This window comes from Manihot esculenta, chromosome 15 (assembly GCF_001659605.2).
Source record: "Manihot esculenta cultivar AM560-2 chromosome 15, M.esculenta_v8, whole genome shotgun sequence".
Classification (NCBI taxonomy): domain Eukaryota; kingdom Viridiplantae; phylum Streptophyta; class Magnoliopsida; order Malpighiales; family Euphorbiaceae; genus Manihot; species Manihot esculenta.
In genome coordinates, this window is record NC_035175.2 from 16,420,289 (window position 1) to 16,482,806 (window position 62,518).

A 62,518-nucleotide genomic window follows, 5' to 3' on the forward strand; every position below is an offset into this window, starting at 1 on the left:
ACTTTCCTCTTCTACCGCCCTAAGGGGCTTTTATAGAGGGCTTGGTCAACCACGTTCGGCGGCCAAACATGCAAGCGAAACTATGCAACGTTCGGCGGCCAAACTTTTCTTTCGGAAGCCGAACCTCAAGCACTTTCGGCGGCCGAACATCACCTTCGGCGGCCGAAACTGCATTTTGTCTCCTTCGCCGTTTTCTCTTCAAAACTCAAAATCCTTTTTGCTAAACCTTTTGAAAACCTTTGCTTAAACCCTTACTGGCAACTCCAACATCCGAAATTCCACCGGACTACAGGAATTTTGATGCCTGAGTAAGCCGGGTATTACATTCTACCCCCCTAAAAAAAAACATTCGTCCTCGAATGTTAAAACAACATATAACATATAAGCAAAGAAACATGCAAGCATGCAAAACTGAAAACTCAGCCTTGCTTCCTACTTCCATAAGCTTCTGTACTGATCTAACTTCTACTCTAGCTTTTTACTACCTGAACCGGAATCCCTGGTCTATCCTGCTTTTCCCACACATCACTGGAACATTCCAGGGTGAGGTACTAGGTCAGATAAACCATCGTCTACTAGCTGCCTTACAGCACTACTCATCCACTTCTCTTATAACTCTTACCTCTCAAAAACTCTTAGAACTTATACCAACACATCAAAGTTCACAACATATTAGTGTATCCAAGAGTGAACATACCTAACCCCATTAGGTTTGATGTGTCAGTCTCCTGTTGAGTCCAGGTGAAGATCCGTATCGGAGCTGACGGATTCGCTCCAGGAAAACCTACCAAAGAAGAAGGTACGCCTCTCTCTCCACCTAGATTACTACCTTGATCCACAGCCGGAACTGCTGGCTGAGCTGCTTCTCCTGAAACTGTTTGCTGTGGCCGTGCCTTGTTACGCACAGTAGGACACTCACGTGCAAAGTGCCCTTCTTGTTTACACCGATAACAAGCAGTTGTCCGCGCTAGACACGTTCCTCCGTGCAATCTTCCACATCTCGTACATCTTATAGGGCCTGAACCAGAGGCATCCAGACTAGCCTTCAGCCTCTGCCAAAACTTACCCCTCTTCACCCTTCTCCGACCTCTGGTCTTCTTCTTTCCTCTTGTGGCTGCTGTGCTCAGAGTGGAGGGATCAACTTCTCCTGTGCTTGAGTTCTTGGACTCCTCGGTCCAAGCATCATCTTCTGACTTTTCCTTCCTTTCTTCATCTATACTTACTTGCAGACCTACTTCCCTCCTCTGTACCATTTCTTCCCTGTTAACCTCATAAGACCTTTCTAGGTCTCTTGCTATCTCCTCTCTACTTGCTCTTGCCTCTGGCAATTCTGGGGAAAAGGTATCCATACCGTCCCATTCAGATGGATCTGACTCCACCGATTGACCATCACCTTGCATCTCAGCTCTTTCTGAAACACGTAGGCACACATGCAATCAAACATAGCATCACGTAATCTCTTCTATCAACATATGTATTATGAATGCATCTGTCACCAATAATCCTCAACCTAGCATACATGCCATGACCAACTGTGCCAAAAGCCATTTCTGGTCTCTCAACTCATCTCATATCATAACATAGCATATTGAGGACTCAGGGATCAGTTAACATCCATACTACATCGAAAATGCACATGCATCAAACATGGCATTACACATCAACATGCAGGACAGGACTCCTTATCCTATCCTAGTGGACATGATCTTTCTCTTAATCTTTCTTATTGTGCTTGCCTTACTAAAACAACCTCTTTCCGATGTGAGAGACCTTGCTCAACACACCGTACTTATGAGGCCCTCTGCTCTGATACCAACTGTAACAGCCCGGAAACCGGTACCCTTCCGTAACGGTTCCAAACTGTTCGGCACTAGGATCCAGATCGGCTTAAGGCCGCCTAGACCCGTAGTAAGCCTGACATTCCTTCTATACATCTGGTCTAATCCTTTACATGATCACTCTTTTCATAAAACTTTATACCTTTAAATGCCCCAGGCTTACCCCGAGGGACTGTGATTAAAAACTCTTCTTTCATTTTTTTCCAAGCTCAACGTATGCATGCTCTTATTTATTAAGCTTGGCCATAAAATCCTCTGTAAGACATTTCATTCTTCCTTAAAAACATCTTTTCTCTTTAAACTTACTCGTTCTTGAAAACATTTCATACATCATGAAAACATATCCTTTCTTAAAACTCATTGATCATGTACCCCTTATAGGATTAGCCAACCATAGACAAAACATAACTCTATACATTAGGCATAGCACATCTCTAAACCATATTTCATATACTCTTCATAGCTTTACTTTATCTCTTTACATTCATACATCTCATGTCCATACATTCTCCTGTCCACAACTATACTATACATGCATACAAACATAACATATCCTCACTTACATTAACCTTACATAACCATCTATTCCATTACATCTCAAACATAACTCTTCATTACTTTAGTCTCTACCATCTTTAACTTCTCATAGCTCCTTCCTATCATCCATCACTATAACTGGCCCTGCAAAAATGGGAATAGGGGAGAGGGATGAGCTTCTAAAGCCCAATGAGCGGAAACCATGAAAACAGTTCATAAAAACATATGCTCTCATGCTATGCATCACATCACAACAATACACATCAAGGAAGAAGTTGTCACCTATAGCCCTCCACATATTTGACTCATGTATCACTTAACTTTTCTCCTGAAAACGTTTTGTCAGGGCGATTAGGCCTCCTGACTAATTCCTGAAAACATTTTGTCAGGGCGATTAGGCCTCCTGACTGATTCCTGAAAACATTTTGTCAGGGCGATTAGGCCTCCTGACTGGCTTCTAAAAACGTTTTGTCAGGGCGATTAGGCCTCCTGACTATACTGACTCAATAACAGGGGCGGTTAGGCCTCCCTGTTCATACTCATCATACTTGACTCTTTACTTCTTTTCATGTCATGTCATAACATACCATTTTGAGGGCTACAGGATCACTCAACATTCATCCACATACTCAACAAATTATGCAATGCAACACCTTCGTGAATTCTAATGCAAGCAACCTAGTATCTCATGGCATTCATGATGCGTGTCTCATGCTCATATCATTATAATCTTTAAACAACATTTTTAAAAAGATGCATAGTTAGTTCCACTCACCTGAAGCCTCTGCTCTACTACTTGGGCCAACTTTGTACTGTAGCTAAACACCTCTTCTCTGCTCAAATCCTACACACAAGGACTCTTATGAGGTGTTAAACATCTCTAGCATAACTCTAAACCACCTTCCCAAAACCCCTCTAAAGCCTCATAAACATGCATGAAAATTCATGCAAAGGAAGGCAAAACAGAGCACCTTCGGCGACACTTTCGGCGGCCGAAAGTCTCCTCCAGAGACGAAACTCACATACTTTCGGCGGCCGAACCTCTACTTTCGGCGGCCGAAAGTCCTATTACTATCCCTTCGGGTGCACCTTCGGCATCCAAAAGTCTCGTCCAGAGACGAAACTCAACCTTCGGCGGCACCTTCGGCGGCCGAATGTGCATGACAGATCCGAAAGTCCAACTTCCGGAAGCAGCCTTCGGCAGCCGAAGCCACCTCCACAAGGCATTCGGCGGCCGAAACTCACTTCGGCGGCCGAACCTGAGTTCTTCCAGAACCCAGTTCATGCACCAACACCTCTCCTCACCCTTCCTCACATACCCAACATGCATAAAACCTCCTCAAGACATGCATAGACCTCTAAACATACCCAAAGAGGCCTAAAACACTCTTAAACTCTAACAACAATAACATATAAACACATAGTGCACAAAGGGTCCCTAAAACCCTCCCATGCACACCCATGCTCATCTAACCCTTTCTTCCCATAAAACTCCTAAAACTATCCATAAAACATGCTTAAAACATCATAAAACGTAGAGATCAACCCTTACCTCTTGAGTTGGTGTGACCTCAACTTCAAAACGTGGAGCACCAAGCTTTGCAAGCTTCAACTCCAAAATTTGCTGAAAACCGTCAAAACCAAGTTAAAGCTTACTAAAACTTTGAAGAATCATGAAAAAACTAAGAAATCATGCCAAGGAGGACATAAGCTCACCTTGGATGGGAAGAGGGAGAAAACTTTCCTCTTCCACCGCCCTAAGGGGCTTTTATAGAGGGCTTGGTCAACCACGTTCGGCGGCCAAACATGCAAGCGAAACCATGCAACGTTCGGCGGCCAAACTTTTCTTTCGGAAGCCGAACCTCAAGCACTTTCGGCGGCCGAACATCACCTTCGGCGGCCGAAACTGCATTTTGTCTCTTTCGCCGTTTTCTCTTCAAAACTCAAAATCCTTTTTGCTAAACCTTTTGAAAACCTTTGCTTAAACCCTTACTGGCAACTCCAACATCCGAAATTCCACCGGACTACAGGAATTTCGATGCCTGAGTAAGCCGGGTATTACAGATGAATACAATGTTGAATGTCTACACTGATGCTGATTGGACTAGCAATCTTGATGATAGAAAGTCTACAACTAGCTTTGCTATTTTTATGGGTACAAATTTAATTTCATAGAATTCTAGAAAACAACAAACCGTAGCTAAGTCCTCAATAGAGGATGAATACAAAGCCATTTGCCTTGCTATTACTAAACTCACATGGATTCATTCTTTGTCACGTGATATTCTTTGTTATGTGATATTGGTTATGCCTCAACCCAAATTTCTAATCTGTAGTGTGATAATATTGGAGCAACTTATTTATATGCGAATCTGGTTTTCCATGTGCGTTCAAGAACATCTCGAAGTTGATTATCACTTTGTTCGTGATAAAGTATAAAAGAAAGAAGTGCAAGTTCAATTTATCAGCTCTAAAGATCAACTCGCAGATATTTTGACAAAATCGCTAGCCAAAACACCTCATCGAGCTTTAATGCATCAATTATCACCTCGTTCATGTCTAGAGTAGATCTAGAATGTTAGGGTTTATGTTAGTTTAATGATAAATGTGATGCTATGTTGATGTTTGTTGGAGTTTAGGCTAGTTTTATGCCCCTATATTGTTGAAAATGTGTTTATGCATGTTTTAGAATAGTTAGATGCATGTTGTGGGAGTTTTGGTGGCCTGAGGCATAATGGCAGAATTGGATTCTGCCACTCAGAAGGATCCAGGTTCGGCCTCCGAACCTGCCAAGGGAGGCAGTTTTGGCCGCCTAACCTCGCCCCCGAAAGTTGCACTTTCGGCTCTGGAGGGAAATTTCGGCCGCCGAACCTGCCCCTGAAGGTTAGTGACTTTCAGATCTGTGAAGGCTTTCGGCCGCCGAACCCTGCCCCCGAAAGTGCCTGACTTTCGGCTCTGTAGGGACCTTCGACCGCCGAACTTGCCGCCGAAAGTTCCCTGCCCAGCTTCCCTTTGCTTGTTTTGCATGCATATTTTATGATGATATAGGGGGTTTTTGGGGAGATGTTTAGAGTCTTTATAGAGTTTGTTTGGTCCCTCATTTGAGTCCACCTGTGTAGGATCGGACCTGAGGAACCGAGGTGATCAGCAGTGAGTTAGCTGTTCCAGAGTCAGCCAGAGGTGAGTAGAACTAAACTAATCTGTTATTTCAAGAAATTAAGTGTTTTAAGCATGTTCATGCATCATATATATGAAATAGGTTGGATGCATTAGATTTCACGAATATGCCGCATTGCATAATTGGTTGTTGATGTGGATGGACAACAGGACGACCCATTAGCCCTCTAGATATTATATTATGTAATGAAAGACCAGGGCTGCCATTCAACGCCCCTGGCACACAACTTATGTATGTAAAGAAGTCCTGAGGAGCTCCATCGAGGGCCGGGTATAGAGTAGAGGGATTTTTGGGTCAGTCCATTCTTGATGTGTATTGTCTGTGCTGTGATGCATTCCATACGAGCATATGATTATTAAATTATTTTATGTTCTGCTCACTGGGCTCTAGTGCGGGAAGTCGCCAAGGTTGATGGTATAGTCTTTGTAATAGATTAGTAGTGGACATGTAATGTATTGAGGATAGTATTATGCTTGGCCCTATTGATAGATTGTAATCCCTTTTGTACATGATCTTTATGTTAATGTTTTTAATGATATTATATGTTAAACCAAGCTTGATGTATGAAATGTTGACCCAACTAGAGCATTTGATGAGAGCTCTAGTATGGGGTTTTTATGTATCTAGTTTTGGTGCATGCACAGGTCAAGTTTGGTGTATGAAAAGTTTAAAGTTTTTACGAAAATGTTGATCATGTATGGGATTTTATCAGGTGTTCAGGATGCATAGTAGGGTTGTGTAATACCCGGCTAGACTCCGGTATCAGAATTCCTACCGTCCGGTGGAATCTCGGATGTCGGAGACCTCTAGAAGGGTAAAACTATGTTTTCATAAAATGTTTTAATGTGTTTTATGGTTTTAAGTAAAAAGGAAATGAGTTTTTGCATGAAAACAATCTTGGAGGAAAACCCAGGTTCGGTCGCCGAACCTCAAGTTCGGCCGCCGAACATGCATGCATTTCGAGTGTGCCTTAGGCCCCCGAAGGCATAAGTGAGGGAAGTCCAGGTTCGGCCGCCGAACATGGCATGCATGCGGAGGCACATTCGGCCCCCGAACGTGGCCTGGCCAGCCACTATAAAAGGGTCCCTTAGCCGAAAACGGGCGAGCTTTTCTCCCCAATGTCGGCCAAGGTGAGCTCTCCGCCGTCCCTCACCAATCTTTGAGTTTTTCCTTCAGATCTTTCAAGATTTACTTGAGTTTTTGCTTTGTTTTGAAGATTTTCAAGCTTTGAGCAAGTTTTGGAGCTTTGAGGTTCAAGGAAACTCAATCCCTCCCATCTTCGAGTTTAGGTCGTCTCTCTCTCGATCTCCACGAGGTAAGAGCCGATCTTAAGCTCATTGCATGTTTTAAGTAAGTTTTAAATAGATCTATGGGGTAGAATGCATGTTTAGCTCATGGTTAGGTTTATGGGTTTTAATATGTGTTTATGAACAATGTGGATGCTTGATGTATTGTAGATGGGGTTTAAGGTAGTTTGAAGCCCCTAGGAGCTTGTATGCTTGTGTATTTGTGTGGTAGAATAGGTTTGTACATGATTGGAAAGTTTTGGAGGCAAATGTGCATAGAAAAGCTGAGTTTCTGCCACTATGGGAGAAACCAGGTTCGGCAGCCGAAGGAACTTTCGGCCGCTGAACATGCTTGTGGAGGCAGCCTTCGGCTGTCGAAGCTTGCCTCCGAAAGGAGACTTTCGTCTCTGTCTGGGAGTTTCGGCCGCCGAAAGTGCCGCCGAACATGCATGAGTTTCGCCTCTGTCTGGGAGTTTCAGCCACCGAAGGTGCCGCTGAACCTGCCTGACTTTCGGCTCTGGAGGGACTTTCGGCCGCCGAACCTGCCGCCGAAAGTGCCCTGTCCAGCCCTCTCTTGCATGTTTTTCTATGATTGTTTCATGATGTTTTAGGGGGTTTTTGGGGAGTAGTTTAGAGTTATGTTCTAGTTGTTTGGTCCCTCATTTGAGTCCACCTGTGTAGGTTCGGACCCGAGGAACCGAGGACCCCAGCAGTGAGTCAGCTGCTCCAGTGTCTGGTCAGAGCTATCCAGAGGTGAGTAGAATAAACCTTTACGTTTTAAAGTAAATCAATTGTAAAGTTTTGAGCATGTCATGCATCATGAATGCCATGTGATGAATTAGGTTGTTTGCATTAGAATTCACGAATATGTTGCATTGCATATTTTAATGTTGATGTGGATGAATGTTGGATGATCCATAGCCCTCGATCTATGATGTGACGATGTGATATGTACGGTACGGAATGTAAGACCAGTGGGACCCATTCTACGTTCGCTGGCACTATGTAAGAGAAAGACTAGGACCCATTCTACGTTCTGGCACAGTTGGACTATTATGTTATGCTATGTAAGAGAAAGACCAGGACCCATTCTACGTTCTGGCACAGTTGGACTATGTAGAGGGCTATTGGTGACAAGTTCATCCTTGATGTGATATGATTGTGATGTGATGCATTCCATGTTATCATACGTTTTAAATATTTTATTATTCTGCTGACTGGGCTCTAGTAGCTCACCCCTCTCCCTAATCCCCCAGGTTTGCAGGTACAGGGTAGACCAGGAGGTCGGCAAGAGTCATGAAGTCATGTGTTTGTAATAAATAGTGTGGACATGATAAATGTATTTGATGTTATGTAAAAGTACAGTATAGACATGTAATGTAATGAGGCTTATGGATGATAGAGGTGTGCTTGACCATAGAATGTTGTTATCCCTTTAATACATGGTCTTAGATGTTTTATGATGTTTATGTAAACCAACTCAACATATGTTATATCGCCCATTGGGGCATTGATGAGATCCCACAGAGGGGTCATGGTTATGATGATGTTTATGTTTAGTGCATGCACAGGTTGAATTTGGTGTATGAATGAAAGGAAAAGTTTTAATTTTTTTATGTATGTTCTTGATCATGTATGAGATTAAGCAGGTTCACAGGATGTATGTTAGGCTTACTATGAGTCCCGGCGGCCTTAAGCCGACCTGGATCCTAGCGCCGGTAGCGGTCCGATTTTCGGGTCGTTACAGGTTGCTACGGGTTCCAGAGACCTTAAATCGATTTGAATCCTAACGCCGATAGCAGTCCGGATTTCGGGTCGTTACAATGATCGTCCTATATATGCACCTGTATGAATACACAAGAAAATATACAGAATTCATTATACCATGATCGTCTTTAATATAAATTCAAATTTTATTAAAATTTATGTAGAATAAATTAAAATATGTATAATAAACTAACAAATTTAAAATCTAAATATTTATTTAATAATTATAAGACAAATTTAGAATATATAATTCTCTATTTGGAATAAATAATTAACAATTTAAGAATTTAATTAAAATTTAAATAATTATATATACAATTATTAATTAAAATGAAAATTTAATTAAACTGAAAAGATTAAATCTTTTTACTCCAAATATGATAATTAATAAAAAGAATAATTGAATTAAATTTTTGCAAAGTTCCTGATATTTTTCATAAATTTATTTTTTTATAATTCAATATCTATAAAAAAAATATATAGACTAATTCTAAATGATGGTATCTACCAATTAAAACTTAAACGAATGCATTACATTTATTCCATACGGTACTAGAATACCCACTAAAAAAAGAATAAAGTGATTTGCTTTCAGAAAATGAAACGGTGTCGTTGAGATCACAGGCAGTGTGCAAGTAGTGGCGGCAAGAGACGGTTACAGAGCAGGCCCACCGAAGATTCCCCGCCACGCCAACAATAGTTACAAAAATCAATCAACACTCAACAGCGTCAAATCAGCTAAATCCACCCACCACCAACGGTCTCCACGCGCCTTTTCTTTGTTAGGATCAGCGAGTGCTCAATATTAAATTCTTGCCTTTTTAAAAAAATAAAATAAAATAAAAACTTCCTAATTAAAATAAACACAAGAAAAAATTATCAATTAAATCTTATCATTTTATAAATTTTTAAATTCTATCTGAATTTTAAAAATAACTAATTAAACTCTACATTTTAAATTTTTTAATAATTATATTCTATCATTTATTTAGATTATAAAAATAAGAAAGTTTTCTTGCTCAAGAAAACAGTAATTTTTATTGAAGAAAGTTTCTAAAATGCCCATTACATAATTTTATTTAATAATTAAAGAAATAATTAGAGAAAATAAGAAAGTTATTTTGCTCAAAACAGTAATTTTTATTGAAGAAGGTTTATTTTTTTTTCCTATATAATAATATATTTTAATAAATTAATTATTTTGTATGTAAGAATATTAGCTAATTTTATTTGCTGCGAAATATTATTGTAATATAGACAAATGTAATTATTCTCGAATGGATATCATTAATTTATAATTAGAGTTTATTAAATGTATATGATAATAATTTTCAGTTATTGCATTAAATTCACAAATTGATTGAGTTTGAATCTGAAGCCCAATGTCTTCCCAAATCAAGTCAAGTTAAAAAATCATATTTTCAGTTATTATTATTATTATTATTATTATTATTATTGAAAAAATAATGAAAAAATTATAAATATACTTTAAATTATAAAAATTAATTAATATACTGTATATAACTATATGCTCTAACATTAAATATGACAATTAAATCTAACTGAAAATATCACATTATAATTCTAATACCTAAATTAATATTTTGATATAACCCGAAAAAATAATTGTAAAAAATATTTAAACTATACTCAATTCAAGAATAATATTCTAAATTTTTTTTCTTAATATTAAATATACCCAAAATTAATTTTTCAAATTGGTTTGATTTTTAATTTTTATTTAATTTACTTATAATTTTAAATATGTAATTAAGATTCACGATTATCTCTACTTAAAAAATGAATTTTACATACTCTATTTACATTAACGGAGCTAAAAATAGTTAAATTAATAAAATTTGGAGTGTTTTATTTTTATAATTATTCTTTTCAGTTATGTTAAAATATTAATTTAAAAAGCTAATTAGAATGATGACAAAATATTACATTAAATTTAATAGCTCAACTTAACAGTGTTGTATAGATAAATTTAAGAAATAAATTTAATTAAAACTCTTATATTTTACCAACAAGTGTTACGATAAGTAATTTAATACCATTTTTTAAAGTGAAGTAGAAAGCTTAATTTTCATGATCAATGAAATAAATATTATTATAATTATTTTATTTTTAATGAATCGCATTCGATGCGAATGGGATAATATTAAATTTATTTTTGATAAATTTAAGTGATTTTAATATAAATACAATTACGGTCCGATTTCAATTTGGAATTAGAACGAGTCAAATTGAATATGGAACCATAATTATTTAATAGTGGTAGATTCAAACTAGACTAAAATCTAATTTAGGTTTGTCAAATTTGGTACTTTACAAGCTAATGATGGCCTTTTGGCTCTAATGTTTTTTTCTCCTGTACTTGTGTTTCTTGTGTATGCAAGTAAGGTGTTCACCGACGACTTTCATTTCTTCCACCTATTTGCATTTGGTTGGTCTAATGAATCTATTTAGATTACAAGGTCGAACAAGTAATGATGATAAACTCTTAAGGTCAAATAGAATCCATAAGTGCTATTTTCAATCCTTCTAGTTTTTTTTTTTTTTTTTTTTTTTTTTTTTCAATGGTGATTAGTATTAGCTCAGTATCAGTCTTTAGAATCTGCTTTTTTTTTTTCCGTAATCATAAATTTCTTTTAGAAAAGTCTTATCTTTTTTCTTTTTAGCCTGTATCACTTTCAGCTATTATCGTCCATGACAAACTGTTAAGAGTGATTATTTCTACTGTTAGGATTCCTTTATAGGCTTGGGCATGTGTTCAAATTGTTTTGTTGTAGATTGGAATATAAGGTCTTGCATTCTGTTAGTTGTATGGAGTGGAGTCCAACTGTCCAAGGCCCTTTTTCTTTAATTTTAGAAATATTACTATTTAATTTCTATGCTTATAGATTGATTTTAAAAAATATATTATAATATCTCTTAAATTTTTAAAAATTTATTAATTAATTCTTCATTAATTATAAGATAATGTTAAAATTTTTTTAAATTATTTGTATTTTAATAAATATATCTTAAATTATAAAATTAATTAATATACTTTATACTAACAATTTAAATTTATTTATAACCTATCATTAAATTTAATCTCACATCATTCTCTTAGTCAAAAATGGTATTCTTGATTTTTTAGAAATATTATTATCACAATATTTTTTAACCACATAAAAATTAAACTTTGTCGGCTTAAAAATATATTATTTAAAATTATAAGTAAATTCAATTTAAATTAAAAATTAATTAAAAAATTAATTTTACATATATTTATAAAAAATATTTAGAGTATAATTTATTTAAATCGATAAAGTTTGAGATTTTTTTACAATTATCTATTTTATTTATATTAAAATATTAATTTTTTTATACTAACTAGAAGGATAATGTAATATTTTCGTTAATGATAAACTTAATAGTATAGTATAAAAATATAAATAAATTTAACTTGTTAATAGAGTTGTGCACGATTTTTTAATTTTAAACCAAATTGATGAATCATACTGAATTATATCAAAACAGAAAAAAAAACAATATTGCAGGAATTAAACTTATTCAATTATTTAGTTTTAATTTTAATTTTTTATTAATAATCGTATTGAAATCAAATCGAAATTATACTGAAAAATTAATATTATTTATATATATATTTTTAAAGATATTATAATTATATTATATAAATTCAGTAATATATTTTATATTTTATATATCTTTAATATGATTTTATAATTTATATTATTAAAATTATAAGATTTTATTTAATAAATTTAAATTTAAATTTTATAAATTATTAAATAATATATAATAAAAAATTATATACACTTTTGATTATTTTTAATTATTTTTATAAATTAAATTATTTGTATAATTTAAATATCTTTCTTAACTATTAAATAATTACTAAAAATATTACAAAATAATCATATAATCGAATTAGTTATTAAAATTTTTTAATACTATAATTTAAGTAATTTAATTAGTTAATAATAATTTACTGTATCTAGATAAGTTATATATATATATTTATTTATTTATAATTTTAATTATAAATATATTAATCACTTTATAGTTTTTAATTATATTATGTGAGTAAATTACATATTAATAATATAATATATTTTTATATATTAATCATACATGTATTTTTACATTAAAAATATATTATTAATAATTATATATAAAACAATATAATAATTATATAGAATATATATTAATATTCATATTATTATTGTTTAAATATTAGTATTATTATTTTTATTATTATGTCAATATTAATTATTTATTATTTTAAATAAACATAATAATATTATAATTTTATTTATAAAAATCAAGATTTGAATTGAAATTAAAATTAAAATAAAAAATGAAACCGAATTCGAACCATACTAAAATTACTTAGAATTATATCGAAATCGTATTAGAACAGTAACAAAATTTAATTTGAAGTATGATTTCTAAAAATAAAAAAATTGAAGATTTAATTTTAATTCTAACTTTTTAGTAAAAATAGCATAGAAACTAAAATTGCAGAGCTCTAATTATTAATATAAAATATATTAATTAATTTTTACAATTTCAAATATATCTATTAAAATGCAAATAATTTGAGATTTTTTTAATTCATCATCCACTAATTTTTGTAAGGTAATCCAAATATGCTTTAAATAATGCTTTTGATCAGCCAATTCGCTGAAAAAATGCCTAAAATTGAGGCAATAGAGGATAAGCTTTTGGCTGCTTCCATACACTCTCTACTCTTCTAATTCAACAACTCAATTTTGGAGAGAATAAAAAATCCAAAATAGATAATGTAATTTCTTAAAAATATCAACAATTTTTATGAAACTTGCAAAATATTTAAAGACTCGAAAATAATAAATTTATCAATTCAACTTTAATCAAATGTAAAAATGAATATATTTTTTAAAACTACATTTATCTTTTTAAAATTATTTGCATAACGTCGACACCATTTAAAAGATAAAATATTTCAGATGAATATTTATTTTTATTTATAAAAATTATCTCAATAAATAAAATAAATATTTAATAAATTATTCATCATAATTAGCCTTGAAAAATATCAAATTATAAATTGAAATGAAATTCTATCAATTAAATCATTTTCATTTAGTTATATATCAATTCTATATATTTTTGTTAATTATTATTGTTTCAATTTGCTTTTTTTAAAAAAACATATTTAATTATAAATTTTATTAAAATATAATTGAAAACGTATTTAATTATACTTAAAATAATATTATTGGAAAATAGTATTTTTATTACTTATGATTCTTTCAACTAAATATGATAATAATATTATAATTATAAAAATATATTTATTTTGATTAATATATAACATAGTATTTAAGATTCAACAAAACAAACAATTTACTTTTTATTATTTTAATAATAAATAATTAAATTTTTAAAATTTTATTTTATTAATAAAATAATTTTTTATTAAAATTTATAGTAATAATTGAATTCTTCAGAATTCATTTATTATAATAATTTAATTTTTTAATTTAAATTGACTGATGATAAATTTAATAGAATTGTTATTTTATTAAAAAATAAAAACTTAAAAATTAAATTATTTTTATTAATACAAAAATAGGGATTAAATTGTAAGTTTTGCTAAAATGCAGGGACCACACTGTAAATTATTATATTTTTTTTCACCGGAATTAAATTTCTGGTGTGTATCCCGGTTCGCTATAACGCCCTTTGGCTTTATCTCTCGATTAAACTCTGTCTCTATCTCTGTTCCTAATATCTCTTCGCTCATCAATCTATCACCTACAGCTACAGGTATCGAATTTAATCTCATCGCTCTTTTAGTTTTCTTAATTTCCTCTTTCTGATACTCCTGATGGATAGAAACAGCATGAATTTATTCTTCCTGGTCACAATTCTTCAGTTGCTAATGGCAACAGTGAAGTATGAATTCTTTTATTTGATTCTTGCCATTCCTCAGCTTCTTTGCATCCTTATCTGAATTGGGTTCTTAATTTTCTATATGGGATTTCAGTTTCTTCAATCTAAATTCTGTAGCTTCAATCGTTGTATGAAAATTGGAGGGCTATTTATTTTTATTTTTTATTCTTATTTTTGGGGTTAATTGAAGTTGAATTCTTTAAAGTTTAATCTAAAAAGCTTCAATCCTTTTGTGCTTTTATTGTTTGACTTGCAATGAGAACCTTACAATACAAGCTAACCCTTAGCTTTACACGAGTGATATTCCAGTACATTCCGTCACTTTCCAGGAATTTTTTGGGGAAATGTTCATCGAAAAAAGAAACTTTTTAGTGCATCTTGATGATTTTATTATAACAATTCATGGAATACCACCAAAGAGTAATTTAATGCATTGGACAGCGTGCGTATGAATCAGTTAACATCTAGTTGTACTGTTCAATTGGTAGCTGCCTTGGCAGATTCAAATGGGTAAGCTGTAAGCATGGGTATATGTTCATCAGATGCTAGGACTTTCAGCTTCCATCATATGTGTAAATGTGGGGTTGATGTTAGGGAGGGACCACTGAGTATTATGGACCTCAGTATCATAAGATAGGTCAGAGGTGCATCAAGAAGATAATATATGTAGTTGTCCCATTGTGACATTTTCTCTTTATCTCAAGTACTCTCCTTTCTGCACAACAAAATTGAGTGCAATGGCATTATCTTTTTATAGTTATTGAAGTGAGGAATGGTGATTTCTAGAAACCGAAACTTACCTTTTTATAGTTGCCTGCTCAAATTTTATTTATAGGTCATCGCTCTAGCCTTTTGCACTCTTGCGTCCAGTTTTCCAGATTGACTAGCATTCGACGAGATGTATCCTGGTGGTTACACAGCTGAAGTTACTTGCTTATCTCCTAGAGCAACAGTAGAGGATGTATATGATTTTTTTTCCCACTGTGGTCCAATTGAGCATGTTGAAATCATCAGGTGACTGTTGATCTGTCTATTTTCATCTTTATGGTTTTCACTTTAATGTGGAATCCAAAGGAAAAATGAACTTGTACATGCGATTTTTACTAATTCAATTGAGGGCATTGCATGCTTTCTGCTGCTGACCAAATATCTGCTGCTGATCTTTATTTGGTGTATTGCCTAGCAGGTCTGGTGAGTATGGTTCCACTGCATATGTAACATTTAGAGGTGCCTATGCTCTTGAAACTGCCATCCTGCTGAGTGTAAGTTTATCAGTTCTCCTTGAGTAAAATGAGTATTGTCTCCCTGAATCCATAATGTTTATCTTGTTTTAGCTCTAAATGTGTCTCTGTAATGAATGTGCTTTCAAATTATTAAATAGATGTGGATTTAGTCTCAACTCTAGGGTTGTCAAGTTGAACCGTCTTGTATACATCAATGGTCTATGTTACTTGGACTCAGATACAGCTCCCTATGTCTGACTTGTCAACCTTCTAATTAGAAAATACGAGAATATAAATCTAAGTTCAGATGGGCGCTTGAATGTGTTACATTATATAAAATGAACTAGAATTAAAAAATATAAAGTTTTATAGTAATAATTATAATCTAGTTAGATGATCAAATATAACCAAATATATTATTTAAAATACAACTAAATAATTATTTTTATCTAAATACATGCTCTTTATATTGAGCTAAAAGGATGTTTTATTATGTTTGCATGAATATATCACTCGTGTCTGAGTATATGAATATGTATCAGATACATATTTCATATCGTATCCCATAAAATATCGTGTCGATATGGGTATGGCATGCCAAAATGATGAGTCGGAGTATAACAGTCAATAGTACAAGTTGGATCTTCTGGTGGGTTAGAATGACCACAGGATTGGAGTTCATCTGTTGTACTAGATGTATACTGACCAAATGTAAAGAAAGATACTAAAAGTTGTCCATTTAATTTGAACTCACTCTTTTGTATTATTTATTTCCTTTTTATTCATCATTTACTCCTGTTTGAAATAAATAAATTTGTGGAAGAATAATTCAATTGAATTCTTATGCAATTATACGTTACTTTTCAAATGATTTTTTTTTTTTTTTTTGTAAGTTAAAAAGAATTGAACTCTTGTAAGCTTCTGGATTTCAATAGGATTAGTGATCCTGTAAATTTTTATATTCCACTGAATGAACCAATTATCAGTAAAGCTATCTGACAGGTTAGGATTTTACTAATCTTGATATTTTAGGGAGCTACAATTGTGGATCAACGCATATGCATTACACGTTGGGGGACTTACAACATGGATGAATCTGATCCTTGGAATTCATGGAAGGTTGAAAATAGTGTTGGCTCAACGGTATGCATAAATATCTTTTCATTATTCCATTTATTTATAAGATTGTGGCATTATTGAACTTAAACAATAGCTTTCTTTAAACATGATCATCAGAAGCAATAATAAGATAACCTGGAACTGCCCAGAAATATTTCCAGGTTGCTTGCTTGGTTTCTGTAACTTAGCATTCCAATACTAAATTGTTCTTTTGTGCATTCACATGCCTTTCAATAGTCTTGTTGTTAACTTCTGGTCTTTAGAAAATGGAAGTGATAAGTAGTTCTAACTTCTAACTGTGCTCCTTTTGAGCTGAACTTTAACAATTCTTAGCAGGGAATTCACGTGAACCACTATGCTTCATCCCCTGGAGAAGCAGTGACTGTGGCTCAGGAAGTTGTCAAGACAATGCTAGCCAAAGGCTACGTTTTAGGAAAGGACGCACTGATCAAAGCCAAAGCTTTTGATGAATCTCATCATGTCTCAGCTACTGCAGCAGCCAAAGTAGCTGAACTTAGCAACAGAATTGGGCTCACAGACAAGATACAAGCAGGCATGGAAACAGTGAGATCAGTGGACCAGAAGTACCATGTAACAGACATCACAGCATCAGCTGTGTTAGTTACAGGAACAGCAGCTGTTGTTGCTGCTAGTTATACAGGGAAGGCAGCTGTAGCAGCTGCTAATGCTGTAGTGAACAGCAGTTACTTTGCCAGGGGAGCCCTTTGGGTTTCTGACGTTTTGACTCGTGCAGCACAAGCTGTTGCTGATTTTGGGAATAGTGAATAAGTGGGACGAATTGGCCAAATGTTAAATGTTGTTTTGATCAATCCTGGTGTACAAATAAAGAATCTTCTGTTTATATGAGCCCAGAGGTTGTTTTTGGACTTTGTTAAACACAGTTCTTACCGTGCTTCAAGGCTTTTACTTTTGAGCTAAACTCCCAAAGAAATCCCAAACACAAAACCTATCTGCACAATCATATCATACTAGCAAAGCCAACAATGGCCACGATTACGGATATATTCAATTCGCAGAAGGAACATATTTGCATCAATAAATTATGGATGGAATAACAAGTCGAGATATATGGGAGAGAAGGATAATAACAAGTCAAAATGTTTAAAAAGTAATATTTTATTATTTTATATATAAATTTATTTTACTCCTACATAAAAATATAACAAGAATGTGACATTCATGGAAGCATTTCTGGCGGATGGCGATCATCGTTCCCATTGCAGCACAGATGATCACAGATGATCACCAACAATTTCAACATACAGTATAAATCCTCATTCTTGATCAATTCTCAACAATGAATTCTTGAATTTCTATTCCTGTGTGGCGGGCTGCGCCTTGTATTCGCAGTAAAACTTCATCTCCAACCTTTAGTGAAGTCACGGGAACTGCTACTTTTTGCATTCCATTTCCTGCAGACCAGAGAGAACTTTCAGATCCCAAGAGAAGAATAAGTTGAGGCTCTGAGAATTCCAGAATAAAAGATTCTAATCATAATCATACCTTGGCATGGAGGTACTAAGGCAACTGTCTCTGCATTCTGTAGGAAGATGCTGTAATGCATTTGATCATCAAAATCAATCTGTCGGATGAAAACATCAGCATCAGACACTAGAAGAATCTAATCTTTGCATTAGTTTTTTCATACGATGTTGTCACGTATAGAAGGAATAAGCAGTAAGATAGTTAGAAGGTAGTTACTCATGTACATGTATAAAGAAGATTGCTCTCAAAGTGTAAATGGCATTCAAGAACGATCAATAATATCTCTCCCTACCTTCTCATCTCCCTCTCCGTTCTCACCTCCCTTCTGTAATTCTTTCCTCGGCTCCTTTCTGAATTCTCTTCTCATCTGAATCTGTTCTCTTCTCATCTCCAATTCTTCTTCCTTTTCTCATCCGCATTTCTTAGCATTGTGCTAACAGATATCTTGGCCAATGATTTAGCTACACATTGAATTTTTATTCCAATTTTTCATGTGTCCTTCAAGATAATCAGTCTCTTCAAAGCAAAATTGAGATCTTCTACTAATTTAACGGATTAACTCTCTTTGCCATAGAAGATTGATATGGTTGTATTTTCAAAAGTTGATTAACAGAGGTTGTAGTAGCAGTAAAGGGAACTTCAGATCTTTATTCTAGAGCCTAGAGGACCTTTAAAAAGGTTATCATTACCCAATATCTTCAGACATCTAAATTTCCAGACTAAAATGTTGACCTATCAGAAGTGGATTGGAGGCCAATGCCCCTCATGAATATAAATAAACACGCAGTTGCACACACATATGCTTGCAGATTGAAAAAGTTTTAGATGGACAGACCATGTTTTGTGATGGAATATGTTACACAAACCTTTGCCTCTACAAGGATAAGAGGTCTAGTCTCAATCTTCACGCGGCCAACAATAGCTGTTCGTAGATGACCTTTTTGGTCAGCTATCATTACTTCTTTGCCTGCTTTTAACTCTGAAAGGTAGCAAGTCTTTCCACCTGGAACAGAGATGTATGCATGCACCGGTCCCTGTACATGCCCATGATCAAGTTGTTAAAATAGGTTGAGTGTGCAACAAAGCTATGGACCCTTGAAAATTTATAAATGCCTTTTTCAATAGACTTGAATGCCTGAACAATCAACCCATTTTTTTTTCCTTACTTTACTAGAGCAATACATTCATTTTTCGTACAACCCCAATTCATTGATTACATATTCTAATTCCTGGGTGAGTTGGAGTTAAACTAGCCTCAGCAACCACATATGGGGAAGAAAATCCCTTAGCAGAACATGGGTAAGTAACAGCATTTTCTAACATGTCATTCCAAATAAAGGTTTTCAAAATATCATATTCACTATTAGAGAAATAACTCACTGCATTGACACGAAAAGGCCTGCTAGCAATATAATTGGACTCCAAGCATTCCGAGTGAACAAGGAATAGTCCTCTAGCAAAAGAACCAACCTGTAAGACAATATTTATACCATCAAAATTAACCATATCCAACCAATTAAATGATAAATCACGAGACTCAAAACGTCACAAAAGAGAAACCAGAAGCTACCAGAAGTCCTTCACCAGGTTTCATGAGGCTGCAGAGATCCACACAAACACGATCACCCATTCCAGCTACTTGAATTTTAGTTACGGTTCCTTTTGTCAAGTTCAACACATTGCTTGATTCATTCCTTCTGTCAAAATACTCCTGATAATATTAACCATGATAAGAAGCAATGCTTCACAGTTCAAGGAACCCATGTCCCTTCCATGAAATGAAATTACCTTCAGCTCAATGACAGCTTCAGCTTCCTCAACTTTTAGAACAACTCCACCCAAACCTAGCTCTAGAGCCTACTAACAAAAAGGACGAATAGTTAGCTGACAAAAAGATGCAATTAAGCAGAAAAATGCTAAAGAAAACAGTTCAAGCATTAAATTTCAATCTTCCTCAATTATAGAGGATTCAATAGATACCTCTAGGAAGATTTGTGCTTCAGAAGGTGTATTTGAGATCGCGAACACTGTTTTTTGACTGCCTTGGAATGCTGCAACAATATTCTCTGCAGGTATTATCTAAGAAACATAATTGTAAGGACTACGTAGACGTTCAATCTTGTGAGTACTAATGAAAATAGAAAGACCATACATTAGTGATCGTCTCCAATCCAAATGAAATATGTCAACTGATAATGGTTAGTAAGCTATCCTCATGAACTCCAAAAAATGTCTTGGCAATTGTACAAAAATTACCAAAATTAGGTGAAGAGTACATCTGTCAACCAGGCACAAGCTACCAAAGACAGGATCACATCATTAATAAAAATATCAATACCCCACAGTCTGCCAATTATTCAAAGTTATTAGTTTAAGAACCCCTATGTTACCTCTAAAAATGTCCTCCCAAACATAGGTATCAAAAAACGTAAGTTTCCTATAACTTGATATTCCCACTGGACAATCAAAATTTCATTCAATAATACAAACAAAGACATTTAGACAGGGATGACATACGTAAATTGAAAGCCATTAGATTCTCAAGTAGCAAGAGACATGCATACCTGCCAATCCAGTAAATCAATAACAATATTCTCAGCCCGAGCATTTTCTGGTTGAAGTTGCTGTAGCTCTTCAGGAGTTGAAACCTGAAAAATCGTGGCAACCCTATTGCTTCCACTATCTAAAACCTCTCCTTCTTTAATAAAGAGGGGATTTATCATTGCAATTGCTGCACATACCATAACCAAAACATCAAAATGAGAAAAATCTGCACAGCCAAATTCGATCTGATAAAAAGCAATCATGTTTCAGCAAAAACATAAAATCAACAACTTGGATACTGATATTTGTTTTTTGCATTCCACTAAATGGAGCTTAAATTAGATCATAAGTGAACATCATATACCAAATCTTGACTAAAACAAAGCAGAAGATGATGACTAGGAAACTTTACATGACCAGTCATCGGCAAGTTGTCGATGTTCAGACCCGAAGATGAAGGTGTTCCAGCCTCTTTCAACAGCAGCAGTCATGACTTAGTCAACGTATAAAGAAATTAACCTGAGGCATCCTAATGCCCGCTTCATGAAGCAACGTGGCCTACTAAAGGCCAATTCAAGGTTCACAGAGTCAAAACGCCAAAGTGCCACACTGACCTTAGGAAAATGAGTACAGTGCCAGTAAGGCCAGTAGGCAAATAGAGCTAAGGTAAAATGACTTCTAGGCAAAATACATATCAAGATAGAGAACTAAATGAAAGACCAGGGGCAATCATGAGAGGCGCTAACCTCAAGAATTAACCTCTGACATCAAACTAGTCTGGTTAGCATGGAGAAAGTTCTAGGCAGTAAAGAGTTCGAAAGACGCTTGGGGGTAGACAGCCTAAAAAGCGCTTAGAGGCAAATAACTCAAACAACTGGGGCACACCTAAGAGCAAAACGCTCAAATAAAGAATCAAAGAGCCCGAAATGATACCAAGAGCCAGAGAGCTCGAACGAAGAGGCAGAGCCAAAGAGGCCGGAGCGATATAAAAAGTTGAAGATCTCAAACAAAGAATCAGGGTTAAAAAGTCCGGTAGAAAGCCAAAATGCTCGTAAGAACTAATATGCTAGATTGATATGTAAAAAGGAAACACCAAAATAGTAGAACAGATTCCCTCTCTGACGGTCATAAATAACCATCGGAGATGTGAAGGAGCAACACCAATGCTAAGTAAAATGAGATCCATCAAGATCATGACGCATGTACACGTAACCCAAAAAGGTCAATGAACCATTTCGAATGGTCGAATCGGGCAGTAGAAAGTCTCGATTTATTGGATACAAAAGAATCAAACCTCAGTATGGTCAGGTCCAAAATAGATAGACCGACCTCCTCAACCCTTGGTCGATCTCTTCAAAGCCCATAGAGTTCAGACATACCTCTTCAAAGGCCTACACCGGCAAGGTTATAAGCCCATAAGAGAAAAGTTGAGAAATAAGCAGTCGACCTAAGAAAAAGGCCTCGGCATGCGTAAAGCTCAGTAAATAAGATAATAACCTGACTCTAGCCTCATAGAAAGGCTTAGATTATAAGGACGTAAGTGAAATTTTTGAATCTAACCTCACTAGAGGACACAAATTACAAGAATACCAACAAAAGGTATAGCTCCGACCTAGTCAAAAGGCTCAGACCACAGAAATATGGGACCCTGATCCCGTAATAACTGTAAAAGTGTAATTCAATAATCAATTCATTATTTATCTCTTTGTGTACGTATATGGCCAATTTAAGTGGGTCCTTCTTCTTTTACATTTTTTTCAAGAAAATCCGTTAATGTAGCTACAAAGCTTCTTTACATTTTCTATGAGTTAGTTATGGGCTCAACTTTCACATGCTGACCTCAAAAAATTGAGCTCAGCTCCCTCAAGGCTCATACGCAAACAAAAGCATGGGCAATAATGAGAAGCGCCAACCTCAATAATTGACCCCTGATACCAAACCAGTCCAGTAAAAGGAGAACCTTAGAACTTAACCTAGAAAAAAAAGGGATCTGAAAGACGCTTGAGGCAAGCAACCCAAAAAGCGCATGCGGACAAACTCAAGAGTAAAAGACTTAAACCAAAGTCAGGGCTAAAGAGCCTAGATACGAGATCTAAAGAGCTCGGACAAGGGGGCAAAGTTAAAAAGAGAGGACCCCGGCATATGTGAGACTCAAGAAAAATGACGCAAACCTAAGTAACCGGCCTCATAAAAGGACTCAGATCGCAAATGAGGAACCCATTTTTGACCTCTCTGAAGAGCTTGAATTACAAGAAAACGAGAGTCTAACCTCACAAAGAACCTCGGCTCATAAGAAAAACTAACTTAAGGTATGATGCCAACCTCATGAATAGAGCTCGGTAAGTAGACAAATTAACCTAAGACATCGTAATATAAATTTCACGAAAGATTATACTTCATCAGAAAGTTAATCTAAGATCTGTAAAGTCTAAGGCACAACACCGACCTCAAAGAAGAGCCCGGTGCCCCTAAGACTTAAAGAAAAATAAAGCTAAGGTAAAATCAAAATAAAAATGAAATCTAGAAACTTCAAAGAAGCAAGAGATAGGAAAATACGAAAGTATCCAATAGATAAAAATAATAAATAATACAACAAATAAAATGATCTACAAATAAAACAAGTCGGTAGGACACCAACTCGGCACAATTCAACATGAAAATAGCCTAAGTATAGGAAGTAATACAAATAAGTCTGAATTAACGAGCTGACAGCCCGACTACACTTACAAGTTATGCATACAAAAGCAAACTAAGTGTAAAAATACAAGCAAATTTAATAAGTAGGGAAAATAAAAAATGAACAGAAGAAAAATAACAAAAAATTGAGCTTTATTAGTTATTTGAATGGGTTACAGAGGCAACAGGGGAAGAGGGGGCAGAACTAACTAAGTCATTTATAGGGTTATCTACAATATTCTCCCCCCGAGGTCCAGAAGGCAAGCAAAAAGCATTTTTGGGCAAAGGGTTGTCATCCTCTCCGTAGCATACCTCATAGCCGTCAGAGTCCATTTCAGGGGCTCATAAGTCTGCTAACGGAGTGGATAGGGCATCTCTAGCCACTTTAAGGGCTTGATTATACCCGGAAGCGAATATCCGAAAGGCCTCATTGTATATATTTTCCTTCATCTCCGCAGAGGCCTTGTACTCTTCTAGTCGCGCTTCACAGGCTTGCTAGATTTGGTCCTTCAGCTTTGCCGAGTTCTTATACTCCTACAAACGCTCCTCACATGCCTGATGGACCGCCCGGACATCCCTTAGCAATGAAGTACACCTCTCCTCCAGGATAGAAACCTCTCAGCGAAGTTGTTGTTGCTGAACGTGAGACTCTTCTGCCGCAAAAGGCATGACTTTTAGGTCCTCGATGTGTTTATTAAGCTCTTGTTGGAGGACAACAGCATGGGCTAAAGCCTCATCGGGCTGAGCCCTAGCCTCATCACACTGGCAGTAAGACTCCTTCAAAGCAGACAGCTATGCTAAGGCTTCATCTCACTGAGACTCCACCGCAAAAGCCCATTGAGAAGCCCTGCTGACCTCTTCCTTCATGTCTCCCAGCCGTTTTGTGAGGTCCTCGATCTGGTTCTGAAACTCGATGATATGTCTGCGGGCCTCACCAGTGGCCATAATGTTTCCTCACAGCGCGCTTCGATAATGCGCTGGTCCATTGAGCTCTGGAGGGATTGGTCCCGACCATCAATCTCCATGAACACACCTAACGCCTGTCAAGGAAAGGTAGCAAACAAAGTTAAAGAGAGACTAAAAGTCAAAAATACGTTTAAGGAAAGCAGACTACTTACCATGAGGAGCATTTCTCTTAGGCTATCCCCTAGGTCCTCCTGAGATCGCGAACTGAAAGCCGCTTACTATTTAGTAAAGCAGGCCAGATGGTTGGCGAGAGCGAGGAAGCGGGGATCAAAAACATCAGAGACCCCTCCGAATATCTTCTCATGCAGCATCTCAGCCATAGAAGCTGGAGTAGACTCAGCTATCACCTCGGTGACACTTAACAGCTCGTTGTCTAGGGCAAACACTAGGTGCTCCACTGCTCTCTTCCCTTTGTCGGCTGAAGGAGAGGGGGCTGCCTTTGCGGGCTCAGAAGTGCTAATGCGTTTAGTAGCCCTGCTCTCGGTTGTAGTCTCGGCAGTTCAGGCTCGCTTGGTAGCCTAGCTCCCAATTACGACGGCCCTCACGGCCTGGATAGGCAGGATATCCAAAGGAGCCGCTTCGGTGCCTTCTTCCGAGCTATCCCCACAGACTCACTGAGTGCAACAGGCTCCCTGGTGGCTTTCTTGGGAGCAGGGGGGTCTCGACTGAAGCCGAAGCTTTAGCAGGGATAGAGGTCCCGGATGTGGCGGAGCGAAAACCCTCGGCCATAGGCACCAGAGCCCGGGAAGGTGCCGAGGTAGAAGTAGCATGGCGAGATACGGGTGTAGATTCGGCGGCATGAAAAACCTCATGAGTCACGTCGGCCACAAATTTGTTGGTCTTGAAGGCTGCCAGGATCGCCTTCATACTCTCCCGAGATAGGGTAAAATTCTTGGGCAATCTGATCTTGTCCATGGGCATAGTAGAAGCTGAAAAAAGAAACACCAACCCAGTTAAAATTCAGAGCCACAAGAGAAAAAAATACGACAAGAAAGAACAATAGAGAAATAATAATAACAGCTTCCCGGAAGTCCCGAAGGTTGGATATAAACATACACTTTCAGACATCGTATTTCCTCGACAGAGAGGTCAGTTGAATGAGGCAGATTTGGTCCACTAGGGTTAATCTAGGAAAGTTGTTGTAGCCTTGGGGAATTTCCCCTCAAGAAAGATCGACATCCCAGCTGATCCCAGAGCTTTCTTTCAATTCAACTACCACAAAAGCGTCAGCCAAGCCTTTGATCGAGTCCTTGTACCCCACAAATATAGACAACCTGTAACGACCCGAAAATCTGACCGCTACCGGCGCTAGAATTCAGATCGACTTAAGGTTACCGGAACTAGTAGTAAGCCTAACATACATCCTGTACATCTGATAAAATCCCATACGTGATCATACATTTTCATAAAAACTTTAAACTTTTCATATACCAAGCTTGACCTGTGCATGCACCATAACTGTAAACATAAAACCCCCTACTAAAGCCCTCATCAAATGCTCTAGTGGGTCAACATAACATACATCAAGCTTGGTTCAACATTTCCCATTATTAAAACATTTCATATAGATCATGTACGAAAAGGGATTTACCACTACTGATAGGGCCAAGCACAATACTAAACCATGAAACATTTCTCTACATTACATTACTTTATACCATTTTACATTACATGTCCACTACTAATCTATTACATAAACATAGCCTTGTTAACTTTCCCATAGCTACCTGTGCTCCTGCAAACCTGGGGGTTAGGGGAGAGGGGTGAGCTACAAAAGCCCAGTGAGCAGAATAGTAAAAACAATTTAATAAACATATGCTTTCATGGAATGCATCACAACACAAACAATTCACATCACGGATGGACTGACCCAAAAATCCCTCTACTCTGTGCCCGGCCCTCGGTGGAGTTCCTCAGGACTTCTATTACATACATAAGCTCTGTGCCCGGCCCTCGGTGGGGCTCCTCAGGACTTCTATTACATAACATAATATCTAGAGGGCTAATGGATCGTCCTATTGTCCATCCACATCAACAACCATTTATGCAATGCAGCATATTCGTAAAATCTAATGCATCCAACCTATTTCATATACATGATGCATGAGCATGCTTAAAACATTTAATTTCTTGAAATAAAAGATTAGTTTAGTTCTACTCACCTCTGGCTGACTCTGAACTAACTCTGAAGCAGCTATCTCATTGCTGATCACCTCGGTTCCTTAGGTCTAATCCTACACAGATGGACTTAAATGAGGGACCAAACATACTCTAACATGACTCTAAACAACTCCCCAAAAACCCCCTAAAACATCATGAAACATGCATGCAAAACAGGCAAAGGAAGGCTTGACAGGGGACTTTCGGCGGCAGGTTCGGCGACCGAAGGTCCCTCCAGATCTGAAAGTCAGGCACTTTCGGGGGTAGGTTCGGCGGCCGAAACTCCCTCCAGATCCGAAAGTCACTAACCTTCGAGGGCAGGTTCGGCGGCCGAAACTCCCCTCCAGAGCCGAAAGTCCAACTTTCGGGGGCCAGTTTAGGCGGCCTAAAGCTGCCTCCACAGGCAGGTTCGGCGGCCGAACATGGCTTCGGCGGCCAAACTTGGGTTCTCCGGAATGGCAGAACCCGATTCGCCTCTCTTATCTAGCCTCCCAAAACCCTCCAAACTTACACTCAACACTCAAAAGCATGCATAAATACATCATTAAGCATATAGGGGCATAAAACTAGCCTATACCCCAACAAACATCACACATCATCACATTTAACATCAAACTAACATAAACCCTAACATTTTACAACTAGCCTAAACATGCATTAAACACCCATAAAACCCCTTAAAACTTACTTAAAACCTAAAAGAAGAGGAGGATCTACACTTATCTCTTGAAGATCGAGAGGAGATGCGATCCCAAACTCGGAGATAAGGAGGGATGAGCTCCGGGGGTCTCAAAGCTTCAAAACTTTGATCTTAACTTAAAATCTTCAAAACAAAGGTACAAGCTCATAAAAATCATGAGAGACTTGAAGGAAAAGCACAAGATCGACAAGGGGTGGCAGAGACTCACCTTGCCCGGAAATGGAGAGAGAAAACTCGCCCATTTTCGAACAGGGGGCCATTTATAGGTGGCTGGCCAGACCACTTTCGGGGGTCAAAAGTACCTCTACATCTGCCCCATGTTCGACGGCCGAACATGAGGTTCGGCGGCCGAACCAAGGTTTCCCTCCAAACTCTTTTTTTTTTTCAAAACTCAATTTCTTTCTTCATTAAAACAATAAAAACATATGAAAACATTTTAGAAAACCTTTATTTTACCCTTCTAAAAGGCTCCGACATCCGAGAAATTCCGGATTCCAACGGAGATTCCGCCGGAAGGTAAAAATTCCGATGCCAGGGTCTAGCCAGGTATTACACAACCCAGTTCAGGGACCAAAGTAGTGAAACCCATGGTTGGACCGGACTAGGTGAAAGAAGGTACATAATAACTCGATGGAGGGGGCAAAACCCCAACACAAACAAATAGACTCGAAGCAGCATATGAACAAGATGAAGTTTGGAGAAAGTATCCGAGGAGTCACCCTAAAGTGACGGAAGACCTCGATGAAGAAGGGGGTGAAGGGGAAGGTCAGCCTTAGATTGCGCTGCTTGACAAAAAAGACTAAGCTACGCTTCTGTTGCGCATCTATTAGACCTGCCGGAGGGGGATTAGGAAGTATGATCCTCTTATTAGGAAGAGGGACCCTAATTCTATAGATGGTGTTGTCGGCATAGTTGCTAGAGAAATAACGAGAAAGGGAAGAAGGGGTGACAGAAGAGACCAAACCCACAACATCAGGAATTCTAGAGGGATCCATGGAGGAGTAAGACGTACCTCTGATTGAAAAGGCGAGGGTCACAAAAAAAAAGAGGAGAGCAAGATAGCAGAAGGCAAGAGGCGGAATAGCGAGTGAAATCAGAAGCGAAAGTTTGAAATGGGTAAAGGCAGAGAAAAGACATTTTGATGAAAGCGTTCCTAGAGCCGCACAGTAATAATTGGGACATCGGGATTTCCTCCGTCATTAATTATGGAATAATTAACGAGCGAGTAAAGGGGTACTTGATAATAGTTGGACCTCAAACACCCCTGTCCTTACTAAACTAATAAGAGAGGGTCAGGTCAGAGTCTCATGGCAACCCAGCACACCGGTCCATTTTCTTGGGCACGGCCCAGGCCTCAGACTAACAGGTCTAACCTAATACAGTCAAGGCCCAAAAAATCAAAGTCCATGTTACTCAATTTGATGGGTTAGTAGGGTTATAGACTCCTATGCATCCAAGACCAGATCCATACAGGTACTGGAGGAAATTAAATAGCCGTCTAATAATAGAAAAAAGGGGACGTCTATACGTACGATCCTTCATAATAAGGACACGTCGCTAGAAGACAAAAGAGGAGAGATATAGGGAAGTAAGGAAGTAACCAGAAAAACTAAACTCACTCACACGTACCAAAACCCTACCTTCTTCTGGATTTCAGATCATAAAGCATCCTTGAGATTATAATACTACAATTATTCATTTGCCTGAGCCTAATACTACAAAAACTTACTTCATAATTTCAGGGAAACTAAATACAGAGAGTCATGATCCTATGAATTTATTCAATACACAGAAAACTTGAACAGCATGTAATGATTATAAGACTCTCCAGGATTCACAATCTGTGAAGGAAAGTTTGGGTGATTCACAGCATCAGGAAACCCTTGAGTCTCCAAGCAAAGAGCTGCATGAGGCTTATACACAAATCCACCTTTGCCCTTCTGTGTCAAACTGTTGCTTGTATAGAATTGGACACCAGGTTGATTACTGAACAACTCAAATGCTCTTCCTGACTTCTTGTCTTTGACAATGGCTACTTTCTTCATCATCGTCTTCTTCTTCTTTTCACTGTCGTCAATGGCGTAGTTTATGTCGTAGCCATTAGCTAGTTGCTTGATCCTGCTTCCAATGGTGTAGGGTTTAAGGAAATCGTATGGCGTTCCTTTAACGGAGACGATTTTCCCGGTGGGGATGAGCTGGTTGTCGACGGGAGTGTAGTGGGAAGCAAAGAGTTGAAGTTCTTGGGAGAGAATATCGCCGCTGTTTTGGCCGGCCAAGTTCCAGTAGGCGTGTTGGGCTAGATTCACCGGAGTTGCTTTGTTTTTAGCTTTTGCTTTCATTGTTATACTCAACTTGTTTCCTATCAGTGTGTAGCCCACAGCCACACGAAGATTCCCAGGGAATCCTGCACCAAACGATTCAAGAAATTTCAATTGTGCATATTACTTGAATCATCTCCACAATTTATATGATATACTCACCTTGATCTCCGTCAAGACTGTGATAGATAAAGATAATATGGGGAGAACGGCTATCCGGTTTATATTTTTTAACTTTCCAAACCACCTTGCTGAATCCTTTAGGGCCACCTGAAGTTGATTATGCATTAAAAAAAACCAAGTTAATTTTCTAGGAAAATGGTGGAAAATTGGACACTCAAAATCATCCCTCAAAGAACTTGAAGAAAAGGATTTGGGTGAATTCTTTGGTTTACTAGATGTAATTAAATTGAAGAAAGGGTATTGAGAAGAATAAGAAATAAATTACCATGAAGCATGTTCTTCCCTTCATTAGGAACTAGTTTGTATTGAGTTCCATTCAAAGTAAATTGAGCACCAGCAATTCTATTAGCAACTCTTCCAACAGTTGCTCCAAAATACGACGTGTCGTTCTGTATGAACAACACAATCATTAGGGTATCATACCCATAAAATTACAAAATTTAAACCCAATTAATTATTAACCATTTAATACTTGAATATGTTAAGCTTTTATATAATTTAATTAATAATATTTACCCATTGCTATTATAAAAGAAATTTTATAAATATATTAATTAAAATTTTAAACATAAATGTAATATTTTTTTATTACCAAATACTAAAATAATATCAAAATATATTTTTTTAGTCTTGAAATTCAAAACGGTGATAAATCTGGAAAAAAAAAACTTGTACACGTGGACCAAAGAAAATATATGGTATAGGAAGAAAATTCTGAGGTCAAATAAAGCGGAAGTGACAATTAATAAAAGAAAAAAACAATTCATTTCTAGAAAAATAGTGCAATTTGAAGGATATGTAGAACGAGTAATATTTGATTTAAATTAAAATAATTAATTAATTATTATAATTTTATTTATTTTATTTTATTTTTAAATAATTATTAATATTTAATAAAATTTAATATATTTAAAATAAATATAATTAAAATTTTTTATTATATTTTCTAAAATAAATATATTTTTTAATAAATATATAAAAATTTTAATTATTTTGATGTTGTCCAAAAAGAAGAAGGATTGTTCTGCAATTATTATAGGAAAAGATTAGCAACCTCTTAGAAAGTTCTTCCAATGAGGTGGGGCCTCCTGGAAGTCTCAGCACCTCTTTAATATCTCCGGATAAGATTTTTATACCGTAATAAATAAACAAAGCTGATAATCCCAAGTATAAATTTTAATTCTTAAATTGTCATTAAAATTCTGAAAATATCCCATTTCAAAAAAAAAATTCTGAAAATATTAAATTTTATTTTTTACTAAAATCTAATTTGAAATTATTACTAAAAAATAAATAAACAAACACTTGTTAGGATTTTAATTTGTGAATCATTCCATTTATTTTTATTTTAAATTATTTAATATTTTAATTATAAATAAAAAATAAAATTTAATATTTTTAATCCATAAAATTATTTAAAAACAAATTTGACTCATTAAATTTAATTTATTATTCTAATTTAACTTAATGTAAATTTAAATATTCGTATTTTTAATCATTACCTCCAAAAGAAGTTGTAACATGGAGAGAATTATTACGAGAATTTTATGGTATAAAAAAATTTATTAGTTAATTTTTTAATTTTAAAAATTATAATAAAATTTAAATCAAATAAATAATTTTAGATGACTTTTCTTAAATAAAACAGTTTGCAAAAATATTTTATTTTTTATTTTTTAATTAATATATTCAATGACTTAAGCCTCAACAACATTGTCAAGTATAGTCTAAATTATGATTGAAAAAATCCTTTTTTTTTTTTCTTTTTTTTTTTTTTGTGGTTGTGGTCCATTATTTCTGGGAAACCAGCAGCACCTGGTTTTCTGTAACCAATGCATGTGAGTTGGAGTAAAACCCCTCCAACCACAATAACAATTTTCCCAAAAGGTTAAAACAAAAGACAAAGCAAGAAACAAAAGTAAAAACAAATAAATAAATAAACAAAACTCACCTTGTAGTCCTGTGCAGAATCATAACCCAGAACAACATCGTCCAGTTTTCCTGTTGTTAATCATCGATCGTTAAGCTCAAGAACAAGATAAATACATAATTAAGAAGTAATCAATAAATTAATTACCATTTTTGTCAGGAAGAAACAGAGAGATGATACGAGCACCATAGTTGGTGAGCTTCAAGGAGATATCTCCTTGTTTCAGCTCATAAACTCCTATCTTTTCTTCCTCTTGGTAGCCATTGATGACTTCCCCAAAAGCTACAAGAATGCTTATGCAAAACACAAGACAGAATTTACCCATCTTTAACTTGTAAGATTAGAGGAAGTGAGAGATAGAGAGGAATGAAAAGGAAGTGGTGGGTTATCCAAGAATATAATGAAGAAGAAGTAGTATATTTTACTTTTCAGCTTTGATCTTATTTGCTAGACTGATGATAGGGCCATTTGATTTGTTGACTTTTTATTGGGACAAATTTGAAAAAAAGATTCTTTTGTTTTGTCCATTTGGAACCCACTTGCAATTATTTACCAGAAAAATATGCTATTATTAATTTTCTTGATTTTACTTTTCCAAATGTTTTTCTTAGATGAGTCTGGAATTCTTTTTGTTTTCAATTCTAAACCATCTCTTTCGGAAGCCAACTATTCCAACTAATTTTAATTTGCCCTTGGTTCACAACACTAATATCTGAATAGTTGAGAGAGTTAATTATGAAAAGTTATTTTTTTATAGCATTTAATTAAATACTACCTAAATAACTATTTACTGTTAAACAGATAATAACTATTATAACAAATTAATATTATTATTAAAATATATTTTAATTATGGGTGAATGATTTTTAAAAATTAAAATTTTAATATTTATAAAAATTAAATCAATTTAAATAAAAAGTAATTTAAATTAAACAAATCTAATTCGATTCGATTTTAAAATGATAATAATCTTTTTACAATTTTTGCTCTAGTTTCGGTTCCAATTAAGCGCAAATTCTGAAAAGTTAATTTGGTTTCAAATTCAAAAGAATTTAAAAATAAAAAAATTAGATGAAATTAAATAAAAAATAAAAAAATATATAAAAATATTAAATATTACTAAATTAATGATCAAATAAATAAATAAATTGTAGAAATATGTACATCGCATACATTATATTCAAATAGAAATAACATTTTTACAAGTAAAAATGAAAATAATGAGTTGATAATTAACTTACTTATTATATATCATTTAAATATATAATTTTATTAGATAATTTATTTAAAATTTAAAATTAATTATATCTAATGGGTCTAGGTTATAACAGCGGTTTGCAGTGTAGATTGTCTTGATACGTTAAATTATTATTTAAAATTTGGAAGGATAATGTAAGTAACTAAGTCCGGGTTTGACGGATCTCGTGTCATCTTGTCAATCAAAAGTCCACGCCTTTGTCATTTTATAAAACAACCAGCCAAGTGATAGTTGTACTTTAAATATAATTTTAAAATGTTCGCTAATTTTAAATATAAATTCTTAGTTTTATTGTTTTAAAAAATAAACTTCATTAAAATTCTTTTTATTTCATGAAAAATATTTTTTATTTTAAATATAATTTTAAAATATCTGCCAGTTTTAAATATAAGTTCTTAATTTTATTGTTTAAAAAAGAAAAATATAAATTATATAAAACTCCATTTATTTTATAAAAAAATATTTTTAATATTTTAATATTTAAAACACTCAAAAAATTTAATCAATTAAAAATATTTTTTAATTAAAAAAATTAATTTTTTTTAAAGGAAACTTTTTTTTTTCAAAAGAAAAAGGTCATTTTCTAAATTTTAAATACCTTATCAATACACAATATATATAAATATTTTACAAAAATAATGTTTTATAGAAAATATTTTTTAAATATAAATTATTTTCTATAAATAAGTGAACTAAAATAAAAAATTTTACCTCATTGATACTAAAATCATCCTTAAAGTTTATAATATCTTGAGATTGAATAAACCATAACAATTGAGACTAACTATATTTTTTTTAAAAAGGTGATCTTAGTTTTTTTTTTTTTTTTCTAAAGATAGGAGATTCATTGATTGAAGGCAAGAAACTCAAATATTACATCCTGATCAGATATAAGATCTAAAAAATATAACATAATGAGATTCTAGAGCCAATAAAATAGAAGCTCAACAGAAAAACAAACTGTTCTTCCTAGAACCCTAACCCAGAAAACATGACTCATCCAACCTGGTTGGAAAGCAAAGAACTGCCACCTACAATTACTAGAAAAAGCTCGTCGTTGCTGGCTTGATACAAAACAACTAACTCTCAAATCGTAGTCTAAAAAAGACACGCAAACACACTGAAGCACTAAGAAAGCAATCGAAAAGCTGAACAAGAATAAACAAAAAAATGCAACTCACGTTTCATCAAAATGTGTAATCAGTGCCTTAAATTTAGTAAACTCTCACTTTGATGCATATATACCATCATCATGCTTGGAAAATTGTGAATTGATATAATATTTTCTCATTGGCTTTTTCATCAATATGTCATCTGAGCTGTAAATTCTTTTTTCATGAAGGAATTTATCAATTCCTTCATAATGAAGAAAATTCAAGAAGGAGGATTAAGGGACCAATTTGGTCCACCTCCTCACTCCCTCTATATATCTGTATCAACTTGTGAAATTTAGAATTAGAATTGGAGAGAAAAAATTATGTGAGATTTTTTTTTTAGTTTTATTGGGTGAGAGAAAAATATTATGAGTTCAGATAAATTAATTTGAGTGTTATTCTCCACATCTATTTTGTAATTTTTCTATTTTATTAGTGAATTTTTGCTCCCCTTCGCCCATGAACATAGGCTTTTGCCGAACCACATAAAAATTATGTTGTCTCGTTTTATTTCATTTTCTCATATGTATTTTGTCATGCCATATTTTATTCATCCCAAATAAATACTTTTTGATCTAACCTCAATAAACTGGTATCAGAACTACGTCTAGTATTTATTTTGAGATTAGGTATGGCTATGACAAAATTTGATATTGAGAAACTTGACAGTAATGTTAGTGTTGCCTTATAGCAAGTGAAGATGCAGGTTATTTTGACACGGAACGGGTTACAAAAAGCACTATTAGGATTGAGAAATTATCATAGTCGATGACTGATGATCAGAAGTAGGAGATGGAATAAAAAGCTTTGGTTGCCATTCAATTATGTTTTTCTGATGAGGTTTTGCGAGAAGTCATTAATGAGAAAACTCCAGCGAGTTTGTGGACTAAGCTTGGGTCATTGTATATAATGAAGAACCTTACAACAAAATTGGTTGCGAAGCATCGTATGTGCATGCTTACGATGGCAGAAGGTACATCCCTAAAATCTCACATTGATGAATTTAGTTCTATTTTAATGGATTTAAAAAATATGGATATTGATTATGAAGAGGAATACCAAGCTCTATGTTGCTTCATTCTTTACCTTCGTCCTATAAATATTTTAGAGATACTCTTATTTTTAATAAGTCAACATTATCTTTGGAGGAGGTCAAGTCAGCTTTGTTCTCAAAAGAGCTTATGGATAAAAAGCTTATTTCCAAAAATGATAGTCCAGCAGAAAGCTTGATTGTTAGAGAAAGGTCTACCAATAGAGATTTTGCTAGCAGTAACAGACCTAAATCAAGATCAAAATTCAAATATAGAAATATAACTTGCAATTACTGTAAGAAAAATGGGCACATAAAGACTGATTGCTTCAAGTTGAAAAATAAGCAAAACAACAAAATTGACCAGAACAAGCTTGCTGAAACCAGTATGGTGGAAGATGTTGTCGTTTCTAATGTTCTTTCTGTTACTAAAGCTATACCCAAATCTAAGCAAAATTGGTACTTAGATACTGCTGCCTCATTTCATATATGTGTCAATAAAGAGTGGTTCTTCACTTATGAGCCTATTGTTGATATTGTGTTGATGGCTAATAATGATTCTTATGAGGTTTGAGAAATCGATACAGTCAAGCTCCAAAATGCACGATGGTATAATTAGGACATTGACTGGTGTTCGACATATTCTATACATTAAGAAAAATCTCATCTCTTTGATAACACTAGTAATGGGTGGTCATACATTCATCAGAGATGGAGATTTTGTGAAGGTCGTGAAGGGTGCTCTTACTGTGATGAAAGGTCTTAGTAGATATTATGTACTACAAGCATCTATTGTTACAAGTACTATTAATGTCTCTTCTTCAATATCAGATTCTGATACTACAGAATTATGGCATATGAGGCTAGAACATATGAGTGGAAGAGGTTTGAAAATCTTAAGCAAATGGGGTCTTCTTTATGGCCATAGTACATCTAAATTAGAGTTTTGTGAACATTGTATCTTTGGTAAATAGAAGCGAGTCAGTTTATGTACTGTAATCCATAAAAATAAAGGTACTTTGGATTAAATTCATTTAGATCTTTGAGAGCCTGCTCGTATTCCTTCTAAAGGTGGTGTGCGGTACACGCTTACTTTCATTGATGACTACTCCAGGAAGGTATGGGTTTATTTTCTAAAATACAAGAATGATGTATTTGCTACTTTTAAACAGTGGAAGGCTTTGGCTGAAAAGCAGACAAGCAAGAATATTAAGACGCTCCATACATATAATGAACTAGAGTTTTGCGAAAGTGAATTTAACAAGATCTGCAAAGATGAAGGCATTGTCAGACATCTTACAGCCAGAAGGACTCCACAGCAAAATGGTATTACAGAGCGCATGAATAGAACTTTGTTAGAAAATGTTCGTTGCATATTGTCTAATTCTGACTTGTCTCAAGATTTCAGAACAGAAGCAGCTTCTACAGCCTGTTATTTGGTGAATCGTTCTCCATTCACAACTGTTGAGTTAAAGACTTCTGAAGAGGTATGGTCTGGTAATCCTCTTGATTATTCTAATTGAGAGTATTTGGTTGTCCTGCTTATGTTCATACCAATAGTGGAAAATTGGTGCCTAGATCCACAAAATATATTTTCATTGGTTATCCATTTGGTGTCAAGGGATATAAAGTATGACTTTCAGATCATGATCCGCCAAAATCAGTAATCAGTAGAGATGTCATATTTAATGAATATGAGATGCTTAAGGAATCATCTGCTTCACTAGATTCAAGTTCAAAAGATGCAGTTGTGGAGCCAAACACGAGTCTAAAGGATCCAGTTAGTACGGTGGAGTTTGAGGTGGAGTGTGCACCTATACATGATGATTCGTCACAAGAAGGCCCAATTTCAATTATCTTCTCCTATTCAATTAGAAACATCACAACAAATAGAAAGTCTAAGGCACAAAAGAAAGAGAAAAGTCCATAACGGGTTGCTTGATACAAATTATATTCCTTTTGCAATGTCGGTAGCACAAGAAACTAAAGCTGGTGATGAACCTTCCACATATTCAGAGGCAATCTCTTGTGATGATTTAGCTAGATGGCTAGTTGCCATGCAAGAGGAGATGAAATCTCTCTACAAGAACAAGACTTGGGAGTTGGTAAACCTACCACAAAATAAGAAGATTATTGGATACAAATAGGTTTTTAAGAAGAAAGAGGGTATTCTAGGTGTTAAAGATGGTAGATACAAGGCACGATTGGTTGCAAAGAGTTATAGTCAGGTTCGTGGAATTGACTTCAATGATATTTTCTCACCTGTTGTTAAACATAGCTCTATTCGTGTTTTGCTTGCATTAGTTGCCATGTATGATTTAGGGCTAGAGCAATTGGATGTTAAAATTGCCTTCCTACATGGTGAGCTCGAGGAGAAGATTTATATGCAACAACCTGAGGGTTTTCAAGTTGAAGGGAAACAAGACCATGTTTTTCTGCTGAAGAAGTCATTGTTTGAAACAATCTCCTCGATCGTGGTATAAATGATTCGACTCTTTTCTGATTTGACATGGTTATTTGAGGAGCCAATATGATAGTTGTGTATACTTTAGAAAACTTACTGATGACTCATTCATTTATTTATTATTGTATGTTGATGGTATGCTCATTGCTGCCAAGAATATGTCTGAGATCAACAGATTAAAGAACGAATTGAGTGGTGAATTTGAAATAAAGAATTTGGGAGCAGCCAAGAAAATTTTGGGTATGGAGATTCAAAGAAATATAACTACATGTATATTATATCTAACTCAGAAGAGTTACATTGAGAAAGTCTTGGAGAGTTTTGGCATGAAAAGTGCGAAACCTGTAAGTACTCCACTTGTTGCTCATTTTAGATTATTAGCTGCTTTATCACCTCGGTCAAAAAAAGATATTGAATATATATCACATGTTCCTTACTCCAATGCTATTGATAATTTATGTATACTATGGTTTGTACTTGCCCTAATATTTCACATGCAGTTAGTGTGGTTAGTAGATTCATGTTTAATCCAGGAAAAGAACATCAATAAGTAGTGAAATTGATTTTGAGATATTTGCGAGGCACTGCTAATTACTATTTATAGTTTGAAAGGACTAAAAGCAATGTGGTTGGTTATGCTGATTTAGATTATGCAAGTGATTTGGATAAAAGAAGATCCATTACTGGTTACATGTTCACTCTTGGCAATTCTACTATCAGCTAAAAAGCTACTTTACAGTCCACATTTGCATTATCTATTCCTAAAGCAAAGTATATGGCAGTAGGCTATAAAGGAAGCTATTTGGTTAAAAGGTTTATTTGGTGAACTCAGTACAAATCAACAAGTGACTGTCGTCCATTGCGATAGCCAAAGTGCTATTCATTTGAAAAAGGATCAAATATTTCATGAGAGGACAAAACACATTGATGTAAGGTATTATTTTATTTGTGATATTATCAATTAGGGTAATATTTTAGTTAAGAAAATTGGTATTACAGATAATCCAGCTGATATGATGACGAAACCTCTCATTGTTAGCAAATTCAAGTATTGCTTGGACTTGATTGGTATTTGTCTGAATTAAAGTCTAAAGGCCTAGTGGAGAAGGTGGAGAAAATTCGACCAATTTTGAATTGGGAAAAATTCAAGTCAAGGTGGAGATTTGTAATCGGTGCTTTGAATTTAGTAAACTCTCACTTTAATGCATATATGCTAGCATCATGCTTGAAAAATTGTGAATTAATGTGGTATTTTCTCAAATTAATGTGGTATTTTCTCATTGGCTTTTTCATCAATATGCCATCTATGCTGTAAATTCTTTATGAAGAAAGTTATCAATTCCTTCATAATGAAGGAAATTCAAGACGGCAGATTAAGGAACTAACTTGGTCCATCTCCTCACTCCCACATATATATGTATCAACTTGTGAAATTTATATACACTGAGTTAAAGAGAAAAATTGTGTAAGATTTTTTTTTTTTTTGGGTTTTATTGGATGAGAGAAAAATATTGTGAGTTTGTGATGAGTTGCAAAACTCACCACTTTTTACATATTAAATTCTATAATTTTGCTATGATTTTGATATAAACAATTGATTTTTATTTGGAATTTGATTTTGGACATGATTTTAGCAGAAAATGAACAAAAAGAGGCTGAATTAGAATATTTTCTGACGGAGAGATTACAGCCTTGCCTAAGGCGACAGACAGACTTCAGAATTCGAATTTGCCAGCTATAATCTCATTTTTCCAACTGTACAGAGTTTAGATTAGTTTCAAATTGAAGCGAACATAATCATATTAGGATTGTGATAATATAGGAGTAGTATAGTTTATTTTAAATTGTGAATATTTATCTTTTTATTGGGAAAAGCCTATATAAAAACTGCCTAAGAATTAACCTAGGCATCTCATATTTTTTTCTCTTCTCCTTTCTCATATTCGGCCCCCCCTAGCCACCTTCTTCTTTTTCTCTTTTCTTTATTTCTTTGCCATTTTATTATGGGTCTTAGAGGCTATACACTTCTTTTCGATTGAAAGTTAATCAAAATTGAGGTTTATTCAAAGTTGTGAGATTATGTTCTTATCTTCTCTTCATCTTATTTCTGTTTTAAATTAATTTCTATTTTTGAAGAACACCACTTTCATTATTGTCTCTTATGAATTCAAGGAGTCCATTGAATCTACTGGAAAAACAACATATTGCTAATTAACCTAATTAAATACGTAATTGTTTAATTGTGTTAATAACAACTAATAATTAGCATATTCGTTTATGTTAAGGGATTAGTTGATTTAAATAATTTGCGTGTTATTATTGATGAAGTTTGGGTTCTTCTCTCTTAAAGCAGTTAACGAATTAAATCTACACGCGTGTTGGGGTTATTGGTTAACTAGGAATTAATTTAAGTGCGTAGCAGATTAATTTAATTATAAAAAAGAATTGGTGGAATTCGCGTGTTTGAACACTATAACCAAACAATAAATAATAAAATGAATTATCTTTCTAATCAATAATCAACTGCCAACCCCTCAATTTGATTACGTTCAGTTAAAATTTAATTTGATGATTTATTTCACCATCTTAATTACATTATTTTTCTTCTTTCAGTTTTATTTTTAAATTAATTTCTCCAAACAATGCTTATCTTCTTCTCTCTTTTTTTTTTTTATTTTAAACTATTTATCTTATTCTACTAGTTATCTAAATTAAATAAAATTGAGGTATATGTGGAATCGATACTCATTTTCTCTATCTATAAATTCTTTTAAATCAAGAAAAAAGAAATAAGTTTTAATTGGCAAATTTGACGCCCCTCTGATTGGGTAAATTAATTTGAGTGTTATTCTCTATATTTATTTTGTAATTCTCCTATTTTATTAGTGAATTTTTGCTCCCCCTCTCTATGTGGATTTTTTTCGAACCACGTAAATTTTGTGTTGTCTCATTTTATTTTATTTTTTCATATTTATTTTGTCATGCCATATTTTATTCATCCCAAACAAATATTTTTTGATCTAGTCTCAATTGAACGGTTGCAAGAATGTGAAAGCAAGTATAGAGAGAGGAGGGACACCTCAATCGAACCACCATGCACTGCTTGGGTCACAATAGAGAACCACTCAAAAGCCGATGCCAGCGAGAGGAAAGGAGAAGAAAAAGCCAACGACCATATCTGCATCTTTCAAACTTCCTCTGAAACCCACTACCAAAGCATCAAAAAACTGAAGTAAACCAGGAAGCCCTCCAAATCTATTCAAAACACAACAACACAACTAACAAGAAAAAAATGAAAAGAAGAAACACAAATTTGCAGTCCAAAAGAGCCTCCATTGAGCGCATTTGCGGTCTCACAAAAATAACAAGACTATTTACATCTCTTGAAAAAGTCGAGGCTAAATCTTAAAAACCAAAACTCTCTCTTCAAGGGAAGAGAGAGCGAAAGCGAGAGCTTTGTGACTAATAAGTAATCTTAGCTAAGTAGTGTGCTACATGATTAGCAACACAGGTAACATGAACATAGGATAAAACAAAATATTAGCAAACATCATTTTGCAAATTAGAACGATTCCTATAATAGCCTAAAGGAACTAGGCTTTTATTTATATGTTGGATCAATATCATTCGAAGTGTAAATAATCTGCTGGCTTTGAAGTTTTTAAGTTCGAGTCGAATTTCAGTTTGACTCTTTTTGAACTTAAATTAAAGATTAATGAGCTCAAATTTGGCTAATTTAGAAACAAACCAAATTGAATGAGCTTTTAGAGTTAAATTTTAAGCAACTCATCAGCAGTTTGATTTATTTACAAAATAAATAAATTTTAGGTTTAAGACAATAAATTTAAAACTAAATAATTTCAATTCAATTAAATAAGAATGTATATAAATTAGATTATAAATCTACTAAATAAACAAACTTATAAATTTTAGTGAATTAAATACAAACAAGCTCAGGTAATAAACATGGCAAAAATCATGTTTCGTTTGTTTTATTTAAAAAGTAAATCAAAGCTTGATTTTTATAAGTTGAGCTTTCGATAATTCATAAGCAGCTCAGTTCATCTATAATATATATATGAATGATAAAAAATGTCAAATTTATCATTAAAATATATGTTAGATGTTAAAAATACACAATTCTATTTTTTTAGATCAATTTTACACTGAATTTTTATTAAATTATAATTGGCACTTGTCGCATATTGATACGGAGAGATGTATACTTTGAAAAAATAAATAAAAAGGTATTAATGTTGAATAAAATAAAATATTATAAAATAATATTAAATTTTACACTGGTTTGAAATAAGGTGATATGTTTTTATAAAAGTTTTAGGCACTCTTCTTTTTTGTTGAATTAGCTTTTGAGATGAGTTAGATCTAATCTAAATTTCATAAGTAACCCTTTATAAAATCATTCCAACAACTCTGTTACCACTCTTTATTCATACAAATCTATTTGAGGCAAAATTAGGTGGAATAGAGAAATTGAGTTGGCATTACTACAATATTTATTTTTAGAGACACATAATAAGTTATTTGTTACTATAATTATTTGCTTGAGATAATTTTCTTTTAGACTTTATATATAGTGTTATTTGTTTCTAATAATGAAGTATTTGAGACAAAAAAAATTTGTCAGTTCCTAAATGTCATATTATTTGGTTGTAGTAAAGGTAAAAACTTATTAATCACTAAATATTAAATTATTTATTTTTAATAATAAAGTTTTTAAAGCACATAATTTGTATCTTTAAATATTATATTATTTGTTTCTAATTCATTAAAGTTAATTTTTATTTATATAAAAGTTTTAAATATTTTTTAACTTTTTACCAAAAATATATTCTTTTAAATAATTAAAATATTTTTAAGTAATTAATTATACAGCACAATACAAAATTGTATAAAATTTTTTTATATATATAATAAGTATATAACTATTTTCTAGTTTTAATAAGGCTAATTAATTTAAAAAAATCTAACGTTTCTGTGTATTTATATTTTAATTTAAATATTTTAATTTTAATTTAATTAGTCCAACCAATACATTTTACTACAATTCTAACCAATTTATTATAATTATTTTTTAATTGATTAATTAATCAAAAAACATAACATTTGTATATTTTATATTTCAATTTAAACGTTTAAATTTTAAATAAATTGACTTAATATTTATGTTTAATATAATTTTAATCAATTTTTAAAATAAAACTAAAAATAAATGATATAATTGTTAAATATATAATTCATATCATTAATGTGATAAATTTTATTTTATAGTAATAATGATAAATATTTTATGATAGATATATTATTTAATTTAAAAAGCAGTGTATATAAAATAATTAAAAATAATATATTTATTATAAAATTTATATAATTATTAATATAAAACAAAATTTATCTTCTAAGTTCACCAAATTATTATTATTTTTAGAATTAAATATATTATTTAAGTATAGTTAATAGTTAAATATAAATTAATATTATTTTCAGAATTAGTTTATATTTAAAAAAAATAAAATATTATATTTAAAATTTTATTTGAACTTTATATTTTGATTTTTAAAATTTAATTAAAATTAATTTAAATGCAAACGTTTGATCAATTAAATCAAAATTTAAATGTTTAATTTAATTTAAATATTTAGATTAAAATATAAAATAATGTAATTAAATAATAAGTCTTTTTTAATTATTTGATTATTAATTTATATAAATAATAATAATAATATACATATGTCAACTAAATTATTAAATTATCACATAAATTGTTAAATTTAGAAATTTATAGATTAATTAAAATTACACTAAAATATAAAAATTGTGCTAATTAAAGTAAAATTAAAATATAAATACGTACAACTTTTAAACTTTTTAATAATAAATTTATTAATTACTAAATATTAAATCATTTATTTTTAATAATAAACTTTTTAAGACACATAATTTTTAACCTTAAATATTATATATATATTTTTAATTCATTAAGATTAATTTTTATTTATATAAAAGTTTTAAAATTTTTTTAACTTTTTACCAAAAATATCTTGTTTTAAATAATTAAAATATTTTTAAGTAATTAATTATACAACACAATAAAAAATTGTATAAAAAATTATATATAGAGAGAATAAATATATAGGTATTTTATAGTTTTAATAAAGCCAATTGATTTAAAAAACTTAACGGTGTGTATTTATATTTTAATTTAAAATTTAAAATTTTAGTTTAATTGGCACCTTTTACATTTTAATGTAATTTTAATTAATTTGTAAAGTTTTAATTTTGATGGTTTATGTGAGAATTGAGACATGCCCCTATATTATTATTATTATTATTATTTTTAATTAATCAATTAATCGAAAAAAAATAATATTTATATTACTTTATATTTTAATTCAAACGATTTAAATTTTAAATAAATTAACAATATTTATAAGTAGTATAATTTTGACGTAAAATAAGTCATTTATTACTTCAACTAATTAATTAGAGTCTTGAAAATAACTTTATAAATAAAATTACACAAGCTAATCGGTCTATTTGAGACAAAATAATTGGATTAACACACTTTAAAATGATAATAATATTAGTTTTATTAAACTCCTTTAGTAAATAACTTTTGGTGTAAAAGCCACGCACTATATTATATAGATTAGGTGCAATTAAATCCTAATTATTTTGATAAAACAAAACTAAGAAGCCAACAGGACCACGAGTCTTGGTGGTCTAACTCAAATACTGCTTTCTTAACCTCATCATCCAAAGGTGAGGAAGAAGTCTAAATACTTCACCCCTGCTAATAATACTGAAAAAAATTGGCACTAGAAATTGTATCGTAGGATTACCCTCAACCCATAAACTAGAGTCACTATGCAATTTACTAATTATATTGCGATATCGTTTTTGTAGGATGGACAAATGAAAAAACTTAGAATTGTGATCACCTTCTTGCAACTTTTGTACCCGAAATCCCTATTTTCAGTGAAGTTTGTCTCATTGCTGCAAGTTATGGAGAGCATACAATAATGAAGATTTTAAAACTACACTTCGAGCAGTAAAAGGTTTGGAATAAAGATCCTCCAACTGATGCTGAATAGACTGAATCCTTAAATTGTCACCCTTAAAGACGCTACTATGCCATCGATTCAGAGAGGACCGACTAGCTTTTAAACGTTGCAAAAAACCAGGGACATGCATTTGCCAAGTAGAAGAAACAATATCAGAATACTAAGGATGGAGTAACCACTTAGGTTCAAAGCTGCGGAAAGGGGTATCTAAAAGCAAAATTAGATGCTTATGATTAGACCTGAAAAAAAAATTCGGATAGAAGGTGAGCTCACAGAAAAAAAATTCGGGTAGAAGGTGAGCTCACAGAAAATATTGCTGCCAATCTATGGACATCAAAGCTCTATCCAATCTCACTGTATAGCAGTACTACCAAAATGCTTACTAGCAAAATGCTTATTTAAACTAGGTGAATGGATGCCATGGCAATTCCAACATAGCACAATCCCGAATAAAAGCATTAGTATTAAAATCACCAATATAACACTATAGTAAGGACATAACTAGTCGTAAAGCAGCCAAAACATTCCATAAACTATATCTATATATTCTATCTGGATGCCCATAAAGAAAAGTTATTTTTCAATATGGTTTAATATCTTTCAGAATGATGAGACAATTCACACATTTATAACAAGAGGCGAAGTCAACTAAAGTATCCCACCAAAGAGACAAACACTTTTAATACCTATCAACAAACAGTGAGTTAGAATAACCACAATGGAGTTGCAATATTGTCATGTAATGTTGTCTCTATTTAATTTATATAAAAAAAACTATACAAGTGCAATATTTATAAAGGAGCTCACGTAGAGTTTGCACTGTCCCAGGTTTTCCAATCCCCTAACCATTCCAAACTAAGGACATTATATCTCAAGAAATATCTGGAAAAGCAAAAAAATTTCACTGTGGCATTACATCGAACAGGTCGTAGACAATTGTTTAGAAAACAATATCAGCTGCTCAACTCTCAAGCCAAAACCAAAATGAGACTTAATACTCCAAAGTCATGTGCACGAACCAAAAAAAAAAAAAAAAATCGAGAATTACTATTTCGAAGCAACTAATAATTCAAGAACTCCGCAAATTCCAGAGATTCATGTTATCAATCATCTCGTTATTCAATCCCATATCTTAGTCTTCGTCCATGTCGATGTTCGCAGACAAGCTTGGTGAATGCCTAAGCCTTGAGCCCTAGCGTCTGCTACCACATGATTTCTGACACCCAGATTCAATATCAACCGACAGCCTTCACCACTTCTGCTCTCTTTTCAGCCCATCTTAAGGTGGTATATTTTGACTTTTCTTTATTCCTCCTCCAGCTTGGATTCACATTGCATGGACAGTTACATTGGCTAAAAAAATCACTGCAATTCCAATTGATATTGACATAAATGCAAATGGCTGAAGAAAATTAGTTAATGACATCGATTTCGACAAAAATGGCTGAAGAAAATTAATTCTTCATCATGAGCTTATTAATTTATCATCTCAAGAAATTTTGAATAAAAAAGTTTTCACTTTCTTGCCTAGATTGCTTCAATATAAATTTAAATATCTAATTTTTGATCATTTTGGTCTAATTTTGGATCATTTTATATGTTTCTGTTAGATTTATGATAATTATAAAATATTATTTTCTTGTTGTTCAAATCTAATGACACCCCAAACAGAAAAAAAAAAGGGATAATCATATTTCGGAAGTTTGCTATTTAAACAGTTACTGTACTTCAAATTTACTAAGCCTGATCCTGTCATGGTACCTTCTATAGCAACAATATGCAGGAAATTTTCTGGCCTTCTTCTTCTTCCTCTGTGGATACTGAGTCTGCAAAACGCCACAAGCTTAGCAGATTCTTATGTAAGAATTTTCTGGCATATCTCCTCTTTAATGTGAAATAAATCCTTAAATTTCTCATTTTTGATAAATTTATGTTCAGGGGTATTGGCCTGGCAAGGAACACAACCCAACACAAAGCTGGCTAAACCATGGAGGAAACATTTACAACAGAAGATATGCAGACAAAGAAACCAACATCAGCCCAAAAACAGTTTCCAAGCTAAAATTGAAATGGGAATTCTATGCAGGAAAAGATATTTCAGCAACACCAGCAATTTTCAATGGATCCCTTTACTTTCCTTGCTCGAATGGTTACCTGTATGCTGTTAAAGCATCAGATGGATCTCTGATTTGGAAGAAAAACTTGCACAAGTTAACAGGCCTTCTTGGTATACTTTCTAATGATAGCATAGTTTCAAGAAATACTCCAACAATAGCAGATGATGATCTTCTTGTTGTCGGAATTTATAGCCCTGGTTTTATTATTGCTGTGAAGAGATCAACTGGAAAGCTTGTGTGGTCAACTCAGCTTGAAACTCACCCTTCAAGTCTTATTACTATGTCTGGAACTTACTACAAGGGGTTAGTCATTCTTCTTTCTCTCATATACCTCTTCATTTTGAATACTAGTTTAGTTATCATCACATACAGGGATAGAAATGGGTAGAATACCGCAAAAATCCTCTCAACTGACCTTCAATATCTAAATTCATTTTAAACCTAAATAAAGTTTATTCTAAATTTTCTCAACTCATTTTAAATCTAATTATTAATACGAATAATGCCAAAACCAATTAATTTTATATTTTTTCAATTAATAATTTATATGAAAGCCTATTTTTATTAATATTTTTATTTATAATTTTTTGTTATTTTATTTTTAAATTACAATATATAAAAAATTTATAAATATCATCATAAAAATACATTTTTAAATTTAAATGATTATTATTATATAAACCATTTTAATGTGGACGAAATGGACCGTAATATTTAGAACAGGCGAATCGATCTAAATGTAATAAAAATATTTTGCTAATAACTTTTATTATGTGTATTAAAATCACCAGAAAACTCGATTTTACTATTGGTATTAAAATCACTATTAAAACGTAATTCAAAAAACTCGTTAAGAGATCTACGCTTGTTATTTCCTTTGATTATGTAACGATATATCACAAGATCTAAAAACGCTGTTTAGAGTGGTTTTAAAATTTTTTATCGGTATTTTTTAAATTTTCTTATACATTTATTTAAAACAAACGTTATATTTTATTAGATAACTTATTTTCTATGGATAATTATAAACTTTTCTCTAAATCTATCTAGAGTTTATTTTCTGATGCAGTACAGACTTTTCTCTGAACTTATCTAGCGTTTATTTCTTGAACTTTTAAGGTTTGAATAATGGGATATGATAACCGTTGGGCCTCGCACTCCCTTTGAGCTGAATCAGGGCCCACAGAAGCAGACCAGGCCTTGAGCTCGGAACGCTTCTAGGCAAGCCTGCCCAGTGGCTTCGACTCAAGATCTAGCATGAATGATAGGCCGGGTCGTTTGCGAGTCCAAGCCCAGTAAGGAAGAGGCTGGCCCAAGAAGGAGACATGGGGATAAATGAGCAAACCTCGTCCTTTCTCAGCCCTATTCGCATGTGAACTGGGGAAAATTAAATGGCCGCTTGACATAGGTATGGCAACTGATGGTACGGGCCCGCCTGACAGAGAAAGACGTCACTGTAGCAGAGAGGCCGTTAGGTGCCACTAGCAAGCAAAAAGAAAAGAATAAAAGAAAAGGAATACCCCCTAAAAGAAAGAGACTTACACACACACAAAAATCCTATCCTCTGAATCTCAGAACATCAATTGGCGCCGTCTGTGGGGACAAAGGAGATCTTTCCGTCACCGGAGTTCCACTCTCACTACACCCACTGAGATCCACAATAAAAACCATGCTGTTAACACCCCAAATGACTTGAGCTCTACCCAAGAAGGGCAGCAGTTCTCTTTTTTCAGCTCCACAACCTTCGCTGGCCAACCATTAATGTTACCCGTTCCCTCATCGGGTTCGGCAGGAAACACACCCCAAAACACCCTCTCCAACCAAGAACTCCAAACCATAGCTTTCCAACTACAAAACACCGCCCATAAGCTAGGACAAATGATGCAACAGAGAGGTTTCAATACCCCCATTGAATGTGTCTCCCATAGTGGAGATAACCCCTATCGTAGAACCTCAACCCACCTTCAACCACCCAGCCCCTCAACAAAGTAGTCGCAGAGCCGGAGTAAGAAGCAGAAGAGTTGGTGGAGGAGAAGAACCGATAGTTAGGGTGCATGGAAGGAGGGTAAGGAAGCTTATTGACAATGATGAAGCAGAAAGCCATTCCACAGAAACAATTGGGAGGATAGGGAGTGAGGAATGGAGAGAAGGATGCCGCTTGGAAAAGAGGTCGAGGCAAGAGGAGGAAGACATGGACCACAAGTTGCGGAAGTTGAAATAGCAGCTTCTGGCTGAACTGGGAGCGAAAGAGAGCAGCCAGACTTTCCTGCCTACCTCCTCGCCTTTCTCGGGATGGATCCAATAGGAGACCATCCCAAAGAAATTCATGATGCCACCCATGGCAACGTACGACGGGGCAGGGAACCCGAGGGAGCATATCCTCAACTATAAAACCTTTATGGAGCTGCAGACACTGTCGGATGCCTTGATATGCAAGGTATTCCCTACAACGCTCACAGGACCAGCGAGGGCTTGGTTTAATAGTTTGGAGGCAGGGAGTGTCAGGAGTTTTAGCGACCTCGCCAACGTCTTTATCAGCCGATTCATAGCAGGAGTACCGGCTGACAGAAAAACCAACTATCTGGAGACAGTCAGACAGAAGAAGAATGAATCTCTAAGGGAGTACGTAGCCCGCTTCAACACAGAAGCCATACAGATCCCCGAACTGGATGAAAGTCGAGCTGTAGAAGCCATGCAGAAGGAGACCACATTCCTTGAGTTCTTTGGTTCGCTATGCCGAAAACCACTCACATCCTTAGCAGAGTTGATGAAAAGAGCAGAGAAGTATATAAGGCAAGACGACGCCTTAACAACCAGCAGATTCGCCGAGGAGACAGTAGAAAAGGGCGAAGGTCCGGAAGAAAGGAGGTTGGACAGGCCCAAAAAATGGCATAACAAAAGGTCCGAGAGATACAAACAACCCTAGGACAGAAGAGAACAGAGACCACTCCCAAAGGATAACACCCTTAATGCCTCTAGAGCTGAAGTGCTTATGGTCGTTCAAGATAAGGAGTTCTTTCAATGGCCCAAGCCTATGAAGGCGGAAGCAGATCGGAGAGATCCTGACAAGTACTGTTAGTATCATCGCACCCATAGTCACGACACTAACAACTGCTACCAGCTGATCAGTGATATCGAAAGGCTGATAAAGAGAAGACACCTTCGAAACTTTGTGAAAAAACCTAAAAGGGAGAGACCTCAACAGAATCCTGTAGCGAAAAGACCTCGGAGACTGGGAGCATGACTAGTGAATGATGGTTCTAGTGGGACCATTAATATGATTGTCGGGGGGACCGGAGGTCGGATGAGCAGGAGAGGAAAAAAGAGGGGCCGAGATGAGGAGGGAAGTAGCAGTGAAGTTCTGCAGGTGGTGGAACACTCCCCAGCCACCATCTCTTTCTCCCCAGAAGATGCCCATGGCATTCAGATGCCTCACGATGACACCCTTGTTATTGAGGCTATCATCTACAACTTCCGAGTATGAAAAATCTTGGTTGATGATGGAAGCAAGGTGAATTTGCTCCTGTACAGAGTTTTTCAGTAGATGGGGATACTAGAGGAACGGTTAGTAAGGGATCAAGCCCCTGTGAAAGGCATCGGAGGAACCCCGGTAGCAGTGGAAGGGAAAGTAAAGGTGGCTCTAACCTTGGGAGAGCCTCCCCTATCTCGGACTCACCACTCAGTATTTTTGGTGGTAAAGCTTCCTTTGAGTTATAACGCAATACTGGGAAAGCCAATGTTGTACGACTTTGAGGCAGTTACCAGCATTAGGTACCTAATCATGAAATTCCCCACGGAGGCGGAAGTGGGAGTAGTTCGAGGGCGCCAAGAGGAGGCAAGGGCAGTGTACTTGGCCATGGTGACAGAATCAGGTTTGACAAGTAAAGGAGGCAACTCAGAAATCATAGAGGTTAGGGATGAGAAGAAGGAAGCGAGAACGAAACCCGTGGGAGAGCTAGAAACCTTCCCTTTATCAGATGAAGAGACAGACAAAGTTTTCAACCTTAACGTCGACCTAACCGAAGAACAAAAAATGACAGCGATGGCTTTAATCCGAGGCCATGCCTCCAGCTTCGCCTGGAAGCCATCAGACATGCCGGGAATAGACCCTGAAGTAATGACTCATAAACTAAACGTCCTCCCCGAAGCCAAACCAATCAAGCAGAAGAAGAGAGTAGTGGGAAAAGAAAAGCAACAGGCCACCAGGGAGGAGGTACAAAAGTTAGAAGAAGCAGGGTTCATTAGGGAGGTTATGTACCCACAATGGTTAGCAAATCCTGTACTAGTGAAAAAAGCCAATGGCAAGTATAGGATGTGTATAGACTTCACCGACCTAAATCAGGCTTGTCCAAAAAATTATTACCCCCTCCCTGACATTAATAAAATGGTCGATTCCACGGCCGATTTTGATTACATGTCGTCTTTAGATGCTATGTCTGGTTATCACCAAATATCTATGGACATGTCAGATAAGGAGAAGACCTCGTTCATAACGGAGGACGGGACTTATTATTATAAGGCTATGCCCTTTGGGCTAAAAAATGCTGGAGCAACATATCAAAGGCTGATGAATAAAATTTTCAAGGGGCAGATAGGAAGAAACGTGGAGGTGTATGTAGATGATATGGTGGTAAAAAGCTGGACCTTTCAGCAGCATGTGGCAGACCCAAAGGAAGTATTTGGAGTATTAGAGTAGTATAGAATGTGACTAAACCCGGCTAGGTGCTCTTTCTTCATCAGAGGGGGAAAATTTTTGGGATACATGGTTAGCGGAAAAGGAATTGAGCCAAATCCAGAAAAGGTAGAAGCTATATTGAGAATGCCCGAACCGACCTGTGTGAGAGATGTACAGAGACTCACAGGAAGAGTAGTAACACTTAACCGATTTATGTCAAAATCTGCGAAAAGGTGCCTAACATTCTTCAAGAGGAAGGTCCCAAACTTCGAGTGGACTGAAGACTGCCAGCAAGCTTTCAAGGAGCTCAAACAGTATCTGAGTTCACCACACCTACTCAGCAGCCCACTAGCTGGGGAAGAACTCTTGATTTATCAGTCAGCCTCAGAACAAGCTATCAGTGCTGTGTTAGCAAGAGAAGAAGGGGGAGAGCAAAAGCCAGTATTTTATGTTAGCAAAGTGCTCAAAGATGCGGAGATCAGGTATTTAAATATAGAAAAGTTAGCATACGCCCTGTTATTAGCAGTGAGGAAATTCAAAGTGTATCTTGAAGGCCATCAAGGAGTAGTGATGATGAACCAGCCTTTAAAGAAGATCCTCCACAGGCCAGAAACGTCAGGACGAATACTGGCTTGGTCTGTTGAGATTGGCCCGTATTGTCTAGAATACCGATCTCGAACAACCATCAAGGCACAAGCCCTTGCTGTCTTTATAGCAGAATGCTCCTTTAACGAAGAGCAGGCAGAGCTCAATGAGAAACCTTCAGAAGCAATGGAGGAAAAGAGCGAACGACAACCCTCGTAAGAATTCAGCTGGAAACTATACGTAGATGGGGCATCAAGCGCTGGGGGTAGCGGCGCAAGAGTAATGTTGAAGGGACCAGAAGGGTTCAAAGTTTGTTACGCCCTACGACTAAAATTCAGTGCCTCCAATAACATAGTAGAGTATGAAGCCTTAATAAACGAAATGCTGATAGCAATGGAAATAGGAGCAACCGACCTTGAAATAAATAGTGACTCCCAGCTGGTGGTCAACCAAATAATGGGGGCATATCAGGCGAGGGATCCTACTATGTAGAAATACTTAGTGAAGGTAAAAGTCATTGAAGCAGAGCTCGGCGAGTAAGCAGTCAATGTGAAATATCAGAGAATACCTCGAGAAGAAAACAAGGAGGCGGACCTGCTTAGCTGATTATCTGAAGAAGAGTTGGAACAACTCCTAGATGAGGTATACATACAACATATTAACATTCCTGCCTTTGACAAAATGGACGCTATAATGCAGGTCGAAGAAGGGCAGAGTTGGATGACCCCGTATCTGGAATATTTAAAGAAAGGAAAACTCCCATAAGATAAAGCTGAAGCAAAGAAAATAGCAGCTCGAGCTCCCAATTATCAAGCAATAAGAGGCACACTGTACAGAAGGGGGAATCTAGCCCATGGCTCCGATGCGTAGGCCCAGAAGAAGCAACCAGGGTTATGGAAGAAATTCACTAGGGAATATGCGGGGCTCATGAAGGAGTAGGGATATTGGCGAACAAAATTTTTAGGCAGGGATACTACTGGCCCACAGTCAAGAAGGAAACAGAAGAATTTGTTAGAAGATGCGATGTGTGCCAAAGGTTTGCCAACGCAATCAACATTCCAGCTACCCCTCAATCCAGCATATCCAGCCCGTGGCCATTCTCAAAATGGGGCATAGATATCTTGAGACCTTTTCTTAAGACCACGGGGCAGAAGAAGTTTGTAATAGTGGCTGTGGAATATTTTTCAAAATGGCCAGAGGCTGAAGCAGTTCCTACTACCACAGCAAGAAAAATGATAGACTTCATATGGGGAAACATCATCTGCAGGTTTGGGATACCGAGGGTGCTTATATAAGACAATGGCAAGCAATTTGACTGCAAGACCTTCAAGGAATTCACAAGAAACATGGGCATATGGCACAAATTCTCCTCGGTGGCCCGTCCTCAAACCAACGGCTAAACAAATGTTACAAACCGGGCCATACTCCAGGGATTGAAGAAGCGACTGGATGGTGCAAAGAGGAACTGGGCAGATGAGCTCAACAACATCCTGTGGGCATTCCGGACCTGTAACGACCCGGAAATCCGACCCGCTACCGGCGCTAGGATCCAGATCGGCTTAAGGCCGCCGGGACCCGTAGCAAGCCTACATACCTCCTGTAAACCTGTGGAATCCCATACAAAACAACATATACATGATCTGTAAAAATTTTTCTTTTCTCTTATCCAAGCGAAACCTGTGCATGCACAACATCATACATAAACCCCACACTGGAGTCTTTATCAAATACTCCAATGGGGTATCATCATCATACATATTAGCTTGGATAATCATAGTCATTAACATCATTACTCATTAAACACTCTGTACATAATGGGGATTCACACACCTCTAGGTCAAGCACTACTATAATCCTCAATACATCATCAAATCATTCATTACATTACATGGTCATAAGTACTCATTACATTATGTTCATGTCCACTACTATCTATTACAACATACATGACTTAACTTCACTCTAGCCGACTTCCCGATCTATCCTGTACCTGCAACTCTGGGGATAAAGGGAGTGGGGTGAGCTACTAGAGCCCAGTGAGCAGAATAATAAAACATCAATTTAAATCATGCTTTCATGTATGCGCCATAACACAAACATTTCACAACAAGGATGAACTTGTCACCATTTAGCCCCTATCTTTCTTACTTATACATGCCGGGGGCGTAGAGCCGTAGCAGGCACACCCGGACTTCCATAATCCGTCATAGTGCCAGGGGCGTAGAGCCGTAGCAGGCACACCTGGACTCACATAGGCTATCATGACATACAAGGGCTAATGGATCATTCAACATTCATCCACATCAACAACAAAGTATGCAATGCAACATATTCGTGAATTTTAATGCAAACAACCTAATATATCTCATGGCATTCATGATGCGTGAATCATGCTAAAACATTTCATTAATTTGCTTTAAAACTTAAAGTTTATTCCACTCACCTCTGGCTAGCTCTGAAGAGACTCTGAAGCAGCTGGCTCACTGCTGGGAGTCTCGGTTCCTCGGGTCCGAACCTACACAGGTGGACTCAAATGAGGGACCAAACATACATGATCATGACTCTAAAATACTCCCCAAAAACCCCCTAAAACATCCTGAAAACATCACATGAAAACATGCAAGAAATGGCTGAACAGGGCACTTTCGGCGGCGGGTTCGGCGGCCGAAAGTCCCTCTGCAGCCGAAAGTCATGCAGGTTCGGCGGCACTTTCGGCGGCCGAACCTCCCAGACAGAGACGAAACTTGAGTTTCGGGGGCAGGCTTCGGCAGCCGAAACTGCCTCCACAAGGGGGTTCGGCGGTCGAAAGTCACTTCGGCGGCCGAACCTGAGTTTCTGCCGAAGGGCAGAAACTTGGCTCCCTTGTGTCCACAGCCTCCAAAACGCCTCAAAACATGCATAAACTTGTTTCTACACATGCATACACATCATACACCACACCTAGGGGTCTCAAACTATAATATACCCCAACTACAACACTTCAAACAACACATTTCCAACATACATTGTTCAAATCACAATATAAACCCATAAACCTAACAACAAGCCTAATCATGCATTCTACCCCATCAACTTGCATAAAACCTTCATAAAACATAAAAGAAGCATAGATCGAAGCTTACCTCTTGAAGATCTAGAGGAAGAACGACCCTAGCTCGGAAAATGGAGGGATTTAGCTCCAAGACTTCCAAGCTCCAAACTTGCTTAAAAACACTCAAAAACTTTTGTGGAACCTTAAAACCCAAAGAAAATGGTGGGGATTGAAGGAAAAACACAAGATTTGAGAGAGGGAGGTCGGAAGCTTGCTGTGGCTGAAAATGGGAGAAAACTCTCCCATTTCGGCTAAGTGCCCCTTTTATAGGTGGCTGGCCAGGCCACGTTCGGGGGCCGAAAGTGCCTCCGCATGCATGCAAGGTTCGGCGGCCGAACCTGCATTTCCCTCACTCAAAATTTTCGGGCGCCTTAAGTCCCTCCGAAAGCATGCATGTTCGGCGGCCGAACTTCGGAGTTCGGCGGCCGAACCTGGGTTTTCCTCCAAAGATTTTTCATGCAAAAACTCATTTAATTTCTTATTTAAAAACATGAAATACATGAAAACATTTCATAAAATCATAGTTTTACCCTTCTAGAGGTTTCCGACATCCGAGGTCCCACCGGACGGTAGGGATTCCGATACCGGAGTCTAGCCGGGTATTACATTCTCCCCCCCTTAAGAACATTCGTCCCCGAATGTTCCTCAACTAACATACAAAGCATGGCATCAATCATAACATACAACATAGCATACAATATATCATACATGCAACACATAGAACAACTAACACTCACCTCAAAACAGATGGGGGTATTGCTGGAGCATGGACTCCCGTGTCTCCCAGGTGCATTCCTCTAAGTTGTGGTGGTTCCAAAGGACCTTTACCATCGGGATTTCCTTGTTCCTCAGCTTTCTGATCTGAGTGTCTAGGATCCGCACTGGCTGTTCCACATAGGTGAGATCCTCATGGATCTCCATATCAGGCTCACTAAGAACCTTTCCAGGATCCGACACGAACTTCCGTAACAGAGAAACATGGAAAACCGGATGGATTCTCTCCATCGAAGCAGGCAAGTCTAGCTTGTACGACACATTACCGACCCTCTGAAGCACCTCGAAAGGACCGATGTACCGTGGAGCTAACTTACCCTTCTTCCCGAACCGAACCACTCCTTTCATAGGAGACACCTTGAGCAAAACCAAATCCCCCTCCTGAAACTCTAGCTGTCTTCTGCGGATATCTGCATAACTCTTCTGCCGACTAGCAGCAGTCTTGATCCTCTCTCTGATTATGGGTACCACCCTGCTGGTAAGCTCTACTAACTCCGGACCCGCAAGAGTCCTCTCTCCTACTTCCTCCCAGTAGATAGGTGATCTGCACTTCCTTCCATATAAAGCTTCATATGGAGCCATCCCTATGCTAGCATGATAGCTGTTATTGTAGGCAAACTCCACCAAAGGTAGATGCTGCCTCCAAGAACCGCCAAAATCTAGCACACACATTCTGAGCATATCCTCTATTGTCTGGATGGTCCTCTCTGACTGTCCGTCTGTCTGTGGGTGGAAGGCAGTACTGAAGTCTAATCTGGTACCCATAGCGTTCTGCAAACTCCGCCAAAACCTGGAGGTGAACTGGGACCCTCTATCTGACACTATAGATACCGGGACCCCATGCAGTCTGACAATCTCATCTACGTACACCTGTGCCAACTTGTCCACAGAGTAACCACTCCTGACAGGGATGAAGTGAGCAGATTTGGTGAGTCTATCCACAATCACCCATATGGAGTCCAATCTGTTGGACGTCGCCGGTAACCCCACTACGAAGTCCATAGCTATATTCTCCCATTTCCACTCTAGAATAGGTAGCGGGTTAAGCATTCCAGCCGGCTTCTGATGCTCTAGTTTCACCCTCTGACACACATCGCAGGCTGACACGAACAGTGCCACGTCCTTCTTCATAGCTGGCCACCAATACACTCTCTTCAGATCCTGATACATCTTGGTGGCTCCAGGGTGAACACTATACCTGGTATTATGGGCTTCCCCCATAATATCTCCCTTCAGACCAATGTCATCTGGCACACATAATCTGTTCCCGTAGCGGAGGATCCCCTTATCATCAAACTTGAACTCATTACTCTGGCCTGACTGAACCGCTCTGGCTATCCTGACCAACTCTGGGTCCTTATGCTGTTTCTGAGCTACCTGCTCCAGAAACACGGGTGTCACTCTCATCTGAGCCACCAAGGCACCTGTGCCAGACAATTCCAACTGTAATCCCTCACTCATAAGTCTGTGGAACTCCTTCACCACCGGCCTCCTCTCTGCTGAAATGTGGGATAGACTGCCGAGTGATTTCCGGCTTAGGGCGTCTGCCACAACATTCGCCTTACCCGGATGGTACTGAATCTTGCAATCATAGTCACTCAACAGCTCTACCCATCTCCTCTGCCTCAAGTTCAGTTCTCTCTGACTCAGGATGTATTGCAGGCTCTTATGATCTGTGAAGATCTCACACTTTACCCCATAAAGGTAATGCCTCCACATCTTGAGTGCAAAGATCACTGCTGCCATCTCTAGGTCATGTGTGGGGTAATTCAGCTCATGCTTCTTCAGCTGCCTAGAAGCATAAGCGATCACCCTCTCATTTTGCATTAGCACACAACCCAGTCCCACACGGGACGCATCACAATATACTGAGAAGTCATCATCACTTCTTAGCAGAGCTAACACCGGTGCTGAAGTCAACCTCCTCTTAAGCTCCTCAAAGCTTTCCTCACACTGATCGGTCCATATGAACTTCTGATTCTTCTTTGTCAATTTGGTCATAGGAGCAGCAATCTTTGAGAAGTCCTGAACGAACCTCCTGTAGTAACCTGCTAAACCCAGAAAACTCTTGATCTCGGTCACTGTGGTGGGTCTAGGCCAGTTAGCTACAGCCTCTACCTTCTTGGGATCTACTTCAATACCTTGTTCTGACACAATGTGCCCCAAGAATGAAATGCTCCTAAGCCAAAACTCACACTTGGAGAACTTGGCATACAAGCCATGCTCTCTCAAGGTCTGCAAAACTGTCCTCAGGTGATGGGCATGCTCCTCTGCATTTCTGGAATACACTAAGATATCATCTATGAAGACAATAACGAAGTGATCCAGATACTGACTGAATACTCTGTTCATGAGGTCCATGAATGCTGCAGGGGTGTTGGTCAACCCAAACGGCATCACAAGGAACTCATAGTGCCCATACCTGGTCCTGAAAGCTGTCTTCGGTACATCTTCATTCCTTATCCTCAACTGATGGTACCCTGATCTCAGATCTATTTTGGAGAAACAACCTGCTCCTGCTAGCTGGTCAAATAGATCGTCGATCCTCGGCAAAGGGTACTTGTTCTTGGTAGTGACCTTGTTCAACTGTCTGTAGTCGATACAAAGTCTGAGGGATCCATCCTTCTTCCTCACAAACAAAACCGGAGCACCCCAAGGTGAAGTACTCGGTCGGATGAAACCCTTATCTACCAGCTCTTGCAACTGTTCCTTCAGTTCTTTCAATTCAGCTGGTGCCATCCTGTAGGGAGGGATAGAGATCGGTCTGGTACCAGGCATTAGCTCAATCTCGAACTCTATCTCCCTAGCAGGTGGTAACCCTGGCAGCTCGTCTGGGAAAACATCTAAGAACTCACTCACCACAGGCACTGAGGCGGGCTCTCTGACATGACTATCTAATTCCCTCACATGAGCTAGAAACCCCTGACATCCCCTCCTAAGCAACCTACGAGCCTGAAGAGCTGAGATCAGACCTCTAGGTGTACCCCTCTTGTCTCCTCTGAAGACGACCTCTGACCCATCCTGATCTCTGAATCTGACTACCTTGTCTCTACAGTCCAAGGTAGCACCATGGGTCGATAACCAATCCATCCCTAGAATGACGTCAAAATCTGTCAAATCTAGAACCACAAGGTCGACGGAAAGGCATCTTCCCTCTATGAAAACTGGACTACATTGGCAGACTGCCTCTGCCACTGACGGGTCACACTTGGGTCCACTGACCCATAGGGGACACTCTAACCCAGAGACCATCAATCCTACCCTCTCCACGACTCTCGGAGCAATAAAAGAATGAGATGCACCCGGGTCCATTAAGGCATACACATCAGAACAACCAATGATGAGATTACCTGCCACCACGGTGTTGGATGTGTTGGCCTCCTGCTGAGTCATAGTGAAGATCCGTGCCGGAGCTGATGGACCTTCACCTCTGTATCCTGCTGATGAAGAGGCTGACCCTCTGCCTCTGCCTCTGCCACTGGCCTGTGTTGCGACTGGAGCTACTGGCTGTACCACACTGCCGGAGGCTGTCTGCTGAGACGGTGCTGCAAAGGCTGCTCTAGGACAATCTCGAGCCAAATGACCCGCTTGTCCGCATCTGAAACATGTGTTTGTCCCTGCCAGACATACTCCCTTGTGTGGTCTCCCACATCTCATACATGCTGTAACCTCTGCGCCAGAGCTTGAGCCACTGCCTAAACCCAGACCTGACTTGATCTTGTTCCAGAACTTATTCTTCTTAGATTTTCTGTGGCCTCTGTCCCACTTCTTACTGCCTGCAACTGCTGCACTTAGAGAAGAAGAGTCTAACCTTTCCCCACCTGGGGTCTTGGAACCAGAAGACTGTGCCACTGACTGTTTTACCTTCCCCTCAACGATAGCACTAGCCTCCATTCTCCTAGCCATATCCACTATGGCATGGAAGCTCTCCCTCTCTGCTGACTGTATCAAAGAGGAATACCTGGAGTGCAGCCTCATAATATATCTCCTTGACTTCTTTTGATCTGTGTCCAAATTCTGCCCAGCATATGGCAACAACTCCAGGAACCTGTCTGTGTACTCCTCCACACTCATCTGTTCAGTCTGCCTCAACTGTTCGAATTCTATCATCTTCTGTTCTCTAGAGCTCTCAGGGAAAGCCCATCCTGCAAACTCATTTGCGAACTCCTCCCAGGACATACTGTCCGCTCTCGGGTTCACATAGTTCTTAAACCAATCACGTGCCTTCTTGCACTCCAGTGTGAACCCAGCCATCTGGATGGCTCTACTGTCATCAGCCCCTATCTCATCTGTAATAGTCTTGACCCTGCTCAGATACTCAAATGGGTCATCGCCTGCTCGGTACTGAGGAGCACCCAACTTCATGTAATCGGTCATCTTGACCTTGCTCCCTCCAGATGAGGTAGGTTTGGGTACTTGTGTTTCCGGGACAGTAGGTACTGGTGGTGGTGGAGGTGCAACATCCCCTGGGGTAGGGTTTGCTGTACTGGTATAGGGAGATGGAGGTGGGTACATGGGGTACTGAGAGTATGGTGGGTAGTAAGGTGGGTATGGCATATGTGGAGGATAAGGGCTAAAACTGGGGCAATCCGATGTACCTCCCATCGAATACCCTGGATGGTGTGAATAGGGTGGGTAGTGGTGTGGCTGGACATAACTCGAGGCCTGAGTGCCTCCTTCTGATTCTCCCATGCCCTCTTCCGGCATGTTCACACCGAGACTGCCATCCCTCCTCTGATCTACTTCCATATCCTCAGACATTCCTCCCTGCACTGTTCCCCTTACTGATCTGCTTCTACCCAGATCCAAAGACCTTCTAGGGTCTCTAGCTACTCTGTCTCTGTTGGACCTACTGGACATTGCCCTAGGCAATGCTGGAGGACGGGCATCAGCGCCCTCGTCCTGAGGTGGCACTCCAGTCAATCGTGTAGATCGACGAGTTCCTCTCATTCTATCTTCTGAAAAACAGCACATAGTATAAGCAATCATTAGCATCATATGGTTCATGTGGAAACACATGAACCCTCATCACATACATAGCATCACATCATAGCATTTATGCACATGCATATCGTCATGGCATATCATATCATCATATAGACAGGACTCTACATCCTATCCTAGTGGACATGATTTTCCTAGTGTGCTTGACCTTCTAGAACATCTATGAGCCCGACACTCTAGGTCCGACCATATGAACCTAGGGCTCTGATACCACTCTGTAACGACCTGGAAATCCGACCCGCTACCGGCGCTAGGATCCAGATCGGCTTAAGGCCGTCGGGACCCGTAGCAAGCCTATATACCTCCTGTAAACCTGTGGAATCCCATACAAAACAACATATACATGATCTGTAAAAATTTTTCTTTTCTCTTATCCAAGCGAAACCTGTGCATGCACAACATCATACATAAACCCCACACTGGAGTCCTCATCAAATACTCCAATGGGGTATCATCATCATACATATTAGCTTGGATAATCATAGTCATTAACATCATTACTCATTAAACACTCTGTACATAATGGGGATTCACACACCTCTAGGTCAAGCACTACTATAATCCTCAATACATCATCAAATCATTCATTACATTACATGGTCATAAGTACTCATTACATTATGTTCATGTCCACTACTATCTATTACAACATACATGACTTAACTTCACTCTAGCCGACTTCCCGATCTATCCTGTACCTGCAACTCTGGGGATAAAGGGAGTGGGGTGAGCTACTAGAGCCCAGTGAGCAGAATAATAAAACATCAATTTAAATCATGCTTTCATGTATGCGCCATAACACAAACATTTCACAACAAGGATGAACTTGTCACCATTTAGCCCCTATCTTTCTTACTTATACATGCCGGGGGCGTAGAGCCGTAGCAGGCACACCCGGACTTCCATAATCCGTCATAGTGCCAGGGGCGTAGAGCCGTAGCAGGCACACCTGGACTCACATAGGCTATCATGACATACAAGGGCTAATGGATCATTCAACATTCATCCACATCAACAACAAAGTATGCAATGCAACATATTCGTGAATTTTAATGCAAACAACCTAATATATCTCATGGCATTCATGATGCGTGAATCATGCTAAAACATTTCATTAATTTGCTTTAAAACTTAAAGTTTATTCCACTCACCTCTGGCTAGCTCTGAAGAGACTCTGAAGCAGCTGGCTCACTGCTGGGGGTCTCGGTTCCTCGGGTCCGAACCTACACAGGTGGACTCAAATGAGGGACCAAACATACATGATCATGACTCTAAAATACTCCCCAAAAACCCCCTAAAACATCCTGAAAACATCACATGAAAACATGCAAGAAATGGCTGAACAGGGCACTTTCGGCGGCGGGTTCGGCGACCGAAAGTCCCTCTGCAGCCGAAAGTCAT

The 62,518-nt window shown here is 36.5% G+C and overlaps 4 protein-coding genes and 1 long non-coding RNA gene across 9 annotated transcripts; 2 read left to right on the top strand and 3 right to left on the bottom strand.

Annotated features, from left to right (window-relative positions):
- Positions 1-14,333: 14,333 nt before the first annotated feature.
- On the top strand, positions 14,334-17,797 carry LOC110601809 (binding partner of ACD11 1). Of its 4 annotated transcripts, none has more exons than XM_021739132.2 (5): positions 14,334-14,432; positions 15,394-15,572; positions 15,745-15,820; positions 16,814-16,924; positions 17,234-17,797. In XM_021739132.2, exons 2-5 carry the CDS (start codon positions 15,457-15,459, stop codon positions 17,687-17,689), a joined length of 759 nt encoding a protein of 252 aa, XP_021594824.1. In that variant the 5' UTR covers positions 14,334-14,432; positions 15,394-15,456; the 3' UTR covers positions 17,690-17,797. The 4 variants fall into 4 exon arrangements, with proteins under 4 accessions (XP_021594824.1, XP_021594825.1, XP_021594826.1 ...); XM_021739133.2 differs by having other exon boundaries at positions 14,342-14,432; positions 15,369-15,572; XM_021739134.2 differs by lacking the exon at positions 14,334-14,432 and adding an exon at positions 14,435-14,561.
- Positions 17,798-17,988: 191 nt separating this feature from the next.
- LOC110601808 (3-dehydroquinate synthase homolog) lies at positions 17,989-21,442 on the bottom strand. Its single transcript, XM_021739131.2, has 9 exons — positions 21,363-21,442; positions 20,971-21,137; positions 20,387-20,485; positions 20,195-20,263; positions 19,977-20,117; positions 19,787-19,876; positions 19,273-19,440; positions 18,425-18,503; positions 17,989-18,333 (listed from the first exon to the last, which is right to left on the bottom strand). The coding sequence occupies exons 1-9, from the start codon at positions 21,439-21,441 to the stop codon at positions 18,206-18,208; spliced, it is 1,020 nt and encodes a 339-aa protein (XP_021594823.1). The 5' UTR covers position 21,442; the 3' UTR covers positions 17,989-18,205.
- A 7,636-nt stretch (positions 21,443-29,078) lies between these two features.
- Positions 29,079-32,301, bottom strand: LOC110601118 (galactose mutarotase). Its single transcript, XM_021738133.2, has 5 exons — positions 32,031-32,301; positions 31,905-31,954; positions 30,219-30,342; positions 29,933-30,040; positions 29,079-29,856 (listed from the first exon to the last, which is right to left on the bottom strand). Exons 1-5 carry the CDS (start codon positions 32,206-32,208, stop codon positions 29,234-29,236), a joined length of 1,083 nt encoding a protein of 360 aa, XP_021593825.1. The 5' UTR covers positions 32,209-32,301; the 3' UTR covers positions 29,079-29,233.
- Positions 32,302-45,541: 13,240 nt separating this feature from the next.
- Positions 45,542-47,167, bottom strand: LOC110601351. The gene is made up of 3 exons (XR_002485816.2): positions 47,026-47,167; positions 46,633-46,697; positions 45,542-46,236 (listed from the first exon to the last, which is right to left on the bottom strand). It is a non-coding gene; the product is annotated as an uncharacterized LOC110601351 (long non-coding RNA).
- On the top strand, positions 46,408-47,376 carry LOC110601350 (alcohol dehydrogenase (quinone), dehydrogenase subunit-like). 2 transcript variants are annotated; one of them, XM_043950943.1, is made up of 3 exons: positions 46,408-46,730; positions 46,810-47,098; positions 47,181-47,311. In XM_043950943.1, exons 1-3 carry the CDS (start codon positions 46,626-46,628, stop codon positions 47,201-47,203), a joined length of 417 nt encoding a protein of 138 aa, XP_043806878.1. In that variant the 5' UTR covers positions 46,408-46,625; the 3' UTR covers positions 47,204-47,311. The 2 variants fall into 2 exon arrangements, with proteins under 2 accessions (XP_043806878.1, XP_021594143.1); XM_021738451.2 differs by having other exon boundaries at positions 46,810-47,376.
- The last annotated feature ends 15,142 nt before the right edge of the window (positions 47,377-62,518 follow it).

Bases quoted from the DNA above. Each gene is read 5' to 3' on its own strand.
- LOC110601809 (XM_021739132.2), top strand. From the start codon at position 15,457: ATGTATCCTGGTGGTTACACAGCTGAAGTTACTTGCTTATCTCCTAGA. The intron at 15,573-15,744 runs GTGACTGTTGAT...ATTGCCTAGCAG, and splicing joins GAGCATGTTGAAATCATCAG to GTCTGGTGAGTATGGTTCCA. The intron at 15,821-16,813 runs GTAAGTTTATCA...TTGATATTTTAG, and splicing joins AAACTGCCATCCTGCTGAGT to GGAGCTACAATTGTGGATCA.
- LOC110601350 (XM_021738451.2), top strand. From the start codon at position 46,626: ATGGTACCTTCTATAGCAACAATATGCAGGAAATTTTCTGGCCTTCTT. The intron at 46,731-46,809 runs GTAAGAATTTTC...ATTTATGTTCAG, and splicing joins CAAGCTTAGCAGATTCTTAT to GGGTATTGGCCTGGCAAGGA.
- LOC110601118 (XM_021738133.2), bottom strand. From the start codon at position 32,208: ATGGGTAAATTCTGTCTTGTGTTTTGCATAAGCATTCTTGTAGCTTTT. The intron at 31,955-32,030 runs GTAATTAATTTA...GATTAACAACAG, and splicing joins GTTTCTTCCTGACAAAAATG to GAAAACTGGACGATGTTGTT. The intron at 29,857-29,932 runs GTGAGTATATCA...CGTTTGGTGCAG, and splicing joins CAGTCTTGACGGAGATCAAG to GATTCCCTGGGAATCTTCGT.
- LOC110601808 (XM_021739131.2), bottom strand. From the start codon at position 21,441: ATGACTGCTGCTGTTGAAAGAGGCTGGAACACCTTCATCTTCGGGTCT. The intron at 20,264-20,386 runs GTATCTATTGAA...TTTTGTTAGTAG, and splicing joins AAGCACAAATCTTCCTAGAG to GCTCTAGAGCTAGGTTTGGG. The intron at 19,877-19,976 runs GTAGCTTCTGGT...ATTGTCTTACAG, and splicing joins AACCTGGTGAAGGACTTCTG to GTTGGTTCTTTTGCTAGAGG.